General features: G+C 45.7%; 1 long non-coding RNA gene across 1 annotated transcript; it reads right to left on the reverse strand.

Moving 5' to 3' along the window:
• Positions 1-4277: 4277 nt before the first annotated feature.
• LOC134479782 (uncharacterized) lies at positions 4278-6187 on the reverse strand. The gene is made up of 3 exons (XR_010053526.1): positions 6061-6187; positions 4507-4554; positions 4278-4350 (listed from the first exon to the last, which is right to left on the reverse strand). It is a non-coding gene; the product is annotated as an uncharacterized LOC134479782 (long non-coding RNA).
• Positions 6188-72089: the final 65902 nt, after the last annotated feature.

Genomic DNA, 72089 nt, shown 5'->3' on the forward strand with positions numbered 1-72089 from the left:
AATCTTTTTTTTTTTAAGTAACTTTGGAGCTGGACAGATAGTGTAGCAGTTAAAAGTCCCTGTTGTTCTTCCAGAGTTTGGTTCCTAGTGCCCGTATTGGGGACTCACAACCACCTGCTAAATGCAGTTCCAGGTACTCTGGCGCCCTCTTCTGGCCTCCATAGGCACTGTACTGCTGTGCACATACACACAGACACACATACATTCACAAAATAAGTTTTTTAAAAAATATGAAAAGAATCTTTCTCTCTTTCTTTCCCTCAGAGATAAACAAGGTGGGTCACATGTTAAGCATTGTGGGCCCGTAAAGAGTACAGATGAGATCAAGAGAACAGCAGAGGTCTCTTCCTTAAAGCGACATTGTCAGTGAACAGAGGAGTGAGACTTTTGAAATCTGTAGGTTAAGCATTTTAGGTAGAGAGGACAGGAAGGACAAAGCCTCCAAGATGGCCATCTGCTGGAGAGGCTGCACTGGGGCAGCGTGGATGTTGTGCACTGACCATGGGGCCAAGGATGAAAGGGCTTCCTGGAATTGAGAATTGGCCAGTGCTCTGATCCAGTAGGACTTTGGACAACATGGTGGGGATCTGGAGTTCATGGTGGTTTAAGTTGGAGAAGGAGAGCGACTTAGTCAGTCAGCATTCATTACAGAATCTATTTTGGTTGCTATGAGGGAGAAGAGCAGGGTCGAATGGGGGGGGGGCAGGGGCTGTAGCTGCTGCCCTGGCCAGCTGGGGGCTAAGGAGAGAAGCTGCCTAGCTCCACCCATGTCAGGAGGTAACTGGAGGTGTGAAGTGAGAGTCAGGCCTAGTCAACAGTGAGTCCAACATCCAGGGCTGAGCAGCTACAAGCCATGCCTTCTCCACTCCGATAGGAACAAACATGGAGGAAGGACTTGGGTTAGGAGCAAACATGGAGGAAGGGTTTGGGTTGGGGGAGGTTCTGGGATTCCACGAGGGATCTGTGAAGCTTGGGGTCTTCAGTATACATCCAAGCATGAGGCTGTCATGCGGGCATTGGTAGAAGTCTGTACTCAGAGAGTTTGGGATGAGGATGAATGTGGAGGTCATGACAGCTTAGACTGACACTGTCTGGTACGTTCGTAATACAGCCTGTGTACCCCTGTAGCAATCAAACCCTTAAAAGGGAGAGAGCAGGCAAGGTTAATTTTGATCATGTGTTTCCTTTAACCACATACGTCAAAAAAAAAAATCTCGTCATTTTGCCACATCGAAGTATAAAAGCGTCAAGGAGGAATTTTGCAATTTCGAGCATGTGGGACACTGAGGTTTGAGGCTAAAGCCTTTAGGGGTAACAGCGTGTGTGGCTGGTGGTCACTGTGTTAGACAGCATAGGTCTAACTTCAGTTCAAAGACTCCATGAGAAGCAGTGGTCGCAGAATCAAAGGGAAAAGCTGAGAAACCCAAGGATGAGCCCACAGGGACTCTAGAACTTGGTGACCAGGAAAGAGGAGGAAGCCAAGAGGAAGAGGGCGGGAATGGAATGTTCTGTATCCTGCCGGTGTGTAGGGCGCTCACTGAGGTGCACTGTGATCCATTATGCCATTCTGTATGTTATGACTTTTAAAGGTATATTCTAAAAACATGAGAGAGAGAGAGAGAGAGAGAGAGAGAGAGAGAGAGAGAGAGAGAGAGAGAGAGAGAGGGAGAGGGAGAGGGAGAGGGAGAGGGAGAGAGAGAGGGGAGGGAGAGGGAGAGGGAGAGGGAGAGAGAGAGGGAGAGAGAGAGAGGGAGAGGGAGAGGGAGAGGGAGAGGGAGAGAGCGCTTAAATGGAGAAGGCATGAGGACCCTGTGGGGACCCAGAAGCCAAGCCATCTGCAGCATGAAATATGAATCAAAGGACAGATGAAATCAGGACTAAGATACAACCACAGACAAGCCAATGGGAGGGTCATGTGGCACTGTGGTAAGACCAGACTTAGCACGGGAGATGAAAGCTTGGCCTTCCTCTACCCTCAGGTAGAGAGAGAAGGTACTTCTGGGGTTTGCTATCTGATCACTATGGTTTTCAATCGGCTTCTTTTGCAACCTCTGTATACTGTAACAGCTAAAAAAAGAGTCTCTAATGACTTGTCCAACCCCAACACACACAGTCAAGAAGCTGGAAAACCACTGGACAGTGTGACTGGTGGAGATCTGTGACAGCTGTTTCTGACTCTGTCTGGCAGGGGCCTAAAAGCAACTTTGTCTGCACAGATCCCCCAGGGGCTCGGAAATAAGCGGTAGGTGGGCCTAAAGACTGCTTATGCCGCATATAACTAGCCATTTCCCCTCCCATCTCTCTCAGAAGAACCCTGACCCTTCTGTCCGGGCATAAGAACAGGATAAACCAGGGCACTGGGGTGATGGTTAAGAACAAGACATAGAGGGTTGGGGATTTAGCTCAGTGGTAGAGCACTTGCCTAGCAAGCGCAAGGCCCTGGGTTCGGTCCCCAGCTCCGAAAAAAAGAAAGAAGAAGGAGGAGGAGGAGGAGGAGGAGGAGGAGGGGGAGGAGGAGGAGGAGGAGGAAGAGGAGGAGGAGGAGGAGGAGAGGAAGAAGAGGAGGGGGAGGAGGAGGAGGAGGGGAAGAAGAAGAAGAAGAAGAAGAAGAAGAAGAAGAAGAAGAAGAAGAAGAAGAAGAAGAAGAAGAAGAAGAAGAAGAAGAAGAAGAAGAAGAAGAAGAAGAAAAGACATAGAGAAGAGGAGCTGGTATTAGATAAAAATCTTACAGTGAACGGTGGGATTCACGCCACTTCTATTGCCAACCTGCTCCCATCTCAGCTTCTGAACTCTAGATTGGAGGGCATCTCAGGTCTCTGGCATTTTCTTGATGGTCACGTCTGCAAGCCCTTCCAAATGCACTATCCTTGAACAATGCTAAGACTCTGGGACCCTCCTTTCAGTTCCCCATTACTAACTATAGGTGGACAGCCAAGGACTGTTCGAACAGAGAGTCTAATGTGAAAGGGCAAGATGAAATTATTAAACAGTGGACTCTCTGCCCAGAGCTCGGAAATCTCGCCGCCTGGCTCGCTAAGTTCCCATGGTGGGCCGCTGCCACGCCAGCCCCACGTTTCCAAATTCCCATGGCTAGTCGGGGTGCACATCTCACAAACCCACACTTTGCCGCTGTACCTTTCTCTCTGGAACCCAGTTGAGTCACTGCGTGAAGGAAAACACCATTCAAGTTTAGTTTAGAATCTACAGGTAACGCGATCGTTGGGCACAGCAATTAGCATCCGAATTTGTAAGCCATTCTAAGTTATAAGTCCTCCGACAGTGGGTCCCAACAGATCCACCACCTGAACAGGGGGGGCCTCCACTACCTACATTTTGGCCTCCATGCTCATATCTCATCCCCAAAGTCCTATCTTTTCTCCTGCTTCCCCTCTTCCCCTCTCCGACCAGGAAGTCCTGATCATTCACCAGTGATTGGCTCCTTGAAATCTTTATTCGTTAGGGGAAGGTTCTGCCACATCTCACCTTTTCTGTCCAATAATAATAAAGAAAAACTTTTCCCTCAAATATAGACTGAGTATAACTATTACCATTCTGTAATTTATAAAGTATAAGATACACCTAACACCCAGTCCATCATTTTTGTCATTTACATAGAGCTCTCTGCCATCTATCCTAACTTTAAAAGGCTTTTAATTCTATATCTGTTATGTCCTGGTTTAGCTTGTGTACTATCTGAAAATATCCTCTCAAATATGTTCTCTCAATGCTAAGTAGCCTGGGTTGGCTGTGAGACTGTAACTAGTCTTCACTCCTGTCAAAAATCCAAGAACGACTAATGTTATCTGAAAATATAGGAAGCCTGTGTTAGTCAGGGTTTCTATTCTTGCACAAACATCATGACCAAGAAGCAAGTTGGGGAGGAAAGGGTTTATTCAGCTTACACTTCCACATTGCTGTTCATCACCAAAGGAAGTCAGGACTGGAACTCAAGCAGGTCAGGAAGCAGGAGCTGATGCAGAGGCCATGGAGGGACGTTACTTACTGGCTTGCTTCCCCTGCCTTGCTCAGCTTGCTTTCTTATAGAACCCAGGACCACAAGCCCAGGGATGGCATCACCCACAATTGACTGAGCCCTCCCCCATTGATGATTAATTGAGAAAATGCCTTACAGCTGGGTCTCATGGAGGAAATTCCTTAACTGAAACTCCTTTCTCTGTGATGACTTCAGCTTGTGTTAAGTTGACACATAAAACCAGCCAGTGCAAAGCCTAACCCAGCTTCCAGAACTAAGACAAGTTGCAGAAACAGCTGCCTACCTATACAGCCCCAGTGTGTCAGGAAGTTGGAGGATCCGTCTTCAGCCTTCTGGCCCAGGATCATGTGACAGACCTTAAAGAACAAGAATTATTAAGGACTATCTTACTCTGTCTTGGCAGAGCAGAGCTGTCCTAACCTGTAACTTGTGCCCTCCCAAGAACAGTACAGGTCTGTAGAAGAAATAGGTGGTTTCTGCCCAGTTCACCCAGCCACAATGTACAACCTCACCTGGAGGTAGAGATGCTCGGCTGCTTCTTGGCATCCGCAAACGGGGAGCTGTTAGGAGCAGAGATGTCTCAACAAGTGAGTAAATAACATCAAATGTCACATTCTGTGGATTCCTGACGTTTTTGAAAACTATCTATGTAAAGCAATCAGGATTGTTGTCCATTAACGACTCTCAGCTGTTTCTAAATAAAATGTCTTGCAAGTGCCCCAGCAACTAACTCAGAGCCAAGCATTTGCTATCTGGTCTTTAACGCTTATGCTTAATCATCTCAGATCAGTTTGTAATGGCATTTATAGAAGAAGTGGGTCCAAGCCTTGTACTTTAAAATTTTTCCTGTAAAAATAGAGGAAATGTATGCCAATGAGAACCCTGATTCTGCATCAAAATAAATTCTGTGCCAAAGTAAGAAATTATGACTTCAACTGAGTAACAGTTGTAAAGATTTCTAACCGAATGAGACTTTGTCTACACAAGCAATTCTAGCTATTTCCTCCCTGTTCAAACTATGACCATTTCTAAATTCCCCAGAAAGATAATCCTAGAATAACCATCCCCAGCCCCCAAGTCCAGGGAACTGGGAAGATGACTCTTAACATCTTCTAGCTGAATATGGGCATTGAGATATCTTTGAAGGGGTGGGGGAAGGGTAGGGAAAAATGAGGGAGTTGGTTGGCCTTAAGAAGGCCACACAAAGGATTGTTGTAGTCTCTGATGTCTGTGTCCTGACTGGATCCAGCTGAAAGTCTTTGGGATCAAGAGTTCAAGCAGGTCAGTTCATCATGTCTTACAATGAGACTCAGCAGAGCTGTGTAGTCTGTAATATACAAATCTCAAAACAAAATGTTCGTATCATCAAGATATCTGTATGGATTGTATTAGTCTGCATAGGGTGTTCAGACTAGTTAGGATGAAATTCTGCTCCAATCATAAGTCTTCACTCATGTGATTCAAGGGATGGCACAAAGAATATATTTTGTCTTATTTACTTGAATATAAATTCAGGCTGTCTGCCTCTGTCGAATCTGATCCATTCAACTCTGGAAGATACGTAGACACCTTTTCTAAACACACAATGACAAAACCTGTCTCCCACATCAGCACATCCTTCAGTCGGCCACCAGAAAAGCTTGTATCCTGCCTTCCCTTCCAGAGGAATAGTAGAACAACCAAAAAGTCACAATACTACTCATTTGATAATAAAAAACAATGCAAAACAAATGAAGCAAACTAAAGCAAATACTGTGTGAGCCTATTTTAGGTCTCTTCTAATCTGTCACATCAGGAAATTAACCCAAAATTCCTGTGGAGCCCACGAAGAAAGAATATGAGCTCCCTGCAGACTGTATTACACCATCTATCTGTTGTGCTCTCTGCCTAGAGCCATGGATATCCATCAATACCTGTTCATAGCAGGCAACCATCACTGCTCCCTACTTAGGAGTCAGTAATTTTCCCTATCCTAGTTCTGAACCAAAGGTGAAATTCCATGATTTGGACAAAATCCGTATATAAATCTATCCTAAAAGAAAATAATCCCAGCTTTATAAACTCACAGTCCAATCAATATCTGCCCCCAAGAAGTAGGCAGCTCCCATTCTCCGTGTCTCCGACTCAGAGCAGTCATCTTGTCTCTTTTCACGGCGGGGACCTCAGAACCCTCTCACTGTGTTTCTAGGTTCCCACACTCGAGTCATGATCATGTGACTCAACTCAGCTCAGCCCGCCAAACCTCCAAATTTCTAACTAAATTTCTAACTCATAGGCTAAGAATCTTAAGTCTGTAGTGGATTCTTGCCCCGAATTAGGCGCCACCTGTAGTGGGAAATATTAAATAAGAATCCCATGCTACTGCTGGCAAGGCACCCGTGGACAGACCGGCCTGTTCTCAGCCCAGCAGGCTCTCTGCCCAGAGCTCTGAAATCTCTCTACCTGGCTTGCTAAGTTCCCGTGGCCGGTTGAAACAGTAGAACAGAAAAAGGAGAAGGTGGGGGAAGGGGAGGAAAAGAAAGAAAAAGCAGGTGATCTGTCCAGGAGGTTTGGTGTCTGAATTATAGGAGAAGGAGAACATGGGAGCTAAAGAAACAGAAGGGAAGAAACGTTAGAAGAACAATTCAAGGAATCCTCCCCCAATCTGAATGACCCAAGTTTCTAAACTTAGAGGTCAGCCAGGTTCCTAGCATGATTCATATAGCACCATGTCATCAAGAAATCACATGATCACAGGCAGAATGGCATGGGAAAATAGGTAGCATACAAAGAATCAACAATAAGGAAGGCTTTGGATGCTTTAACGACAGCAGGAAGTAGAAGTCAATGAGAAATGATGCTCTTATAACTGACTTAGGATGGTAGAAGCAGGGTTGTTAGCAGAGGTTAGACCCCAGAGCCCCCTTCCTCGGACATTTACCTCAAAAGGCTACTGTTGCAGCCTTTTGTTGCAGCAAAATGGGGAAGGGCATCAAGAAAGGAACAGCATATTCAGGAACCAGAGATCTCACCCAGGGACAAGGTAATAGAGCCACCCCTCCCCCCAACATGAAGGTAAGCAAGGACAGCAGGACAACAACTATGTTGGGTCAGAATTCGACCTGAAGGTGTTGAACAGTCTGATGACTCAGGAAGACACTCTCCAGACAGAAAGGACATTTACAAAACAGGTGAAGAATTACCATTCCCACCCTTCTCTCCTCAAACACTGCGGTGAACTTCCTCCCTCCGTACTATCCACCCCATGTCTCTGGTCCCTCAAGCCCTCCCTATGCCTCAGGCCTCCACCATTGCAGCCATTATGTGGCTTTGTACTGAAGAGAGACAGAGAGACAGGACACTTCTATGGTCACAGAATGTTCTAGCAGGCACTGGTAGGACAGGGGACAGGGCTGGGTGCATGGGTGCTATTAGCACTTTGTGTAAGTTCTGCCCCACAGTTACCTGGCAACAGCCAGATATGCTTGACTCACTATAAAAGGGACTGCTTGCCCCCTCTGCTCTCTCTTGCTCCTGCTCTCTCCTCTCGTCCCTTCCCCCTCTCTCCCCATTCTCCTCCACCCTCTCCACATGCTCAAGGCTGGCCTCTACCTTTCTACCTTTCTACCTCTCTACCTCTCTACTCCTCTTCTTCTCCTTCTCCTTCTCCTTCTCCTCCTTCTCCTTCTCCTTCTCCTTCTCCTTCTCCTTCTCCTTCTCCTTCTCCTTCTCCTTCTCCTTCTCCTTCTCCTTCTCCTTCTCCTTCTCCTTCTCCTTCTCCTTCTTCTTCTTCTTCTTCTTCTTCTTCTTCTTCTTCTTCTTCTTCTTCTTCTTCCTCCTCCTCCTCCTCCTTCTCCTCCTCCTCCTCCTCCTTCTCCTTCTCCTCCTCCTCCTTCTCCTTCTCCTTCTTCTTCTTCCTCCTCCTCCTCCTCTCTCTCTCTCTCTCTCTCTCTCTCTCTTTCTCTCTCTCTCTCTCTCCTACCTTCTCAGCCCCCTTCCCCATGCCCTAAATAAACTCTGTTCTATACTATACTGTGGTGTGGCTGGTCCCTCAGGGGGAAGGGATACCTCAGCATGGGCCTGCAGATGCACCCCTTCCCCCACACCTTCCCATACATCCGCCAAACACATTCCTTCTCTCCTTTATCTTTTTATAAACACAACAGGTGCAGCTTAGGGGAAGGATAGAAAACTCATTAGCTGAGAGTGAGGATGAGGGAGGGCATGTTTCGAGTCTGAGGAAAAAGTCAATTTCGGGAAATGAACTTCCCAGAGGGCAAGACAGTGAAGGGGTATGGGAGGAATAAACTGATAGCCAGTGAACCCACCAGGAAATGAAAGAGTGTTTTCCTTCTTCTTGGCCTGATCCTGCAAAAACTGTAATTACTGGGTTTTTTTTTTTAATCTTTTAAAATAGCTTATTAATTCTTTGAGAATTAATAATAATTCTTTGAGAAATAATAATGCTTTGATCATATCCACTCTTCTAATTCCTCCAGGTTCTCATCTCACCGCCCCCCCACTTCCCTCTCTCCCCCAGCCCCCAATCCACTGGTTCCCATTTGTGCTGCCCACATACTCATGGGTTTAGACAAGATCCTCCACTGGCGTGTGATCAACGCTGAGCCAGGGGGCACACTCTTAAAGAAAACTGACTCTTCCTCTCCTGGAAGCTGTGAGTTGTCAATAGCTTTTCAGTTAAGGGTAAGTGCTGGGGAGCCCCTCCCACATTCATGGTCAAGCTCCTAGAACTCAAGAGTTCACTGACTGTGTCCTGTCAGAGGCACCAGTTTCCCAGTCTTCTCTGATGTCTGCCTCTTACAACAGTTCTGCCCTGTGTTCTGTGGTGGTCCCTTATCATCGGAGTAGGGATCACTACATTTTACTTTAATAGTATTGTCATTTGCGAGGCTGTTTTTAAAGCAGCTATCCCTAAGCTTGGCTAGCCTTGGTTGGGGAAAAAGCATAAGCCAATTTCTAGCTACCTCATCCTCAGTAATCCCCGTAAAATCAGAGGATGCTGAGAAATCCCACAGCCTGGTGCCCAAGGCCACAGCCTGTGCAGGGGCGGGGATGGGGCGGGGAGGGGAGGCTTCCTGGAGATGTTTTGTAGTGGAAAGGTACAGAAACTTTCTCACTCAAGGGGCTTTTGATGGCTAAGAAACAGAAACTGATGTAATCAAATTTAAACACAAAAAGGAGACCTTCTTCTGTGGCTCAGAAGTGCATCTGGAGGACTCCCTGCTCACCTACTCCTGAGGACAGGGAGGGGGCGGGGAGTGAGTCATTTCCCATTGCCAGCAGCAAGTTTTTCTTTCTGCTGTCCATGCTTATATACCAAGATGGAGGGTAGATCAGCCAACAAACAACTGTACAGGAGTAGAATGAGACCACCCCATCCCGGTGCCAGAAAGGGAGTTCACACATCTTAGGATCAAGCAAGGAGATGAAGGGTGTCTCTAAGAGTAGGTACATGAACCCAAGGAAAACCTACAACCTTTTGACTTTCAGCCATAGACCTTTCTTTGCCTTGAACTTTCCTCTGAAGTGGAGACTTAGGGTTCTTCGGAGAGTCGGTCGTGTTGGATGGTGTTTTGCTGGACCAAACATGTGAAGGAGTGTTTTCCTGAAGTGGACACAGGGGAAAGGCTAAGGCAAACTCATGAAGGAATGTTTCACTGAAGCAGACACAAGAGAGAGAATACTCTGCTGAAGCAAACATGTGAAAGGACACGTGATGAAGGATTCCTCACTAATGGCACGCATGTATTGGTCCGCATTACACTGTGTAGTTGAGCTGCATTCGTCAGGACTCCATGGACTCGGGCTGATTGGATGCATGTGCTCAGACAGGACCTGTGCTGAGGCAAGACACGTGGAGGACCCGTGATGTTTGGAGGGCATAAATAGGACTCGAGGGAATGACGGAGACAGAGAGTGGTTTGCTGGTACAGCTAGCTGTGCAATGCTTGTGGGTCTCACATCTTCACTGATCTTCGCTTCTCTGAGAGAGGCACAGCCGAGGACTTCTCCTGGTGTTCCTGTTGGTCCCTCCTGTTGATCAAGCCTAGGCTGAGGCCTGGCTGTCTCTGCTAGGTACTGCCACCACTGCTGCTCTCTGACTCTATCAAACTGGACTGTGGGTTTATCTGTGAAGTGTTTACGAGTGGATGAAGGTACTTCTGCCAACCTATGAACTGAACTGCATATTTCCAGACAAAACAGACAGGAGTGTCTCGAAAGACCCTTTCTAAACAGGTCCACTTCCCCCATATCCCTTCTTTGTGGGCTCCAAAGGAGGTTAAAGCATTTAAAAACTATCATTAAGGACAGATGGTTCAGTGGTTAAGAGCACTGACTGCTCCTTCCAGAGGTCCTGAGTTCAAGTCCCAGCAACCACATGATGGTTCACAACCATCTGTAATGAGATCTGATGCCCTCTTCTTGTGTATTTACTATACTTATAATAAATAAATAAATAAATAAATAAATAAATAAATCTTAAAGGAAAATTAAAGTTACACCCCCCCCATTTTTAAAATTCTTTTAGTGGTTGGAGGAAAAGACCCTGAAGCCTACAGGACCACAGAGGGAATGCTAGGGAGCTCTTCATGCCTCTGACCCTTTCTTATGAAGTGGCTTTCCATTTCTCGTTGGCAGGCAGGAGGTTGCTTCCTCTACAGAAAACACCAGCTTTCTCCACAGGATTCTCAGCACACCTGACACAGGAGTGCCAACCATTGGCCATCACATCTCTTTATTTCTATCCTCTCAGGACCACGAAACCTCTGTCTCTGATTGAATGGTAAAATTTAGGGCAGCTGCCAATGCTAATGTAAACAATTCAGAGCGGACTGGACCACGGGATGCAAACATGGTTCTGGGCCTGCCCCTGGGTGGTGGGCAGGTCCTGGGTGGTCCTCCTTGGGAAGGTTTCTTCTACTGTTTGCTACCTTGGCTAAGCCTGAAGTGAACATTGAGCGTGCCAGCCCTCCTACCCCATGTTTGATCGTGAGTTAGAACTGATGCCTCAAGCTTTTTCCGAGGTTTGTTTTGACTTGGCACAGCTGCCCAGCTCTCAAAACCATCACACACACACACACACACACACACACACACACTCGAGTGCACACACACACACTCACACATACACACTCATGCACACACACACTCACACACACATACACTCATGCACATACACACTCCACACACACTCGAGTGCACACACACTCACACATACACACTCATGCACACACACACTCACACACACATACACTCATGCACATACACACTCCACACACTCGAGTGCACACACACTCACACACACAGTCATGCACACACACACTCATGCACATACACACACTTGTGCACGCACACACATACACACTCGCACACACACTCATGCGTGCACACACACACGCACGCACACACACACTGAATCCAGTTCTCTCTCTGAGGAAAGAACCACACTGACAGTTCTTGTTGAAGGATGCTTAGCTTTAAATTCTTCCATGTGCGTTATCCCTTTGTTCCTCTTCCCAGAAAATGACTTCTCTCTCCTTCTCCTCAAATTTTTCTTCCCTCTCTGCTCCATCCTCCTCCCCCTTCCCCTGCAAATTGTGTTTTTCCTCCTTTTCTCCCTCTGAATACTTGGAAGAGTCTGACCCAGTGGTTCTCAGCCTGTAGGTCGAGACCCCTTTGGAGGGAGTCAAAAGGGATGGTCTAAGATCATCCTAAGGCACGGACATTTACATTATGATTCATAAACGTAGCAACAAAAATATTTTTATGGTTGGGAGTCACCAATCATGAGGAACCGTCTTAAAGGGTGACAGCATTAGGTGGGTTGGGATCCGCTGGTCTAAGTAGTAGCAAGCGACTGCATAGCACTGTGGCCCTGTCTCCAGCCTTTTGCCCAGAACAATTACAGGCCAAGCCCTTTCAAATGTTTAGCCTCCTCTCTGGCTAGTTCTGGAATGTTCCTCAATGCCCTCTGTATATGTGAGATTCACACCTCCCCATCCCAGAAATGTGTTAGTATCATTATTTTGTTAATATAGAGACATTTTCTTTGACATCGCAGTAGCAACTTAGCCCCAGAGTCTCTCTGTTCTTGACACAATAAAGGTTTTCTTCATATTCCCAGCCAGGCTGACACGAGGCAGGGGAATACTCAGGACAGCCGGCCTGTGGTGAAGGAGCCTGTGAGGATCTGTCTTAGGTTCTGTCAACTCCACCCATGATCTCAACAATCCACGATCACAGAGAAAACTTATGCCGGAGCCTGTGACCCAAGCAGATAGATCATGGCTGCTCAAAGCTCTCTGGCCAGGGTTAGCCCTAGGGTTCCACAGAGGGGGCTGGATATTTGAGGGAGATGTAAGGTTGTCGAGCCATCTCTTGCCCAGCAGAGATATCTGATCAAAGTGACCTGCACAGCACAGCTCCTTCTGTGTTGAAACTGGCATGGGAGAGAAATAGAATTGTACTGAGATAATCAAGTGTGATTTGGGGGCCTGACTAATAAAGGAACGTGTAAGAAAACAGGAATAAACGAGACAGTACTGCTTGTAGTTCTGGAGCAATTGTAATTGCAACCCAAAATACCACCAGGCTTTCTTTGGAGGCTAACAAGTAATCTATAATTCACAGGGCATAGCGAGGGAGTGAGAACAGCCAGTGTAACTGTGCGTGAAATCAGGAGGGGGAACCTCGACTTACTCACCAAGACAATCTCTGGGTGGAGAATACAGAGAATGCAGGTTAACACGACAGAGATGTCGTAGGAAATAGGCTGTTTTTTAACAGAGAGCACAGATTCCAGAAACAGGCCCAGATACCCTGGGGCATTTAGAACGTGAAGTGGTATGTTGTCACTGACAGAATAAAAGCAGTTCAGAAACGGTGTGGCAAACAAGCCATTAGGGAGAAGGAAAAAAGCGCGAAGATGCTTTGCTTCCTGTGTCTGACTAAATTCTACATGGATTGGTAGCTGAAACGCAAAACGTAAAACCAGAACAATGCTAGGAAAAAATTTCCAAACCGCCCACCATCCCCCCATTTTTTTCTCATAGTTTTGAACTGGGAAAGATTGGAAGACATCTTGGACAAGATTGGCAACCTGACTCATATAAAAATTGAAACGCGGTGGGGTGGGGAGGAAACGGTGCCCTTGGAGCCTGGAGAACAGCCTGTAGGAGCCAGGTCTCTTCTTCCCACTTCAAAAGAACAAATTAAGGTTATCAGTCTTAGCTCATGTCAACAGTTCTTAAAAAGACTAACTTCTGAGCCAACTGTAATGGCCAATGACGGTAACGCTAGAGCAACATTGAAGGAAAACTTCTGGTTAGGTGGAGACCGACCACGCTTGCTCAGTGGGTCAATCGTCTGGTCAAAAGACCACCCCTCAGGAAGGACAGTCTACCCTTAAAAGGGCAAGCCCACCTTAAGCCAGACTGAAGACTAAGCTCACTTTTCTGTACTCTTCCTTCCCAGAGTTCCTGTCCTCAGTGCAGTTCCTACAAGTCAAGTTCACTCGAGGTTTGGCTGGATCGATCCTCTCTGAGTCCTGGCTCAGAAAGGTGTGACAATTCTGTTCTGTCTCCTCTGCACCGCCCTCCCTCCTGCCCGCCATGCTGGCCAGAACGCAAGTACACTTTTCTCCGTTCTTTGGGCTTCCTTGTTGGTTTTCTAAAGTCTCACTGCCTACCTTGTGACTGACCTCTAGGTCAGGCCCTGTTGAGGTTTGGTCTTTTGCTTGAATTGTAATGCTAAATGCTGGGCTCCAAGGCGGGCTTGCCCGAGTTGCACGTACACAAAAGATGCTGAGTAACCCAAATTATCTCCTATTGGTTAAGTAAAGATACCCACAGCCAATAGGTGAGCTGAAGAGACATAGGCGGGGCTGGGAGTCTGCAGAGAAGCACAAGGAGGGAGAAGAAGGTGGGCAAAGGAGGAAGCCACCGTGGGCTTGGTGAATCATGAAAATATGGCCACGAGGGCTAGCCCATTGGAGATTAGAGCTGCCCAGGTGGAACATGGCAAATTATAAATTGGGGTTATGGATTAGGAGATAGATGTCAATAGCATAGAGGGTAGATAACTGCCCAACTCCAGTTCAAATTAAGACCTATTATAAATATGTAGGTTGTGTGTCTTCTACCTGAACTGAATGATCAAAGGCGGTGTAGAAGCCCTGGATTGAGATGTAACATTTTCTACAAGTGTCTCCGCATGTCTGACCTCCACTCGAGCTTAAGTCAAGCCGCGAGCTTTTGTTTTTTCCTTCCTTCTTTCCATTCTCCTCTGAGCCGCTGCCTGCCTTGAGTATTTTTTCTTTTAAGCTTTAATACAATTCTCAAGCTTCTTTTTGAGCCCCGTCTTAAATTCTTGTATTAATGACGCTAAGAACCCTGAGCGAGAATCTTAACTTCCCCTGTATCACCTGGCAATCAGCCAAACATACACACCTTTTCTAGTAACAGTAATTCCAGATCTTGGGAAGCTAAGGAGGGAGGACTGTGGGTCCTGGGCCAGCCTAGGCTTCATAGTAAGAATCCATCTCGAAGGGGGTAAAAGTTTTTTGGCAAGGCAAAGAATTCCGTAAAATTAAGAAATAAACCACAGAATAGGGAAAAAAAAGTTTGCAGCTTACATACCAGGGTTAAATAATTTTAGCCTGTAAAGAGATCTGAAGAATCACAACAGAGATAATAAAAAGAGAATAATTCAAAAGGGAAATAGGCAGAAAAAAATAACAACAAATCATTACAACAAAGAAAAGCCAGTAAATAAATTAAAACATTTTTCAGTCTTTTGAATAATCAAAGAAATGTAAGATAGAACAAGATACAACTTTTAATCACATCCTTGAGCATGTGGGAGACGGGAACTCTCGTGTACTGTTGACGGAATATAGATTTCTCTGGCTCCTTTCCCAAGGCATTTGGCAATAACCGTTAAAATGTAGAGTACACACTCTCTCTCTGACTCAGCAATTCCCCTTCTAGGAAAGTTTTCCCTAGAAACATTTGCACCAGGAACTAAATATAGACTGCAGCCAGGCAGCATACACTGTTATTTGTGGTAGAGAAGAATTAGCTGGTATGGTGGTGCAAGCCTTTAACCTAGCACTCAGAGGCTACACAGTGGGTCTCTGTGAGTTCAAGGCCAGCCTGGTCTATGCAGGGAAATACCAAACAAACAAACAAGTACCCAACTAGATAGAACCTTAATACCTACCAGGAGGGGTTTAAGTAAATTATTGTTCTCTGTAAATGTGAACTACAGGCCACTGTAAAGAATTAATGCATTTGAAAAACAGTTCATAATACAGTATGGTTAAAAAGAAACATTCCAAGAAGCACATTTTATACAAATATAATATATACATATATTATATATTATATATTATATATATATGAGTGGAGGCATGTGTGTGTTGTGTGTGTGTGTGCTGGTGTATGTGCTGGTGTGTGTGGTATATGAGTGGAGGTGTGTGTGTGCATGTGTGTGTGTGTGTGTGTGTGTTTGCTGGTGTATGTGCTGGTATGTGTGGTATATGAGTGGAGGTGTGTGTGTGTGTATGTGTGTGTATGTGTGTGTGCTGGTGTATGTGCTGGTGTGTGTGGTATATGAGTGGAGGTGTGTGTGTGTGTGTGTGTGTGTGCTGGTGTATGTGCTGGTGTGTGTGGTATATAAGTGGAGGCATGGGTGTGACACAGTGCACATTTGGAAGTCTGAGGAAAACTTTCAGATGTTGGCTCTTGCCCTCCATTTTGTTTTTGAGTCAGGGTGTCTCTGGTTTCTGCTTCACTGTTTGCTGTAAGGATCTGCCTCCTGTGTCTGCCTGTGTCTAAGATGCTCAACCATGACAATATCTGTCACGTGCATCCGAGGGGTTGAACTCATGTTGTCAGGTTTGTGCAGCAAGCTTGTTTATCCACTGAGCCCCTTGCTGGTCCTATATTTCCTTAGTTTTGAGCCAGGGTCTAACTTTTATATCCAAGGCTGGCCTGGAACTTTTTTGTTGTTCAGACAGGCTCCAAGTAGCTGATCTCCTGTCTCTATCTCCCGAGTGCTGGAAATAGACGCACAGCCCTACCTTCTGCAGAAATGTTTTAAACTTGTAAATATATTACTTCATGAATAAAACCCCAAGATTTAGATCACTAATCCTTCCATGTAATTATCAGTTTTATATTTTAACATTTCAATTTGTTTCTAAAAAAAGAATAAAGGAAGATTTTTTTTAAAAAAGAGCACCAGAGTTGGTCACTCTGGTGGTTTGAATATGCTTGGCCCAGGAAGTGGCACTATTAGAGGTGTGGCCTAGCTGGAGTGGGTGTGGCCTTGTTGGAGTAGGTGTGGCCTTGTTGGAGTAGGTGTGGCCTTGTTGGAGTAGGTGTGGCCTTGTTGGAGTGGGTGTGGCCCTGTTGGAGTGGGTGTGGCCTTGTTGGAGTGGGTGTGGCCCTGTTGGAGTGGGTGTGGCCCTGTTGGAGTGGGTGTGTCACTGTGGGTGTGGGCTTTAAGACCCTCATCCTAGCTGCCTGGAAGCCAGTATTCTGCTAGCAGCCTTCAGATGGAGATGTAGAACTCTCGGTTCCTCCTGCACCAGGCCTGCCTGGATGCTGCCATGTTCCCGCCTTGAACCTCTGAACCTGTAAGCCAGCCCCAATTAAATGTTGTCCTTATAAGAGCTGCCTTGTTTGTGGTGTCTGTTCACAGCAGTAAAACCCCAATGAAGACAGTCGCTCAGAGCATGTTGAAGGAAAATATTCATTGAGCTCCACAGTCAAGGAGGGAGCCATAGCTAACAGCCACCGTCCAGTCCTGGTGTCCCGGTATGGAGCATGAAAAAATCTCCGGGTAACTTTTCTCCAGCAAGCTTTTAAAACCAAACCAAAACAGAGCAAACAAAGGCCCAGCTGATACCAGCAGAAGTCTCAGATACTCTGAGCAGAGCCAAGGTGGATTCACGTCCTGACAGAGAATTCTCACCAAGGGCCTGTGTTCCATCCGTTAGTGGTCCATTACCAGTTCCGTTCTCCCCCACTGTAAGAGCTCACTCACTCCTGGCCATATTTTTCTTTGATTGTTATAACTTTTTATACGATTCTGTGCTGCAGCCTCTGCTCCCTGTGTAGCTTCCACCCATGCCTCCTCCAGGTCTTCAGAGCTTCTGGCTTCTCTGTGTCCCACGCCCACGGGTCCCCGAGGCTCAGAGCCTCTGTTGCTCATGGCTCATTTCTGTCTTCCAGTCCTTCCTCTGTGCTTGCTTCCCGGAGCAACTCTCTGTAGGTGCCACCGGGGTGGGGTAACCCCAGTCCCAGCGCCACCCAGCGCTTCCGTTTTACTCGACTTAGGAAACTGCGATGCAGTCACTGTCTAAAGTCTCAGACAGCCACCAGCCACCAGTCGGCTTGTGCTTTCCTCCCTTCTTCTCTATGTGCATTCGTGTGCGCCGATGCATCATCTGTATGTGCACGCAGTGCCAGCAGTCAATATCAGGGGTCCACCTTATTTCTTGAGATGGGGTTTCTCTCAGAGACCGGAGCTCATCCCTTCAGCAAGATTGGCGGGCCATAGAGCTCCCAGCATCCTCCTGTCTCCACTTCCCAAGCTCTGAGTTACAGGTGGGTGGCATGACACCAGTTCAACGGAATCTGACGCCCCCTTCTGGTGCTCACAGGCACTGCATGCACATAGTACACAACACACAGAACTCAGGCACACACGGATGCCCATAAAAAAGTCTTTAAAATTTAATTGGATTTTTTTGGGGGGGGGTGATTCTAGAGTTGAGCAGTGTTGGTATCAGGAACTGCTTTCTCCTCCAACAGTGACATCACCCGGTCACGTGCACATCTGTTGCCACGGCAACGGCTATACATTCCCAGCATGCCTTTGGTTCAGCTCCCACCTTCACCTGGGAGCAGCTACGCCACATTTCAAATAAAAAGCACTCTTCCTGCCCCCTTTCTCTTTTCTCTCTCTCTTTTTTCTCCTTTCTTTCTCTTTCTCTCCTCCCTCTCTTGTCTCCCCCTTGTCTCTGCCATCCCAATAAACCTTTCCAGGTGGAACCGTGTTGGCCTGATGTGGTTTGTCCGCATGCAAGACGCGATTTCCATGTTAACAGTCACACTAAAATGATGCTTTCCGATGAGGTAAAAGAAGAGAAGGTTGGCTTCATTATAAGCAAAACCGGGGGAGGTGGGGAGGCTGAAGCAAGCAGAATGCAAAGTAGATGGCCATGTTGAAATCACTCCGCTTCTAGAATTAAAGCAGAGGCTGCCCAGGTAAGTCAGTCCTAGGATACTGTGAACTATTTGCTTCTCATTGCTTTCTGGTGTGTGACTCCTGAAAATCTTGGACTCTCCAGGGTGTAGTGGGCTCACTAACAGCTCCATGTTAGTCCCAGATAGCTCCAGGGGGAGCTGGCACCAGAAAGACAAAAGTTAGGGCTTCCCATCCCCCACCTCTGGAAGGCAAAAGGAGCTAAAGGGTAAACTGAAAAACTATCAATGGTTTAATCAAGCAAGCGTGTGTGATGAGGCCTCTATGAAAGGACTGTCTTCACGGAGCTTCCCGCGACCAGGACAAGACAGTTCCAGGAGGGAGCCTCGCCTCCCGTGAAGACTCCATGTCCCATCCCTCTGTCCATACTGCTTGGCGCATCAGATCTATCCTTTGCAATCTAGTGGTGATCATGAGTGTTTTCAGGATTCCTGGGAGCCCCTCAAGCAAATTAATTGGACCTGAGTTTGATTAAATTGAGGAAACCCAATTTATGGTGTGTTTTCGAAATGCTCAGGTCTAATAGCCAGAGGCTTGTGACTCAGATCTCCAGAGTATGGCATGGGACGCTTGTGAGTCCCCTGCCCATGGGAGCTATCTCCAGGACTGGAAGCCCCAGCTGGTGCCTGGTGCAGAGAGGGCTGCTTCTTCATTCGGGAGAGATTCCACAAGTGAGCTCTCTTGTGTTTGGCAGGAAAAACTAAATCTGAATTTTTCTTTCCTACCAATCGGCTGCCAGGACTCTCCTGACTTCTGATTTTAACTTTAAACCCTGGCGCTGCAACCGTTAGATGATCGTGTGACACCAGACACAATCGACTCCATACTTTGTCTGCTCTGTCTGGCCTCATGCAGAAGGAAACTCAGTCTACCACAGGGCCACCCAAAAGCTTTGTGTTGTAATAGTAAACAAAACCAAGCGTCCTGCATCTTTCTACCGGTTGCAGTTTTGGAAGCTGTGGGAAAGATACTTAATATCACAGTGATTTCTAGAATAAAAGGAAAACAAAGAGAGCGTGGGGGAGAGGGAGCTCAGGCTGGAATTCAAATGATAGTAAAGACCAAATTGTGCGTGTGCGCGCGCGCGCGCGCACGCGCGTGCGTGCGTGTGTGTGTGTGTGTGTGTGTGTAGAGCTACTTGAAAGGCGGTGTGTTGGGGGTGTGTGTGTGTGTGTGTGTGTAGAGCTACTTGAAAGGCGGTGTGTTGGGGGTGTGTGTGTGTGTGTGTGTGTGTGTAGAGCTACTTGAAAGGCGGTGTGTTGGGTGTGTGTGTGTGTGTGTGTGTGTGTGTGTGTGTGTGTAGAGCTACTTGAAAGGCGGTGTGTTGGGGGTGTGTGGGGGTGGGTGTGTGTAGAGCTACTTGAAAGGCAGAGTGTTGGGGGTGTGTGTGGGGGTGGGTGTGTGCGTGTGAGCGCGCGCAGAGCTACTTGAAAGGCCCCGGTGGGGATGAAGATGCCTTTTCAGGACGGAAGGGTCAGAGGCCTGGATCCTGTGCTTCACTGAGGAGGTCAGATGATTCTATCTAGTACAGACTGTAAGATCACAGTAAGATCTCTTTATGCTCTGCCCACAACAGGAAGCCACTGTAAAGCTCTCTAAAGAGAAGCCAAGGGTCTGACTCCGCCCACATGGGTCACTCAGTGGCTTTCATACAGAGAGCCGCCGCAGGTCACCACAGCAGTGCAGTGAGATGGGGCAGCACAGAGCTGGGGTGAGCAGGTTTACCCTGGGAGAAGAGTCCTCGCGTGTTGAGGAAGGCAGTAGCCAGGGACAGGAGGAGCCCCGACTGATGGCGACTTAGACCAGATGCTGATGGTGGAGTCGTGTGGTTGCTGGGGGAAGCCTGGAGGGGAAGCGGGCCAGAGGAACATAATAGAAGGAGTTAAAAGCCTTGTTTGGGTCCCATGAGGTTGAAGATGCTTCTAGTCTTTTAAGAAGAAAGTGGGGGCTGGGGATTTAGCTCAGTGGTAGAGCGCTTACCTAGGAAGCGCAAGGCCCTGGGTTCGGTCCCCAGCTCCGAAAAAAAGAACCAAAAAAAAAAAAAAAGAAGAAGAAAGTGAACATGCTAGTGGCATCTGAATCCTGGGACTTGTGGACCGGACTGGCTGGTACTCCAGATCTGCCAGCCGCCTGTTAAAGAAATGGGGGTGGGAGGGTGCGGCCAGCGTGGGCGGAAAGAAGTCAGGAAGGAAGGGGAAGTACGGTGGGGGAGGCAAAGAGGGAGACCGTGAGAAAAGCTCTCAACTCAGGCATAGATGTACCAAAGGGGGGAGGGACTGTAAGCGTTGAGCTCCGTGTGGTGGTGCACACATAAAATCTCAGAACCAAGAAAGCTGAGGCCAGCCCGAGCTACACATATAGTAAAAACCAAAGGTTGGAGAGCTGATGGAGCTCTGTTGGGAGAGGTTTGCTTAGCATCCGCAAAGGTCTGGGCTCAATCCCCAGTACTGCGAAAGCAAGGCATGGTGATGTCAGCCTTTAAGCTTAGCATTTAGGAGACGGGAGATCCGAAGCTTAAGGTCACTTTATTTTGTCTACCCCCGCCCCCCACAAAGCTGAGGACCGAACCCAGGGCCTTGCACTTAAATAGCCCTATACCACTGAACTAAACCCGCAACCCCTTAAGTTCACTTTAAACTACATAATGAGACCCTGCCTCAAACCGAACAGACCAAAACAGGAAGTGGGTCAAAAAGAAATCCACCTAGAAAGGGCACACCGCAAAAGCTGAGAGAAGAAAGTAAGAAATGGAAGGAAGGGCCGAGGGGGAGGTCAAGCAAACACTGTCTCAGGAGCTCCACAGGTAAAAGTTCAAATAAGTAAGTTAGTGTAAGGCCAAGTTAGGTTTTAAGTTTATGGTTACTGTCTGTCCTGGCTGGTTTTGTGTGTCAACTTGACACAAGCTGGAGTTATCACAGAAAAGGAGCCTCAGTTGTAGAAATGCCTTCATAAGACCCAGTTGTAAGGAATTTTCTCAACTAGTGATCAAGGGGGAGGGCCCAGCCCATTGTGGGTGGCGCCATCCCTGGGCTGGTGGTCTTGGGTTCTATAAGAGAGCAAGCTGAGCAAGCCAGAGGAAGCAAGCCAGTAAGTAACATCCCTCCATGGCCTCTGCATCAGCTCCTGCTTCCTGACCTGCTTGAGTTCCTGATCTGACTTCCTTTGGTGATGAACAGCAGTGTGGAAGTGTAAGCTGAATAAACCCTTTCCTCCCCATCTTGCTTCTTGGTCATGATGTTTGTGCAGGAATAGAAACCCTGACAAAGACAGCCTTATGAGTTTTGCCTTTTCAAGCACTGGTCTCAAAATTCTCAGGCTAACATAACTTGCAACCACAGCCTTTCTCTGGGAATCTTGGACCCGGCTAGTGTCCATCATCCTGGCCAGTATTTAATAAAACTTGTTTCAAATTTAGCTCAAGAATTGTGGTAATGGTCAGGGTCTCTCCCAGTAGGATTAACATCAGGAAGAAGGACAGGAAATGGCATTCCTCAGGGTTCTGGTAAGCCCCTCTCTATGGTAGAGTTGGAGAAAACTGGCTAAGGCCTGGCTGAGGGCGGAGCTGGGACCTTGGCTGTGGTCAGATGAAGCCATCCCGTGTGCACAGAGGTGAGGGAAGCTTTGAGCCCTGCGCTGTCTACTTCCTGAGGGAAACCTAAGAGAAGTGCATTTACGGAAGGGCTGGGAAGCAAGCATTGGCGTTTTGAGGACTAAGAAACTAAAACGATTCCTTAGGGAATTTCAAGAGAAGGAGGCAGATCTCCAGACACCCAAGAGAGTCACTGGATTTGCGGTCGTGCATGAAAGTGACACTAATTTCTACATTCTTATTCTGCCACCTTTCCCTGAGTAGGGTGGGTACCATGTTGGTCATCAAGAAATATTGTCCCAGCACGTACTTTCTGGAACGGAGCCGGTCCACAGAAATGATGCCAAATAAGGGAAAGGATTTTGCCAGTGCCATTAACTCTCCCTCAGAGTCTTTCCTTCCCCTTCTCCTCCCCAGCCATCCACGCAGCCTGTGAACAACGTGGCCGTGGAAACCGAATTTATCTTCAAGCCCAGGGAAGGACGCCAAGCATCAGAACCAATCCGTGCTTGCCTTTCTTTTAATGATACCTGTGAACGTCTCCACAGTGCACACAGGGCTAACCCGGACCAGCTAGACAGAAAGGAAGGGTCGTTTCTCCGGAAGCATCTACTGTATGTCTCTTCTACTAGGTGAGGGAAGGGAGGGACGTCGGCCAGCCCTCGAGTCTCAAGATGAAGCCAATGCTGAGGAAAGAGTTGGGAGATGAAAAGAGACTCAGAAATGCTACAATCCCCAGATCCACCATCCTTGAAGACAGAATGAGAAAAGGGGAACAAGAGGAAGGGCGTGAGAGCTTCTACGTGTAGCGGAGGAGAAGGATTATTGTAGAAGACAGGGAGAGAGCGTAGCAGAGACAAGGACCTCTGGGAGAATCCAGAGTGAACAGGACCATGTGAGGAGATGGGGGGGGGGGGGGGAGGAGCCAGCAGAGGAAAGGAGAGACAAAAAGGCCAGGTAACTAAACTGACTGAACCATATAAGAAGGACCACTGCGAGAAGGGCAGGCCCAATCCACCCCCTGAGCTGGAGAAGTTTAGGGTAGGGGGTGGAATACGCCAACCAGGAGGACTCTAACAGGTAGAGACTGAGGGATGCTGGGAGAATCTGGCCGCCAGGTCTACTCTGCTACGCTAAGTAGACACTAGACATGGCAGCTGTTTGCCCTGGGCTTGAGACCTAACAAAGACCCTCTTACACTAAAGTTGTTGTGCTTGAGATAGTGGTTCTTTATTTAAAACCGGGGGCGGGGGGAGCAGAACGGAGTAAATGGGCCTCCCTGTGTCTACTACCTGCAGCTACAGCACCCTAGTGGACTGTGCAGTTTGTACAGCTTGCAAGCGACCTGCCGATTGGCTGTGCTGAGAGGGGCGGGTGCCATTGGTTGGCCAGGATGCCTGCTGGAGATGCACTGCCACAGGTATGTTTGCCCAGAAGCCGGTTTTACGAGTCTCGCTTTATATAAGCTGACGGAATGTGACAAGGGAAAAATTGCTTTTGTGTAAAATCCAAACTGAGAGAGTGAAGGACGGGGACTTAACAGTACCCTCAGAGCCTACAGATCAGACGCGTCAAAAAAAAAAAAAAAAAAAAAAAAAAAAAAAAAAAAAACCAAAAAAACAGGACACCGAAGACTTCGGACCTGCAGAAGTTGCACTCTGTTTTTGCCTCAACAGTGTCAGGACTAGAAACCTCATCAAGTTTATCCTTTATTTCCTTCTCCCATCCCTTTCCTTGGAGACATGATCTCCAGTAGGCTGGCCTCGGGCTCCCTCTGTAGCTCAGGGTAGCATTTAACTTCTGTTCCCTCTGCCTTTGCCTCTCAAGTGCTGGGATTACAGGCACGCACCACCGACCTGACTCGATGTCTACTTCCTAAATGCCCACACTGAACTCCAGTCAGGTGCCATGTGTTTTGAGGTTGTTCCCCTGGAACATGCTACCAAACGAGGGTAGCCTACCATGTTTTGCCTACTATAATGTTCAGCCTTTTCTGTGTTTACTGTCCCCTACTTTCAGGGATATCTCAGACTGCCTCTAGTAGACCTGTCCCCTCCTCCAGTCCCACCCCATCCCACCCACACACACCTACCTTCTCCAGTATAAATAGGGCCAATCACACCTCTTGGGGCCTTACCGGTTTTGTTGTTGTTGTTGTTGTTGTTTTGTTTTGTTTTGTTTTTTGCCAAGACAGGAGTGAATAACAACTGCTCACAAAATGTTAACATGGTGTCTCAGTTAAGGTCCCATGGCTGTGAAGAGACACCATGACCAAGGCAACTCTTTTTTTTTTTTTTTTTTTTTTTTGGTTCTTTTTTTTCAGAGCTGGGGACCGAACCCAGGGCCTTGCGCTTCCTAGGCAAGCGCTCTACCACTGAGCTAAATCCCCAGCCCCGACCAAGGCAACTCTTATAAGGACACCATTTCATTGGGGCTGACTTACGGGTTCAGAGGTTCAGTCCATTATCATCATGGCGGAAAGCATCCAGGCAGGCATGGTGCAGGAGGAGCTGAGAGTTCTACATCCTGATATGAAGGCAGCCAGGAGGAGGACCTCTTCTGCACTGGGAGGAGCTTGGGCACTAGGAGACCTCAGAGCCTGCCTACACAGTGACATACTTCCTCCAACAAGACCATATCTATTCCAACAAGGCCGCATCTCCTAATGGTGCCATTTCCCATGAGCCAAGTGTGTTCAAACCACCACACATGGGTAGGGAGGGCCTTGACTATGGCAGTTAGCCTACCTCTGTCCCTTCAGCTTTCCAAATCTCAGTAAAAGTGCTGACGGCACTCTTGTTCTTTTTCTTATTACCGCACCAAGCAGAATGAATAAGGGAACAGATGAGAACAAAAGTCAAGCTAGATGACCACAGAGCAGTACCGGTCTCATTCCCCAGTGTGGCTTTTCTGACAGATTACAGGAATGCCTAACTAGGGGTGAATCGGTGGCTTTTAACTGGGAATAACTTGGGCTCCTGGGATATATATAACAGCATGTAGAGACATTTTTGGCTGTCACACAGGTAAGGATGTTACTGGCACCTGTGGATGGAGTCTTTCCAGTGACTGGGCAGCCTCCCTCAACAGGGGCCGATTTGGTCCAGTGTTCAGGGACCAAAAGATGAGAATCTCTGCTGCTGTGAGTGGCGTCTGGACACACGTAACTCTCACCTCCATGCAAAGCAAGGCCCTCGGCTTAGAGAGACTCCATGACATAGAGCAGAGAGCAGAGGGGCACCACAGGGTACAGCGCCTAGCTTGTAATCCTGACCTAATGACAGCTTTGGTGGGGAAGTCGTTTGCTATCTCTGGGTACTCCCTTTCTTGTTTGGACTAAGACAGCCATTTGCTGGGACCAGACTCCCACTATGTGAGCTGTGGCCCACAAGGATCCATAGGGCTGTCCTACTCAGTAGACCATTGTCAAGCAGGTCCGTGCCTGCACAGAGGTTTATTTTAGGTGAGTTTCTGAGCTTTCTCCTCCAATTCCAAAGAAAACCTGTAACTATTACCATGAGAAAATACAGGTTGACACAAAGGATAGGAAGAAAAATAACCTATACTCCTTAGAAAGGAGATGTGTTCTATGGGCATCCAGACATACTGGGCCCCATTGTTTTTAAGATATTTGTTACAGAATAACTGTATGGGGCACATAAGACCTCTCAGTATACACTGACAAGATGTCATGATTAGTGAACACCACTGCCACATCCACTTCCAAAACAGTGCTCCAGCTATTTAAAAAAAAAAAAAAAAAAAAAAAGTGGATATGAAGCCACTCCCTCTTGTGACATCATTTCCTCTCCCCTAAGGAGCAGCACAACCTTATTGCTTCAGGCACTTGAGATGCTCATACTTTCCCCTTGGCATTTTAAGTTTAACTACCTTTGGACTTATCTTTAATTCTCTCTAGTACTGGGAGCTTGTGGGGAGCTTGTGGCTTAATAGTGTTTGAGTGGCGTACTCACATCGTCACACAGCCACTGCCCAGAGCACTTTTATCTTGCAAAACTGATGTCTGGGTTCTCTGTAAGACCCCTCTTCTCCATCTCTGCCCAGAAAAATGCAGAAAAGAGTCCAGGACCTCTTGAAGTCCAAGTCGGGCCTCTGAGGCACCTATCTAAAAGCACACCAGTATTTTGTGTCACATATGTCATTCTTGTCGGAAAAACACTGAATCAGGTCTTGTTTTAGCAAGTCCTCCACTGTGAGTCATAAAGGTTGGGGGAAAAAATCTCTTAGAACTAAAGGGCTTTGTGTCTCCCTTCTCCTGGGCAGAGGAGAGGGGGAGGGCTAGAGGAGAGGGAAAGGGGTTGGGAAGAGGTGGGAGATGATGGTCATTGGTTACTGGCCCTCAGGGAGTAGAGACAGAGAGCAGGGTTCCAGAGCACTTCCGGAGACAGCTCTACTGTTCCAGGCAAAGGGTGTATAAGGACTCTTAGGGATATGGGTGGAGAGGATCTGATTGGTTATAACACAGCACCTAATTACCATATGGGTGAAAAGCCAGAATGGGACTTGTAGGCTGAGTCAGGCACAGGGTCTTTCTGTAGGTAGTCAGGCTTCTGTGCTTAGGTCACTCTGAAATTAAGGTTAGACAGAGGGGGCTGGAGAGATGGCTCAGCGGTTAGGAGCACTGGCTGCTCTTCTAGAGGTCTCAAGTTCAAATCCCAGCAACCACATGGTGGCTCACAACCATCTGTAATGAGATCTGGTGCCCTCTTCTGGTGTGTCTGAGGACAGCTACAGTGTACTCATAAAATAAATCTTAAAAAAAGAAGAAAAAAAAGGTTAGGCAGAGAAAGGGAAGCCCTGCTGAGAAACACAGTTCTCCATTTTGCACCAAGCTTGAAGAACTATCCAGACACGGTGACTGCTACCGGAATAGCAGGGTTCTCCAGCACGGGGCCATAAGTTCACTCTCGGGGATATAAATCCAATCCTTTTGATCCCAAAGAGGAATAGCTTTCTTTCCGTTACTCTGAGTTATTCCAGAGCTCAGTTTGCTCTTAGAAGCCTGAGGTTAGGGGTTGGGGATTTAGCTCAGTGGTAGAGAGCTTACCTAGGAAGCGCAAGGCCCTGGGTTCAGTCCCCAGCTCCGAAAAATAGAACCAAAAAAAAAAAAAAAAAAAAAAGCCTGAGGTTAGCGATTTTCCCAACTCTAAACCATCTCCAGTTTTCTTTAGCCATTTCCTTATTTATTTTAAGATGAAGTCTCACATGGCCCAACTTGCCCGAGGATAGATTGGGTTGAATTGCCTTGAACTCTGTTTTTTTCTGCCTCTAACTCTCACGTGCAGGGATTACCATCGTGCACACTCACCCTTCCATGATCCTACACAACTACAAACGCATCCCTTATGGAAGCACGTCTGGGTTCACAATCCCTCTCCTGTGGGCTCTCACTGTCCTGTGAGGGGCACAGGCATGGGCAGCAGCACATCTGCCTCAGGGATGTAGAAGTAGCTAAGTGTGCAGCCAGCAGTCAGAAGACACAGACAGGATTCACTGCCTTCTGCTGTGCTGACCTGACCCTTCAGCCACACCTTGTAGGACAGCCACCTAGAAGGACACCAAAGCCACACCCTTGTACCCTCACCTCAAGGACACAGAACGGAAGGAATGGATCGGTCTTTCTAGTAACTTCTGTTTCTAACTTACCACAACACAATGACATAAAGAGGGCTAGGGAGATGGCTCAGTGGTTAGGAGCACTGACTGCCCTTCCAGAGGTCCTGAGTTCAAATCCCAGAAACCACATGGTGGCTTACAACCATCTGTAATGGGATCCAATGCCTTTTTCTGGTGTGTCTGAAGGGAGTGATAGTGTACTCGAGTACATTAAATAAATCTTTAAAAAGTAATAAAGAAATAAAAGAAACTATTTGCACGAGCCTATGTTTATATGAAGAGGGGAGAGAGCAGGGGAAAGAAGAAAAGCTGGTGTTGCGAAGTTGATTGTGGGCTAGCGATGCCGTGCAGATCTCAGAGAGAATTAAATTAGCAAGTGGCCCTACCTTAAATGGTCTCTCGAAGAGTCTAAAGGAGGACGAGTTTAAAGCAGGAAATATATTTAAACTATTAGTGAAACAGAACTCTTTTCTGCTGTCTAAAACGATGCATCCCCCCAGTGGGAAGAAATTCATCACCTGAATGCAACTTACAGCATCGCTATTAGGACGAGTTCATGCTGTGAGGAAAATGTAATTATGGGAGCTCTGTCGAGGTGACCTTTCAGAATCCCTTTGGGACTGAAGAGTGTGGAAAAGGTTAGTGACATCACTGATGTGCCTGCCGCTCTTGGTTTCTGTTTGCTCCATTCACTGCAGCTAATGACCCTCGAGCAAACAAATGGAAATATATCCAGGCCCTTCAGACGGTTTATCAAAGTGTCTCCTACTCAGGGTGAGGACTTTCTTATGTACCTCCCCCTCTCACAGCTTTTAGACAAATGCAGTAAACTGCGTGCTTGCATGAGTGTGTGTGTGTGTGTGTGTGTGTGTGTGTGTGTGTGTATGTCTGTCTGTCTGTCTGGTTTTATGTGAGCTTGACGCAAGCTAGTAATTATCAAAGAGTAAGAATCGTCTCCATGAATATTACTCAGCTATCACAAACAACGACTTTATGAAATTCATAGGCAAATGGATGGAACTGGAAAATATCATCTTGAGTGAGGTAACCCAATCACAGAAAAACACACATGGTATGCACTCATTGATAAGTGGATATTAGCCCAAATGCTCGAATTACCCTAGATGCACAGAACACATGAAACTCAAGAAGGATGACCAAAATTCTTTAAAAGGGGAACAAGAATACCCTTGGCAGGGAATAGGGAGGCAAAGTTTAGAACAGAGGCAGAAGGAACACCCATTCAGAGCCTACCCCACATGTGGCCCATACATATACAGCCACCAAACTAGATAAGATGGATGAAGCAAAGAAGTGCAGGCTGACAGGAACCGGATGTAGATCTCTCCTGAGAGACACAGCCAGAATACAGCAAATACATAGGCGAATGTCGGCATTAAACCACTGAACTGAGAACGGGACCCCCATTGAAGGAACCTAGAAAGGACTGAAAGAGCTTGAAGGGGCTTGAGACCCCATAAGAACAACAATGCCAACCAACCAGAGCTTCCAGGGACTAAGCCACTACCTAAAGACTATACATGGACTGACCCTGGGCTCCAACCTCATAGGTAGCAATGAATATCCTAGTAAGAAAAACCAGTGGAAGGGGAAGCCCTTGGTCCTGCCAAGACTGAACCCCCAGTGAACGTGATTGTTAGAGGGGAGGGCAGTAATGGGGGGAGGATGGGGAGGGAAACACCCATAGAGAAGGGGAGGCAGAGGGGTTAGGGGGATGTTGGCCCGGAAACCAGGAAGGGGAATAACAATCGAAATGTAAATAAGAAATACCCAAGTTAATAAAGATGAAAAAAAAAAAAAAAAAAGAATCGTCTCCATGAATTCCAGCTGTAAGGTATTTTCTTAATTAGCAGTTGATGGGAGGAGGTCCCAGCCCATTGTGGGTGGTGCTATCCCTGGGTTGGTGGTCCTGGGTTCTATAAAAAGAAGAAAGAGACGAGCAGGCTGAGCAAGCCGATAAGCAGCACCCCCCATGCCCTCTTCCTCAGCTCCTGCCTCCAGGTTCTTGCCCTGTTTGAGCTCCCGCCCTGACTTACCTCAGTGCTGGAAGGTTACCCTAAGAGGTAAGCCTAAATAAACCCTTTCTTCCCCCAAGTTGCTCTGGTCATGGTGTTTTATCATAGGAATAGAACCCCAAACTAAGAAAGAAGTAGATAGCAGGATAATGGGGTATTATTGTGACAGCCCTCACCATGTTGTTTGAACTTTGGAACTTTTGGCTAAAAGAGCCATTGAGTGAGCTCGGTGAGCTGCCCTGTGGGAGCATGGAGGACCAGGCTGTTGAGATCAGTGCAGACGATGGACGCCTGGCTCAGGAAGTTTCAGAGGAGTAAAGACTCTGTAAGGCCTTTTGTGTGACGTATCCATGGTCTCTGGTCAGTTGGGGATGAAGAATTGACTGTGGTTAACAAGATACCAGAACCACTGAAGGGAAACTTTTGCTTTGCTGGGACAGTGGCTGCCGGGTCAGTTGGGCTGAAGACTCAGCTGTGACTAAGGAGAAACCAACATCATGGAGGTGAAGTCTTCGGGGAAGTGTATCTCAGGGTCAGCACACAGAAGCTGTGTTCTGAGGGTAGCCAAGGGGGTCATGGAGAGCAGCTGAGGCTTGGTTGCTCAATGGCAGGGCCAGTGACCCTGAAGACAGCCCAGGAGAGGCCATTGGTGAAAGTGCAGCCCAGTTGCAGCAGGAGACCTCAGCAACCTTGGAGGTGCCAGCCCCATGCAGTGACCACCAAGAACAGCAGTGGTGGTGGGATACAGGCAGCCAGAGTTTTAAAGCCAGGCCGGGTGTGCTGCAGAGGGCAAAGACAGAGATGTCACTCAGGCCCAGGAGAATGAAAGTGAGTCCCAGGCATCGGACATTGAGTGAGTCCCACTGTTAGAATTTGGCTTTGCTTTGCTTTGCCCAGATTGTGGTGGTGCCCTGGTTCTCCACTCTTGAAATAAGAAAGTATTAATTTTTTTTGATCTGATGGGAGCTCACAGTTGAGAGACTTTGAATTTTAAGAAGACTTTGGATCTTAAAAAGAGACTGCCGATTTTAAAGGAACTGAATTTTTAAGTGTTTAAATTTAAAAAAAAAAACAAAAACTCCGAGGCTCTTAAAATTTGGAGTTTTCATATTGTAACATTGATATTTGTGTGTGATCTTGGGGAGGGACAAAAGGGAGAAGGTTATAGCTTAGCGGCCACGTGTTTGTGTGTCAACTTGATAAAGAGTTGGTTGGGATGGCTATTTTTATGTCACCTTGACCCGTAAGCTAGAGACATCTGAGAGGACAGAACCTCGATTGAGAAAATGCCTCTATAAGGTCTGGCTGTAGGGCACTTTCTTAATCAGTGATGGATGCGGGAGGGTCTAACCCATGTGGGTGATGCCATCCCTAGGCTGGTGGTCTTCGGTTCTATAAGAAATCAGGCTAAGCAAGCCATGATGAGCAAGCCAGTAAGCAACACCCCTCCATGGCCTCTACACCAGTTCCTGCCTCCAGATTCCTGCCCTGTGTGCGTTCCTGTCCTGACTTCCTTCAATGATGAACAGCAATGTAGATTTCAGGCTTAGAGGCTCTGTAGGATTGTGGCTCAGGGTTGCAGTCACCTCCTGAGTCTTGTCCGTAGCCCTGATTGATCAGCACTGGGTGAATGCTCAATAAATCATCCCTGTCTGACTGAGATTGGTGTATGTGTGGTTTGTGGGCAACTCCGGGACCCCAAAATGGGGGACCATGATTTTAATAGGAAGGTTCTCCAGCATTCTTTAAGTTCCAGAGAACCCTAACACATTGCTTTTAGGAAGAAGCTAAATGGAAATAGAAGAAATTACTAGAATACGATGACCACAGCTAAAGTTTGTTCTGTTTACAAAGTAAAAAATTTAAACTCAGGAAGCCATGAGGCTGTCCCTAAAGAAGCAATTGAATTGAGCTCAAGTGGCTGTCCCTCAACAAGGACAGATGGGAAGAGGCCACTTATGAAGAGCCTTCCGAAATTTTTAAAGGAGTTTGAAATGTCACATTGGAAAAGCGCCAAGACTTCTGACCTTTACATGTTTGTTTCTTTCTCCTTAAAGAGGGATCTGAGTGTCTTTTTTCCTTTCATAGTGACCCCGTTGTCTTCATATTGTCTACGTTTCGGGAGTAGTCATGGCCTCTGTCTTAGTTAATGTTCTGTTGTAGTGAAGAGACACTGGGACCACAGTAGCTCCTATAAAGGAAAGCATTTGCTTGGGGCTGACTTGCAGTTCAGGGGAGAACTACCACATTGTCATCAGGGAGAGAAGCATAGCATCATGGAGGCAGACACAGTGCTGGAGAGTTTTATGTCTGGATCCATAGAGAGCAGGAAGAGAGAACAACACTGGGCCTGGCTTGAGCTTCTGAAACCACAAAGCCCGCCCCCAGTGACACACTTCCTCCAACAAGCCCACACCTACTCCAGCAAGGTCTTACCCCCTAATCCCTGTCAAGTATCGCCACTCCCTAACGTCCAAGTACCCAATGGCCTATGGGGGTCTTTCCTATCCAAACCAGCCTCCAACCTCTCTGAGCACTTCCAACATCTGAGGAGCTCACTGAGGCATTGGGTTCCTGCTTCTGGTGCTTCTCCTGGCAAGTTTGCACGAAGGATGTGTGTGTCTGGCTTCTTAAACTCCATTCAAAGTTCAAATATAATTCCATGGCCAAAATGACACTCATTTTCCACGCAAAAAATATTTCAGTGTCCGCAGATACCTATGAGGCCTTTTGGCTTTTGTTGACATTTTATCATATTTGTTATTGTTCTGACAATTTCTCAATTTGGCCATTTGTTTGAGCAGGCCAACTTTCCTAATAACTTGATAAATGTAATTTAAAACATAATACGGTTGCTTCTGGGTATCCTTGCTTCTGTTTTGTTGTTAGAATTTGAGAATAGCATCACTTATTAGAGGTTGGTGTGAGTTACACTGCCATTTTATTGCTTTCTAATTAAAGGTTTAAATCTTAATTTAAAAAAAATTCATTAGCTGTTTCTAACCCCACAATCCCCAGTTAAAACTTCCTCCCATTATCTCAAGCCTGCTCCACTCCCATCCGACCTAACCAACACCATTCAATTTGAAGTTGTAATTCCACAAGTGCAGAATTATGACTGACAAGCCACTTGTTGAGTTGTTAAAAAAAATGATACTGAGGACTGGAACATAGGAAATGATATTCAGATCATTAAAACGAAATAAGCTTTTGAATACTATTAAAATGTAGCAGTTGGATAAATCAGTCATTAGGACACAGGCTGTCTTCATTTGTTTCCTATTAATGTGATAAAGACCATGACCAAAAGCAGCCTGTGGAGGAAAGGGTTATCTGGCTTATCCATCCCAAGCCACAGTCCATTGAGGAAAGCAAGCGGGAACTCAGGACAGGAACCCAAGGCAGGAACAGAAGGCTAGGGTACCCATGGGTGCACAGCAAGCTGGTCTGAGCCTGTTCAGTTCATCCTGGCACTCCTCCGCTCTCAATCCACCGGTTTCTGCTCCTCTTTTGCTGGTGACGAAGTCTACGTTTTACAACAGGCTGAACAACGCCAGGATTGGTTACTTTCCCTTCTCCTGTGAGAAGCAACTTCAGGGAGAATGGCAATTTCAGGGAGAAAAGGCTTATTCTGTTTCACAGTCTGATAGTAGGGGGGTCCATGATGTGGCAGGAGTTTGAGGAAGTGGGTCCCATGGCATCCACTGTCAAGAAACAAAATGATGAGTGCTGGTACTCGGTTCTCTATTTCTACTCAGTTCAAGACCATATCCCATGGAGGGGTGCTGTCTGCAGTCAAGGTCTACCTGTGTCATCTAGATAATCCTTCCTATTCATGGACAGAGGCGTGTTTCCTAGGTTACTTAGATGCTATGTTGATGATTCATATTGTCTATCATGATGCCCTTCCAAATAGACAGGCTTTCTGCCCCCGAAACCTACAAATGGTCCCTTCCATGGGCTTTACAGATGCGATTAAATTAATTAGGATGGAGAGATTAGCCCGGATTTTCCCAGGTAGCCCCAATGTCATCCTCACAAGGTCTTTAAAGTGGGACACAGAAGGGACAGAATCAGAGCAGATGATGTGATGATGGCGGGAGAATTGGAGGGATGTGACAGACAGACGGAGATCCGAGCTGAGATTGCAGGAGATGAGGAGCCACTCCTACCGACACCATGACTTCCGCCCAGCAAAACCGGTTAAGGACTTGTAACTTCCCAAACGGTAAGAGATGTATGTGATGTTTAACACTCTCGTATGTGGTGTGGATCACGGAGAGCCATAGGTAAAGCACTGTCTCCTGGCAGGGTCTCCAGCTTTGCACAAGAGACTCAGAAGTGAGGAGGAGCCCCCTGGAGGACTAGGTAATTTTAGAGGTGTTGTTACTAAAAGAATGCAACACCCCCCGCTGGTTCTGCCCTGAGATCCCCCCCCCCCCCGTCAAAACAGATACTGAAGTATGAGCACGGTATGGTGGGGTTACCACTTACGCCCCCAAAAGTCTTGAGAGAAGTCTCCAGGGCAGCACATCGCCCCCTGCCCAACCCCCACCCCACCTTGTGTCAGGAGGCCACAGCACTCCTGTGAAAGATTATACTTTTCCCTCCCCAGACTTCTGAAAACTCCCAGGTTGAAAGGCAATGTGGATGGAGGCCCATGCTTCAGAATGTTGTAGCAGATTTCTTTAAACGCACTAGAAAAAGCCTTTCAAACGACAGTAATTGGGCCCAGCGTGGAGATGCATACCTGTGGCCACAGCACTCAGAGGGTGGGAGGAGAAAGATCAAGAGGACCAGGTTCACAGGATTCATGTCAGAAAGAACAACAACAAAACAAGCAAAACCAAAAACAAAGAACAAAGAAGAAAGTGTGAGAAATCCCTTTTGGGGGTTTGTGTTTACTTTCTTCTTCTTCTTCTTTTTTTTTTTTTTTCGGAGCTGGGGATCGAACCCAGGGCCTTGCGTTTGCTAGGCAAGCGCTCTACCACTGAGCTAAATCCCCAACCCCTTGTGTTTACTTTCTTACATGTCCAATTTTATTAAGTACTAATCATGGGAGGAAAACATTCTGTGCAAAGATTCTTGCAAATGTCTGACACAAGAGATGGGTCTTATAATAAAAGAAAACATGCAGATGTTAAAAGACAAATTTAGGCGCATGAAAATTCTAATGAGCTTACATAAGCGCAAGCTGATTCATGAATTGGGCAGCGCCCAACTACAGGTAGAGCTGTGCTGCAGCCAGGGTAAGAGAGAACAGTTGGAGTCCATGCTCTTAGAAGCAAGGAAGGGAAAGTATGACTGCCAAAGTGGGAAGTCCCCAGAGCAGCTGTAGGTCACGACCCCTTTGGCAAACCTCTACCTCCAAAAATATTTACATTATGATTCATAACTGTAGTTATGAAGTAGAAACTAAAATAATGTATGATTGGAGTCATCACAGCATGGGGCATGTATTAAAAGGCCACAGTGTTAGGAAGGTTGAGGACCCCTGGTCTACAATGACGTGGGCTTCAATGGGCTTCTACTGGAGCCCAAGGTTCTGAGCCTCCTCAGCCCATGGTCACCCAATCAATTTGTTTTTTAACACAGGGGAGCGGGGAAGAAGGAGAGGGAGAGAATGAAGGGAGGAAGGAGAGGGAGAAGAGAGAGGAGGAATGGGGGAAGGAAACCTTTAGAGAGAAGCAAGCTCAATTGTTGACTTCTCCATTCCTCAGTCTGAAGATTCTACACACAGGCTGTGGCAAGAGAGAACATCTGGGATCATTAGAACCGGGTCCTTGAAGGGCTAGGAATCTCTTGACAGGCAACTACAGATCTAATCAGTCAATCAGTGAGCCAATAACTGGCCTCCTCCTGCCCCATCCTGCCACACTGTCACATTGGGGCTCCCTGCAGGAATACTGACAACATTACCTTCAAGGGACTGAAGCCAGAGAAGGGTTAATCAGGGTAGGTGCCCTGAGGTCTGGCAACAATTTCTGTCATTTGTTAAGGAGAGAAAGTGTGGGTCCCAGGCAGCTTCCTGTGATTCATCCCTTTACTGCCTCACCCTGGGACTCATACTGGATGAGGCAGGCCTCTCGAAGGGCTATCCTCCCAACACTCACCCTGCTTAACGAGAGCCTTCAACATGCCTCTGAAATCCTCAGACACTAGCTGGGGTAGAATGCAAACAGGTCCTGGCTGTACCATGTGTACCTTCGAGACTCAGTAGTCTTATCTGTTAGACAGGCCAAAAGATGGCCTCCTCCTGAGTCTGATATGGCAGAACCACAATGAAGGTGCACATGGAGTCATTCCACAGGCCCTAATTAGCAGACAAAGGGACGTAAGTGTGTGATTTAATAACGTAGTTGAAGGACTGGAGTCAACACCAGTAATATGTAAATCACTACTTACATTGTCCTCCAGCGGACATTCTAGACACTGAAGAACAGGAAGCGGCAGATCCATTTACGGAACTGGCCCATTCATCTCCCACCATGGGTGAAACCTGTTCTGTCCCAACTGTCTCTGAGTTTCCAAGGGCCTGAAAATTAAAAACAACTTCACACGAGAGGTGCCTGTGTGCATGGGTGTATGTAGGTGTGTGTGGTCTGTATGGTGTGTATGTGTGTAAATGTAGTGTGTTTACAATTTGTGTGTGCGCTAGTACGGGGTGAGTATAGAGCATAGTGTGTAGTGTATATGTGTATGTATGTGTGTGCGTGGTGAATATGTGTAGGATGTTTACAATTTGTGTGTGTGATGTGATGTGTGTGTGTGTGTGCATGTTATGTATGTGTGTAGGGTATACAGTGTGTATGTGTGTAAGTGTAGGGTATTAACACTGTGTGTATGTGTGTATGTGATGTGTTAATAGTATATGTGTGTGCGGTATGTATGTGTGTGGTGTGTATATGTGTAGGTGTAGTATGTTTACAATTCATGTGTGTATGTGTGTGTGTGGTATGTATGTATGTATGTGTATGTGTAGAATGTTGACATTTTGTGTGTAATGTATATGGTATGTTTGTATGTAAGTATAAAGTATTTACAGTGTGTGTGTTTGGGGTGTAGAGTGTTAACAGTATATGTGTGTGTTATATATGTGTATGTGTATAGTGTATGTGGTGTGTGTGTGTAAGTGTAGGGTGTTTACAATTTGTGTGGTGTGTGTGTGGTATGTATGTGTGTATGTGTATAAGTGTAAAATATTTACATTTTGTGTGTAATGTGTATGGTGAGTATGTGAGTAAGTATGGGGTATTTATAGTGTGTGTGTGTGTGTGTGGTATGTAGAGTGTTAACAGTATATGTATGTGTTTTATATATGTGTGTACACACATGTGTGTGGTGTATGTATATAAGTGTAGGGTATTTACATTTGTGTGTGGTATAGGTATTTACAGTACGTGGTGTTTGTGTGTGTGCATGGATGTATGTGTGTTGCTTTCTGAAGAAAAGACAGCTACATTGCCCACACCTTAATCATCAGAAATCAGCTTATGGTTTTTGTGGTCATGCCAATCAGTTATGCTGGCAGAATTTATAATGTCTTTTACCGCCTTGTTTCACAGTCTTTTCCCTGAAATGTGAAAAGACTGTCAAAGAAGAGGAGGAAGAGCCAACAGGTGGGTGGGGACAGAGTGCAAATCAGGGTGATGCAAAGAGATATAAAGGGGAGCAAATAAGAGGAAGTGGCCGATGGGCGGAAGCAGCCAAGTTCAAGTCGGGATGCAGCCTCACGGGGAGGCTGTGCATCAGCCATTTAGTCTCAAGACAGCGACATACATTTCACCCCACCTTTTATTTACATTTTTAATATACATATTCATTTTATGCTATGTGCGATTGCTCAGCCTGTGTACATGTATGCACGGTCATGCTGTGTGCCCATGGAGGTCAGAAGAGGGCATCATATTTCCTGGAACTGGGGTTACAAATGGTTGTGAGCTGTGAGGTAGGTGCTGGGATTCGAGCCCAGATCCTCTGCAAGAACTTTGTGTACTCTTAGCCACTGACCCATCTTTCCAAATAAGGACTCCATCTTTTATTTTGTTTATGGTTTGATTCTGAGAATTATTAGGCATGGCAGCTGAGTGCCCACCCCCTGAAGTGCTCCGTCTGTTGTAGGTTGAAGATAAATGAAGTAACTGGCAGAACATCCGAGTGGGCTGTACATGTTTGTCTGTCTCGTGAGTCACCAGGGACTCCTTCCATCATCCTCTCTTGGTTGGAAACCAAGTACTCACCAGAGATAGGTGCCAATACTTAACAACAAAGAAGGTTTAATCTGAAAGTACTCCTTGCCTATACCCAGACTCGACTGCTTCCAGAATGCAGCAGTCTGGTCTGACCGCTTCAGTCAAACAAACTAGCAGACAGGCCATGAGGTTATGCCCCCTAAATGACATGCTTCTCTAAATGACCAGGCAAGAGGTCCACAGTATTCACCATGCAGTCAAACTGTGCAGTAGGCTATGCCATCCAGGTCTATGGCACTGTATGCTGATAGTCTGCAAGGACCAGCTTGCCTAAAGACACATCTCAGAATGGTCTCTGTCCCTCTGTCCGTGAAGATTCCATGTGGACCTGAGGACCGGGAACGAGGCAAAAATGACAAGACAGGTCTTCCCTTCTAGATACTGCTGGACATGGGCTCAGACCGGCAGCAGCCCCAGAACCTGCTGCGAGGCATGGAGGTCAGGAAGCCTAGGGTGAAGACTCCTAGACGTGTATTAGCTAGAAATCATATTCAACTATCCTGCAGTAGATTTCCCTCCTGTTTCAAGCAATGTTCTATCGCTGTGAAGAGATACCATGGCCACGGCAACTCTTATAAGGGAAAACATTTCATGGAGGCTTGCTTACATTCAGAGATTCAGTCCATTACTGTCATGGTGGGAAGCATGACAGCACGCAGGCAGACACAGTGCTGGAGAGGCAGCTGAGAGTTCTACTTCTGGATCTGCAGGCAGCAGGAAGAACAAGTGAGCCACTAGGCCTGGCTTGAACATCTGAAACCCTAAAGCCCAACCCTGGTGACATACTTCCTCCAACAAGGCCACACCCACTCCAACAAGCCACACCCACTCTAACAAGGCCACACCTCCTAATCCCTCTCAAGTAGTGCCACTCCCTAATGACCAAGTCAATGGGAACTATTTCTACTCAAATCACTACACTTCCTGTCCTCTCTGTCATTATATTAACACACACACACACACACACACACACACACACACACACACACACACACACACTAAGAGATCCACCTAGCAGATATGAAGATGGAGAGAGGGGGGTTAAGGGTGACTTTCCTGTTCTTTGTTCATAAACTAGGCTGCTGCTATTTTCAGGGATGATTGAAGAGAAGCAGGACTCTCCTTTTCAGAGTAGGTTGGGGATAATCAGATGTTTTGTTTTAGCCACTGTGGGCTGGGGCAGGGCTCAATTTCCCAGCACAGTTCAAACTGACTCCCACATACAGACTACTTTCAACCTGATTCGAGAAATCTTTCTCGAGCACTAATGTTGCTGATGCTGGAGACAGAGAAAAGAAATGAAATAATTTATACTTCATGTTATGTCATAAACATGGAAGGACATATCTGTGTCTTCCCACAGTGTCAGAATTTGTTAACAATAAATTCACAAGACACCATGTTCACCTCTTTGTGGGGTTCAGGTGAATGGATTATAATTTTTCCTTGTACTAGTCTATCTGAAAAGTTCTCAGGCCTCATATGGTTTCCCTCACATTGCTCTTTCTTTCTTTCTTTCTTTCTTTCTTTCTTTCTTTCTTTCTTTCTTTCTTCCTTCCTTCCTTCCTTCCTTCCTTCCTTCCTTTCTTTCCTTCCTTCCTCCCAATTTATTGAGACAAGCACTCACTATGTGACTCTGGCTAGCTTGGAGCTCACTTATGTAGACCAGGCTGACCTTGAACTTCCAGAGATTCACCTGTCTCTGCCTTCCAAGTACTGGGATTAAAGGCATGCACCACCGTACCTCTCTTCCTCTTTTCATCATGTCTACATACCACATTTTCTTTTCTCCATTCAGCGATTGATACTGATGCTGATGCTGCCCACATTTGTGGGGAGCTGAGGAAGCCCTGTGTAAAAAGTAGATGAAGTCTTGAGTAAGTGTCATGCTTGACATTAGCCTAGTGATGTCAAGGACCCAATGCCTCAGAACATCATGGTGGTGGCCAGTAGAAAGACACTTTCTTCATGACAGACAAGGAGAGGGAATTTGTGATAAATAAATAGGTGGGTGGATCAATAAATAGGTAGATGGGTAGGTGATATACATATAGATGATAAATAGATAGTTACATAGATACGTAGATGATAGTCAGATGGACAGATAGATGATAGACAGACAGGCAGACAGATGATAACAGAACAAGATACCAAAAATTTACCTGCAGTGACTCTACTTCTTCCAATCTGACCCCATCTCCCAAAGTTTCTGTCTTCCTAAAATGGCTCCACCATTGAGGACCAACCCAACAACTTATGAACCCACAGAGTACATTTCATGTAGAAACCACAGCATTCCTCCAACTCATGAAGATGTTTCACCACAGCTCAGAAACATTCTTCTTTGCCTGACTCTCTGCCCATGTTTGCTCAGTGAATCTTTTCTGCTCCACGAATATCCAGACTTAAGCTCTCCTTAGCATAAATTTAATCATATGCCTCTGCTGATAATTTTGGTGAAGAGCCCTAGCACCCCAGCACCCAGCTTCATTGTGTCTTTAGCTTCATTGCTCTCCTGGAGCTGCCCCTTATTCCCCATCCTTAATGTCTAAGACATTCTGAACTACTCTGTTTTCAAATATTGTGCTGCTGCTTCTGTGATTTTGGACTCGCCACTGCCCTCATCTGGTGTTCTTTCCCCACTTGAGTCTCACTTCAGACACTTCTTTCTGGAGCTGGAGCCTGCTGGGATCTGCTCAAGGTGGGCTGCAGGGGTTCTTCCTTGGACCCAGAGACACCCCACCATAGTCAAAACATCCATTTCAGGGCATACTCACCATTCACAGGTCTATATCCTCTAGAAACAAAGGGTCCTGACACTCAAAGAAATCTCTCCTGCCCTATGTGCTGGAGGGGACGTGTTAAATAAATGCTGTTGATTGCTATACAAAGACACACATGATATCCATATGAGCAAGGCTTGGGAAGGAAAGTTTGGGACAATGAGCTGGTCAGAAGCCATCTAGGAAGGGCTAAGGCAAGCAAATGAATTTTCTGGAGATGGCCCTTTGCTTTGCATGGCTGTCATGGTTGGGCTCTGAGAAATGCAGGGTTCTTATAGATGTCATCCCAGGATTGCTTTTTCCTGCTCACCTGCCCTTCCTGCTACTAGGACATAGCCCAATGATTCCTGGGTATTAGCCCACCCTATTGGACAGATTTCTACAGATCAACACGAAGATGTACTCTCATATAGTAATGCTGTATAGACAAATTGATGATTTCACTATTTCTGATAATGGTTTTAAAGAACTCTTAATGACACAAAATAATCTCAACTCCCCTATAGAATAAAGCTGAAAATAGAGCTCTGCAAATAAACCTTCATGTGCAGCAGGCCAATTGTGCTAGGATAAGAAAGCAGGCTTGAAATAAATTGGTGATCAAAGAAAAACATTCATTCTAGGTCGGTCCAAGGATGAAGCCACAGGTGTTCACTACAATAAAACGAGGCCATGCGAAACTGTTGCTGTGAACTTATAATGAGCTTATAAAATGAAACACTGCTTTGAACTTACTAGCGACATCCTTCAGTCACTCACCTTTTATATAACATTCTATCTATGAGGTAACTTTATAAAGAACTTTTGTCTAAGAAGGAATAAATTGGCAGAGAGAAGAAATAAAGTGTGGCTTTGGGGACTCTATCCTATCCACCAAATCTTTATCTGTAGCATTTGGGACTCAAGCCCAACAGCCAAATTATGTAGGGCTGATTGTCTATATGTATGTACACACATACATACGTACGTATATGAGTATGTATATAACTATGCAGGAACACTTGTGGAATTGTTGAGATAGGTGGGTGGGCCTGGCCAAAATGTGTGTATCTGTGTGTGTCTATGTGTCTATGCGTGTGCTTGAATTCTCCCTTTCTTCCTCTCCTTTTCACTCTGCCTCACAAAGACTTAGTAGACTCCAAGCCTCTCACCTGGCCAGGAGAGGCCCTTGAGCTAGAGAGAAAAGAGCCTTAACATTTCAGCCTCTTTTTTTTTCTTTTTTCTTTTTCTTTTTCTTTTTTATTAACTTGAGTATTTCTTATATACATTTCGAGTGTTATTCCCTTTCCCGGTTTCCAGGCAAACATCCCCCTCCCCCCTCCCCTTCCTTATGGGTGTTCCCCTCCCAACCCTCCCCCCATTGCCGCCCTCCCCCCCCATTGTCTAGTTCACTGGGGGTTCAGTCTTAGCAGGACCCAGGGCTTTCCCTTCCACTGGTGCTCTTACTAGGATATTCATTGCTACCTATGGGGTCAGAGTCCAGGGTCAGTCCATGTATAGTCTTTAGGTAGTGGCTTAGTCCCTGGAAGCTCTGGTTGCTTGACATTGTTGTACATATGGGGTCTCGAGCCCCTTCAAGCTCTTCCAGTTCTTTCTCTGATTCCTTCAACGGGGGACCTATTCTCAGTTCAGTGGTTTGCTGCTGGCATTCGCCTCTGTAATTGCTGTATTCTGGCTGTGTCTCTCAGGAGCGATCTACATCCGGCTCCTGTCGGTCTGCACTTCTTTGCTTCATCCATCTTGTCTAATTGGGTGGCTGTATATGTATGGGCCACATGTGGGGCAGGCTCTGAATGGGTGTTCCTTCAGTCTCTGTTTTAATCTTTGCCTCTCCCTTCCCTGCCAAGGGTATTCTTTTTCCTCATTTAAAGAAGGAGTGAAGCATTCACATTTTGATCATCCGTCTTGAGTTTCGTTTGTTCTAGGGATCTAGGGTAATTCAAGCATTTGGGCTAATAGCCACTTATCAATGAGTGCATACCATGTATGTCTTTCTGTGATTGGGTTAGCTCACTCAGGATGATATTTTCCAGTTCCAACCATTTGCCTACGAATTTCATAAACTCGTTGTTTTTGATAGCTGAGTAATATTCCATTGTGTAGATGTACCACATTTTCTGTATCCATTCCTCCCTTGAAGGGCATCTGGGTTCTTTCCAGTTTCTGGCTATTATAAATAAGGCTGCAATGAACATAGTGGAACACGTGTCTCTTTTATATGTTGAGGCATCTTTTGGGTATATGCCCAAGAGAGGTATAGCTGGATCCTCAGGCAGTTCAATGTCCAATTTTCTGAGGAACCTCCATACTGATTTCCAGAATGGTTGTACCAGTCTGCAATCCCACCAACAATGGAGGAGTGTTCTTCTTTCTCCACATCCTCGCCAGCATCTGCTGTCACCTGAGTTTTTTATCTTAGCCATTCTCACTGGCGTGAGGTGAAATCTCAGGGTTGTTTTGATTTGCATTTCCCTTATGACTAAAGATGTTGAACATTTCTTTAGGTGTTTCTCAGCCATTCAGCATTTCTCAGCTGTGGATTCTTTGTTTAGCTCTGAACCCCATTTTTAGTAGGGTTATTTGTTTCCCTGCGGTCTAACTTCTTGAGTTCTTTGTATATTTTGGATATAAGGCCTCTATCTGTTGTAGGATTGGTAAAGATCTTTTCCCAATCTGTTGGTTGCCGTTTTGTCCTAACCACAGTGTACTTTGCCTTACAGAAGCTTTGCAGTTTTATGATTTGTCGATTCTTGATCTTAGAGCATAAGCCATTGGTGTTTTGTTCAGGAAATTTTTTCCAGTGCCCATGTGTTCCAGATGCTTCCCTAGTTTTTCTTCTATTAGTTTGAGTGTGTCTGGTTTGATGTGGAGGTCCTTGATCCACTTGGACTTAAGCTTTGTACAGGGTGATAAGCATGGATCGATCTGCATTCTTCTACATGTTGACCTCCAGTTGAACCAGCACCATTTGCTGAAAATGCTATCTTTTTTCCATTGGATGGTTTTGGCTCCTTTGTCAAAAATCAAGTGACCATAGGTGTGTGGGTTCATTTCTGGGTCTTCAATTCTATTCCATTGGTCTATCTGTCTGTCTCTGTACCAATACCATGCAGTTTTTATCACTATTGCTCTGTAATACTGCTTGAGTTCAGGGATAGTGATTCCCCCTGAAGTCCTTTTATTGTTGAGGATAGCTTTAGCTATCCTGGGTTTTTTGTTATTCCAGATGAATTTGCAAATTGTTCTGTCTAACTCTTTGAAGAATTGGATTGGTATTTTGATGGGGATTGCATTGAATCTGTAGATTGCTTTTGGTAAAATGGCCATTTTTACTATATTAATCCTGCCAATCCATGAGCATGGGAGATCTTTCCATCTTCTGAGGTCTTCTTCAATTTCTTTCCTCAGTGTCTTGAAGTTCTTATTGTACAGATCTTTTACTTGCTTGGTTAAAGTCACACCGAGGTACTTTATATTAATTGGGTCTATTATGAAGGGTGTCGTTTCCCTAATTTCTTTCTCGGCTTGTTTCTCTTTTGTATAGAGGAAGGCAACTGATTTATTTGAGTTAATTTTATACCCAGCCACTTTGCTGAAGTTGTTTATCAGCTTTAGTAGTTCTCTGGTGGAACTTTTGGGATCACTTAAATATACTATCATATCATCTGCAAATAGTGATATTTTGACCTCTTCTTTTCCGATCTGTATCCCCTTGATCTCCTTTTGTTGTCTGATTGCTCTGGCTAGAACTTCAAGAACTATATTGAATAAGTAGGGAGAGAGTGGGCAGCCTTGTCTAGTCCCTGATTTTAGTGGGATTGCTTCAAGTTTCTCTCCATTTAGTTTAATGTTAGCAACTGGTTTGCTGTATATGGCTTTTACTATGTTTAGGTATGGGCCTTGAATTCCTATTCTTTCCAGGACTTTTATCATGAAGGGGTGTTGAATTTGGTCAAATGCTTTCTCAGCATCTAATGAAATGATCATGTGTTCTTTCAGTTTGTTTATATAATGGATCACGTTGATGGTTTTCCGTATATTAAACCATCCCTGCATGCCTGGGATGAAGCCTACTTGATCATGGTGGATGATTGTTTTGATGTGCTCTTGAATTCGGTTTGCCAGAATTTTGTTGAGTATTTTTGCATCGATATTCATAAGGGAAATTGGTCTGAAGTTCTCTTTCTTTGTTGTGTCTTTGTGTGGTTTAGGTATAAGAGTAATTGTGGCTTCGTAGAAGGTATTCGGTAGTGATCCATCTGTTTCAATTTTGTGGAATAGTTTGGATAATATTGGTATGAGGTCTTCTATGAAGGTTTGATAGAATTCTGCACTAAACCCGTCTGGACCTGGGCTCTTTTTGGTTGGGAGACCTTTAATGACTGCTTCTATTTCCTTAGGAGTTATGGGGTTGTTTAACTGGTTTATCTGTTCCTGATTTAACTTCGATACCTGGTATCTGTCTAGGAAATTGTCCATTTCCTGCAGATTTTCAAGTTTTGTTGAATATAGGTTTTTATAGTAAGATCTGGTGATTTTTTGAATTTCCTCTGAATCTGTAGTTATGTCTCCCTTTTCGTTTCTGATTTTGTTAATTTGGACGCACTCTCTGTGTCCTCTCGTTAGTCTGGCTAAGGGTTTATCTATCTTGTTGATTTTCTCAAAGAACCAACTTTTGGTTCTGTTGATTCTTTCTATGGTCCTTTTTGTTTCTACTTGGTTGATTTCAGCTCTGAGTTTGATTATTTCCTGCCTTCTACTCCTCCTGGGTGTATTTGCTTCTTTTTGTTCTAGAGCTTTTAGGTGTGCTGTCAAGCTGCTGACATATGCTCTTTCCTGTTTCTTTCTGCAGGCACTCAGCGCTATGAGTTTTCCTCTTAGCACAGCTTTCATTGTGTCCCATAAGTTTGGGTATGTTGTACCTTCATTTTCATTAAATTCTAAAAAGTTTTTAATTTCTTTCTTTATTTCTTCCTTGACCAGGTTATCATTGAGTAGAGCATTGTTCAATTTCCACGTATATGTGGGCATTCTTCCCTTATTGTTATTGAAGACCAGTTTTAGGCCGTGGTGGTCCGATAGCACGCATGGGATTATTTCTATCTTTCTGTACCTGTTGAGGCCCGTTTTTTGACCAATTATATGGTCAATTTTGGAGAAAGTACCATGAGGAGCTGAGAAGAAGGTATATCCTTTTGCTTTAGGATAGAATGTTCTATAAATATCCGTTAAGTCCATTTGGCTCATGACTTCTCTTAGTCTGTCGACATCACTGTTTAATTTCTGTTTCCATGATCTGTCCATTGATGAGAGTGGGGTGTTGAAATCTCCCACTATTATTGTGTGAGGTGCAATGTGTGTTTTGAGCTTTAGTAAGGTTTCTTTTACGTATGTAGGTGCCCTTGTATTTGGGGCATAGATATTTAGGATTGAGAGTTCATCTTGGTGGATTTTTCCTTTGATGAATATGAAGTGTCCTTCCTTATCTTTTTTGATGACTTTTAGTTGAAAATTGATTTTATTTGATATTAGAATGGCTACTCCAGCTTGCTTCTTCTGACCATTTGCTTGGAAAGTTGTTTTCCAGCCTTTCACTCTGAGGTAGTGTCTGTCTTTGTCTCTGAGGTGTGTTTCCTGTAGGCAGCAGAATGCAGGGTCCTTGTTGCATATCCAGTTTGTTAATCTATTTCTTTTTATTGGGGAGTTGAGGCCATTGATGTTGAGAGATATTAAGGAATAGTGACTATTGCTTCCCGTTATATTCATATTTGGATGTGAGGTTATGTTTGTGTGCTTTCACTCTCTTTGTTTTGTTGCCAAGACGATTAGTTTCTTGCTTCTTCTAGGGTATAGCTTGCCTCCTTATGTTGGGCTTTACCATTTATTATCCTTTGTAGTGCTGGATTTGTAGAAAGATATTGTGTAAATTTGGTTTTGTCATGGAATGTCTTGGTTTCTCCATCTATGTTAATTGAGAGTTTTGCAGGATACAGTAACCTGGGCTGGCATTTGTGTTCTCTTAGGGTCTGTATGACATCAGTCCAGGATCTTCTGGCCTTCATAGTTTCTGGTGAGAAGTCTGGTGTGATTCTGATAGGTCTGCCTTTATATGTTACTTGACCTTTTTCCCTTATTGCTTTTAATATTCTTTCTTTATTTTGTGCGTTTGGTGTTTTGACAATTATGTGACGGGAGGTGTTTCTTTTCTGGTCCAATCTATTTGGAGTTCTGTAGGCTTCTTGTATGCCTATGGGTATCTCTTTTTTTAGGTTAGGGAAGTTTTCTTCTATGATTTTGTTGAAGATATTTACTGGTCCTTTGAGCTGGGAGTCTTCACTCTCTTCTATACCTATTATCCTTAGGTTTGATCTTCTCATTGAGTCCTGGATTTCCTGTATGTTTTGGACCAGTAGCTTTTTCTGCTTTACATTATCGTTGACAGTTGAGTCAATGATTTCTATGGAATCTTCTGCTCCTGAGATTCTCTCTTCCATCTCTTGTATTCTGTTGGTGAAGCTTGTATCTACAGCTCCTTGTCTCTTCTTTTGGTTTTCTATATCCAGGGTTGTTTCCATGTGTTCTTTCTTGATTGCTTCTATTTCCATTTTTAATTCCTTCAACTGTTTGATTGTGTTTTCCTGGAATTCTTTCAGGGATTTCTGCGATTCCTCTCTGTAGGCTTCTACTTGTTTATTAATGTTTTCCTGTGTTTCCCTAAGGGAGTTCTTCATGTCTTTCTTGAAGTCCTCCAGCATCATGATCAAATATGATTTTGAAACTAGATCTTGCTTTTCTGGTGTGTTTGGATATTCCATGTTTGTTTTGGTGGGAGAATTGGGCTCCGATGATGCCATGTAGTCTTGGTTTCTGTTGCTTGGGTTCCTGCGCTTGCCTCTCGCCATCAGATTATCTCTAGTGTTACTTTGTTCTGCTATTTCTGACAGTGGTTAGACTGTCCTATAAGCCTGTGTGTCAGAAGTGCTGTAGACCTGTTTTCCTGTTTTCTTTCAGCCAGTTATGGGTGACAGAGTGTTCTGCTTTCGGGTGTGTAGTTTTTCCTCTCTACAGGTCTTCAGCTGTTCCTGTGGGCCTGTGTCTTGAGTTCACCAGGCAGCTTTCTTGCAGCAGAAAAGTTGGTCTCACCTGTGGTCCCGAGGCTCAAGTTCGCTCTCGGGGTGCTGCCCACGGGCTCTTTGCGGTGGCAGCAACCAGGAAGACCTGTGCCGCCCCTTCAGGGAGCTTATGCAGCCTCAGGAGTGCCCACCTGACCAGGTGGTGAGGTCTCTTTCCAACGGGGTCTGGGAGCAGAGAGCTGCTGCAGGCCGGGATCTGCGGGTGTGCTCTTTTTTTTTTCTTAATCCCCTGCTGTTAACAGCAGGAGTTAATTACCAGAAGCCAGTAGCTTTTAGCCTTAGAATGGCAGAGTTAAAGAAACAGAAAATTTACCAGAAGTTAGCCCCCACAATTGCAACTTTTGCCCCAGCACTCACCCATCGCTGCCTGCCACACACCATCTACCTGAATGCTGGGCTGGTCACTGGCAATGCACTACACTTGTCTGCTTCTTTATCAATATGAACATTTAAGTGAACACATGCAGAGACACAACGCTGCTCAGAAGACTGGAGGTAATAGGGATAGCGAATGTTTGGTCCACCGTGGGACTACATGGACTTTAACGCTGGCCCTGCCAATCAAGGTGTGGGAGGCTATGTGATTCACTCCGCCTTTCTGTCTGTGCTTGTGGAGCCTCAGGCATGCTAAGCACACATTCCACCAGTGCACCTCATGTGTTCCACCACTGTGCTAAGAACCAAGCCCAGGAGCTGTTTTTCTTGCGTGACTGGATGTGTTTAGTAGGGGAAATACAGTGGAATATTTAAGTTACAAAGTGCTACATAATTATAAAGAATTCTTGTGGACTACATTCTGTTTACTTTTTTTTTTTTTCATTCCTCCTGCCCCTTAAAGCCTTGGTAATTGTCTTATTATTTAAAAAAAAAATTATAACAACAGCTACTTGCACACCCTACACCGTCTCTTTAATGTATTTGCATGACTACCATTTCATTGGAGATTTGTAAGTACGATAGGACACTGTGATTGGAATTGAAATGTCCCCCACATGCTCATGTGTTGGGCTGCTTGGTCCCCAGCTGGTGGCGCTGTTTCAGAAGGTTGCAGAACCTTTAAGAGGTGGAGCCTTGCGGAAGGAAGTGGATCAGGGAAGGCTTTGAGGTGTTACATCCTGGCTCCATCCTGACTCCGTTTTCTGTCTGTTCTCCGCTTCCATGCAATGTAACCAATTACGTTTGTTACCTCACAATCAGCTCCACCCCTTCCCCGATATAATGGATCGCGCCCCGGAAATGCTAAGCCAAAATGGATTCTTCTCCCCTCACCTTCATTCCTTCTCATCAACTCATCGCGGCAGTTTGCCCATTTTGTAAATTAGTGGGACTGAAACACAGAGGACATGGGGTACACCTAAGGTCACACAGCTTCATCAAGGCTCTGGGGAGAGAGGCTACAGGGCTTCCATTCCTCAGGTCTGCTTTTATACTATCAGGCCGATGCTCAGGTTTCGGCTCTGGTGTGGTCCATCTCCTGCAACCCCAAACATCACACAAACGCTTCAACCTTTAGGTAACTACACACTTTCAACTTGAGAGAAAATTCTATCTAAGAAAACGCTTGTACTACAAAGGTTTAGAAACACAGCCCGGGCTCTTCCATGAGCCCCAAAGCCACCAGGCAGAGCCCAGAATTTAGCACTATATAAAACCAAGCCTCTCGTTTCAGAAGCCAACTGGGAAAAAAGTCAACTAAAATTCTGCATGGAGGTAATAAAAATATCTTTTATTATCCTCTACAGACAGATTGTAGATGTGCTCCATGTTAATTTACTGTCAATTTATTCATTTTTATATAATGTCCTCCAGTCAAGGTAGATTTAATTCCATTTTTGTCTTGTGTACTTCCTTTCAAGGCTTCGTAATTTCTTTTCTATTTTTATCCATTCCACTTTTGCTTCCTGTCAATTTTTATATCAAAATCTGCTTCAGTTCCCTTTGGCAAGGTGCAGTAATAAAAATATTCCTCATGCTCGAACGTTTAAATTTGCCACTGCACTTTAAAATGGTTCTCTGTCTGTGCCAAAGGCGTAACATTAACTCCTCTTCCACTAGGCATGGCTCCCAGACTCGCAGAAGGCAGAAACCTAATCTCTACTAGGGTTCTTTATCACTGTCTAAAATTCTCTTCTTTCCCCCACTAATTGACCCTGCCCTAAGCACCTACTATGTGCTCGACATTGCGATGGGAATATAACTCAGGAGATGATGTCAGAATGTTAAGTAGCTAGCATCTGGTATAAGATAGTAGCACGTGTTCTTGGGAGGAGGGGACCCAATGTGCACAGTGGGAGAAAGGAGGAGAGACACTAGTCATCTAAAGCCACCCGATGCTTCTCTAAGCTAGGCGTCTGTCACACAGAGGCCTTTCTGTAGCTGCAAGACACTGAGCCATGGGATCTAGAAGCCTGGGCCAGCAGTGTAGAGTGCAGGGTGCATCTTTTACTTGTAAAGATGTTTTTGTTGTTGTTTTGTTTTTGTTAAGATAAGCAACCAAGATAATCCTTGTGAGTGCTGCTCAGTGCCTGGAACACACTAAGCATTCTGTGTTTGCCAATCCATGTGAATACTGCTCAGAACCTGGAACACACTAAGCATTCTGTGTTTGCCGTGATCATCATCCCTGGTTTTGTATTTTCACAAAGCAGAAGCATGGGTCCTGTAGCTAGGCCACCATTGCTGCAATATTCTGGTGACTGTGTGCAGTGGCTCCAGGCACCACAGGTGGTATGAGGCTGCAGCTTGTAGTTGGTACCTAATACAACAGCACCGCCTTCTAGCTGGCTCCTGACCATAGTCTATCTCCAGGGCAGGATTTCTCACACTGGAAGAAAAAACACAAAACAGGGTCATTTTCTCACAGAAAACTTCATGAGAACTTTGCCAGATCAGGGTGATTTTCAATGAACCAGTTGACATGAGTCAGAAGAGGACTCTGAACATAGATCTGTCCAACTTCAGATGTCTGCTTTCCTTGTGTCCATCCATACTTCCAGATGACAGACGGATACATATATACCATATGTTGTATATTGAGTCATGGTTCTCAAGAGGAACAGAAGTGATTGTGGGGGGGGGGAGGAGGGAGGGGGAGAGGGGGAGAGATAAGAAAGAGGAGAAAGAAAAAAGGTGTATTAGAGAGGCTCACTGCCAACACTTGCTGCCTATCAACAGAAAGTTCAAGTATCTAGTTGTCATTCAGTCCATGAGGTTAAATGTCTCAGCTGGTCTTCAGTATATCCTGGAATCCTGAAGAAGCAGGCTCTAATGCCAGGGAAAGAATGGACTTAACAGGGAGAGCAAGAACAAGCAGGCAGGGGTTGGGGATTTAGCTCAGTGGTAGAGCGCTTGCCTAGCAAGCGCAAGGCCCTGGGTTCGGTCCCCAGCTCCGGGAAAAAAAAAAAAACAAAAAAACAAACAAGCTGGCAAAGACCAATTACCTTAGGTAACCAACATTATTTACATATTTTAACATATACTACATGGTATATGTAAATTAATATTTGCATTTCAGCATATTGTCGTAATGTAGTTATAGAGAGAGACACCTGCCTCTTGAAGACGCATGTCACCTTGAGGCACGGTGGAAGACAGGGAAAGCAGACAGTGGACTCCAGGAATTGACTTGGAATCCACTGTTACTACATCACACCCGTGTATATTGCGAGGTGCTGAAGGCTGTGCAGGGAGTCATAGGTCTCTTTTACCCCAGGTACATCAAAAAAATATTGCCAATTTTTTATTTACCAATCTTATCACTTTGCCCCTTTCTTACAATGCAGATGCCCCTGATAGGGTTTATTAAAATGGAAGATGTTCACTAATTCTCCTGCAAAGGACTTTTAGCAGCCATGAGCTGCTGCAGTAAAATTATAAAGGAATTTCTTTTATCCCACAGTAGAGCCGGAACCATAGTGCCACCTGACATCTATTAGATATCTTCATCTCACTCAGCAAAGCATCTCACCCACTTAGCTCCATCCCATTTCACACTGCCAATGGCTACTCTCTGAGCCTGGCAACAATCTATCTACCCATCCAGTTCCCAAGGCAGGCTGCCACCATGACAGAAATACACATCCCAATTCCGTGGCGGCCCAGTGTGTCCAGCCACCACACACTCTCTTGAACTCAATTAAATTGCCACATAAAAGAACACACAACACAATAATCTCTGACCCCATCGATAAGATATAATTGTCCCCTAGACATACAAAACCCTGTACACATCCATCCCTTAAGAATGTTCATAACAACCTGTAAATGAGCAGAGAGGAATCTTAACATCCACCTCCATGTTCTCTTGGCTGCCTCTCCTCCTTGTTCCAGTCACTTCCTTTTCCCTAAAACTTTTCTCCCACCCACCCTTCCCTCTTGTCCAATGACAGGCTTCATTCTATCCTGTACCTGCCTTCACCTTCGCAATGACTTCATCCTACAGCTGATTCATGAGAAAATCAACACGGAACCTGGGGCAATGGGTAAATTCATATGTAAATTAAAAAACCAGGCTCTTTCAGTCTGCAAGAGATGAGCCATCCAGAGAGTTTTTAGAATTGCAAAAAAGCTGTCTCCAGCACCAGCACAGAGCTGTCTGGAGATCTCCAGAGAAAGCAGAACAGAGGGAGAACAATCTGAAATTTGTCTCTGAGTGGAACATAGGCCATCAGCTTGTAAGCCATAATTTGACATCGAGTTATTTGTTTCTCTGCAAGCAGAGGCTGGCCCTTAGCGATTGACCACTGGACAGATTTTGTCCTTCGCTGAATAAATGATAGGAAATCCTCCAAACAAAAGAGCTAAGAAAGAATTCTGACAGCCAGCAAAAGAGATATGTTCAAAATGACGGTCTTTCAGACACCCAAAGTTGTCTCTCTCATAAGCGCAGGAAACCAAAACATTAGGGATTAAAGAACAGGTGACAACACAAATGAGTAGCATATTTAGATTTCAGACTCCAAAGGCTCTGACTTGGAAGCCAGGATCATAGAGTTTACAAACTACGGGAAACTCTATCTCCACCCTGAAGACCAGAAAGTAACTGGTACTCTGGAGACCCAGCTGACGTATCTGCTAGATGTTGAAATAAGCCCAAAACAGCACAAAGAGCCAGCAATCATTTTTTTTTCTGGCACAATTTATTTATATATTTTTATCTACCTGGAACACAATATAATGTGAACATATATAATTGAAATTTCAAAGGAGCCTTGAATTTTGAGAAGAGTCAAAGGACCCTGGAGATGAAAGAAATTTTTAATGTATATTTTTAGTAGTATAGCCTTTGTTCAAACGTGCTCTCACGCAGAACACACAGCTATGCGTAGGAGAGAGGAAGGTACAGGTGATATAGTTAGATTTGTGGATTTTCCCTTCCCCCAAAGCTGGTCATTTCCCCTGGACTTCCGTACAAGACATAGTGGGATCTATAGACCTGGTCTAATCTGTGATTTTAAAGGCCACGAGAAGGAACTCGGCAGCCACACAGTAAAGATAAGCAAGGAAAGCACTCACTTAGCATGCCCGAGGCCCTAAGTTCAAGTCCCTACCACCTTTCTTTGGTTTGATGAAGTAGCTCAGTAGTACTGTTGGGAACAGAGTCAAAACAATGCGGCATGCTGAACAATGACTCAGGGAACTGTGAGAGGGGCTGAAGGGAAAAAGGCAGGGGGTCTCTTACCTCAGGGGCATTTCGTGCCCTGGATTGTGCTTGGATGTGACTTGATGCCTTCTGTGACAGACATTTACATTCAACTTATAAGACAAGTTCGTTCTTGTTGGATGTCAGATCACAGCTACAGAACCCAATCTGGTCAGCGAACCCTGAATCTGGAAGTGGCCTTCTGCCTTGCTTTTGTGATGTCCCAGATGCCATCTATCATGCAGCTCGCACCAGACAAATGTGTGTAAATTGGTCCGTCCTGAGAATGTTCAGAGATGGGACTACACTGATAATATTTAGAATGTGCTTACTGGCGTGTGTGGATGTGTTTCTCTGATCACGTTTTTCTGAACCCAAACAACCTTCCTCGGGCCGTGGCTTTCTTTGTTTCATTTGCGCATAAAAGTACACTGAACCTGAAGTAAAGTTGTCTGCTGCATGCCCCATTCTTTCAGGTCCTCAGATCCCGGTCACCAGACGTGGCTCTGCGTGGGTCAGCCAAGGTCAGCTGGTAGAGCTAGCATGTGGCTATCTGGCCCCAACACACAAAAAGGCCATAGGAAACTACTCCATACCGACAGTTGCAGCCTCCCCGTACTCCCTAAAAGCAGACAGGAGAGATGCAAGGGACACGTGCAGACATGACAAGTGGGACAGAACTTAGAGGAAGACACTTCTCTGATGCCTCCAGGGTAGAAACTGATGCCACCTTACCTCTCCCAGCAGTGACTGACATGACAGACTCCATATCTACACTGTTTCCTTCATCTCTCTAGTGGGTATTTGTGCAGCGACCGGATTCGATGCTAGGCTCTGTGGAGACCTGTATAAACGGTAACTTGAAGCACTTACACCCCATTAATAAACTGGCTATTGCTCGATAGCATGATGCCACAGAACAGAGAGAAACCATTGGTTCCCCAAAAGTATTGCCTTCTGTATTCGTACCTGTTGGGGTTTAAATCTCAGCCCGAGTCCAGACAGAACACACCAAAACAACATGGTTCCATGTGGAGAGGTTTAATGAGAGAGAAGAATAGAAGAGGGGAGAAGTAAAGGCCGGCCATGAGCACGTGGAGGAAAGGGGGGATGGGGTAAGAAGGGATGAAGGGGAAGAGGGCATGAGAGCAGAGAAGAAAAGAGAAAAGAAGAGAGGAGAGGAGGGGAGGGGAAGGGAAGAGGAGGGGAAGGGAAGAGGAGGGGAGGGAATGAAAGGGAAGGGAAGAGAAGGGGAGGGGAGGGAAGAGAAGAGAAGGGAAGGGAAGAGAAGGGAAGGGAAGGGAAAAGGGAAGGGAAGAGAAGGGAAGGGAAGGGAAGAAGGAAAGGGAAGGGAAGGGAAGGGAAGGGAAGGGAAGGGAAGGGAAGGGAAAGAGCAAGAGAGCAAGGAGGGGCCAAACAGCCCCTTATATAGTCAGGCATACCTGGCCAGGCAACTATGGGGCAGAGCATACCTGGCTGTTGCCAGCTATCTGTGGGAGTGGAGCTTTGACAGAATACCAACAATACCCCCATGGAAGGCCCATGCACATTGGCTGTGGCTCCTGAGACAGCAGCAAGCACAGGGCTTGGTGAGGGTTGAAAGGGCTCTTATGAGAAAGTTTCCCATCCTGGTCCAAGTCCAAATTATTCATAAAGAGAGAGGAGAAAACGTGGGGGGTGGGAGGGGCAGAGTTCAAACTACCCACTTGCCTTAGCCAAGGTTCCAGACATGGAATGTTCCAGACCTATTCACCACTGGATGAGTGACCATGGCAGAAGAACAGCTCCCACTGAATCTCAACCAACCCCACCCTCCACCAACATGCACACGTTTGCGAGCAAGCACACACACACACACACACACACACACACACACACACACACACACACAGAGACAAAACCCTCATGACCATTGCTTAAAGTCACTATGCCTACTTAAAAACAGTAGACCATAGCCTTATATACTTTTTAAAAGACAACAACTTAGGTTATAATTAATTATCCGGTCTGGGGGTTTACTTTTGATTGATTTGCTGTTGGTTTGTTTTCAGACAGAATCTCACTATGTAGACATAGCTGGTCTGAGACACACTAAGACTATACTGGTCTCAAGTTCATAGCAATTCTCATGCTTCTGCCTCCCAAGTGCTGAAATTACAGACCTAAGTCACCAGCCCAGGTGGGTAGCCTTCTTGTTTGTTTGTTTTTACTTCAGGCCTTCGAGGTGCAGGTGGATGTAGATGTTTGGCTTGTTGTATCTGTGCACGTTTACCCACATGAGGAAGGGCAGTCAATAGGCTACTATCAAGGAAGGAAGGCACAAAGCAGAACTAATACAAAAGAGAAGGGCTGGAGAGACAGTTCAGCAGGTGAGAGCACTGGCTGCTCTTACAGAGGACCCTACATGGCAGCTCAGAGCTCTTGGTAACTCCCTGTGGGGGGTTGAATATGCTTGGCCCAAGGAGTGGCACTATTTGGAGGTGTGGCCTTATTGGAGTAGGTGTGGCCTTGTTGGAGGAAGTGTGTCACTGTGGGTGTGGGCTTTATGACCCTCATCCTAGGTACCAGGAAGCCAGTCTTCTCCTATCTGCCTTTGGATGAACTCTCAGCTCCTCCAGTCCCATGTCAGCCTAGATGCTGCCGTGCTCCCCTTTGTTGATACTGGACTGAACCTCCGAGCCTGTAAGCCAGCCCCAATGAAGTGTTGTCCTTATAAGAGTTGTCTTGGTCATGGTGTCTCTTCACAGCAGTAAAACCCTAACTAAGACACTCCCATTCCAAAGGATACGACACATTCTTCAGGCTTCCAAAGGCAGCTGGAATGCAATGCTACTTACTCACATCCGTGCAGACAAAACACCCACCCACATAAAATAAAAATTATAAAAAAAAACAAAAAAACCAAGCCTTTAAGATCAAAGAAAGAGGAGAGGAAAAAAAAAACCTGAAAATAGTCTGTGAGAGAAAAATCTGTTTCATACAGTTTCTATATAAGTTTGATTATCATGTCTAGTAAGAAAGTCCATCTGGACAGCCAGTGCTTAAGGAGGCTGATGGAAGGGGTTCAAGTGAACGAATATATGGTCCGGGGGAGTCTCTGAGTACTGGTGACAATGTTGTCCCTTTAAGATCGCCATCTTGGCTGAGTTAAGTCTGACCCATCTTCCTCACCACAGCAACACGAGCTGGTTTAACAGTCCCAATGTCCTACTCTTTGCTAATTCTTTTAAGTTTTCTTAGCGTAAAATTAGATTATCTAGGCCGTCGGGACGGCTCAGTAGGTAAAAGCATTTGCTGCCAAGCCTGGTACCTGAGTTCAATCCTGGATCTCAGGTGGTAGAGGAGAGAACTGACTCCCTCAAGTCACCCTCTGGCTTCCCTGTGTACGTTACTGCTTGTGTGTGCTTCCTCCGATAAACAAACATAAACGGTAAAAAAAAAAATAGATTACATATAAACCATTATTTTCTTTTTTTTTTTTTTCTTTTTTTCGGAGCTGGGGACCGAACCCAGGGCCTTGCACTTGTTAGGCAAGCGCTCTACCACTGAGCTAAATCCCCATCCCAAACCATTATTTTCTTACCACACTTTCATTAATACCTAAGTCATGAAAACCAGTAACCCCTATCGGATAGAAACGTCCACTTACTCAAGGCAAAACTCCCAGGGGTGCTGACCCCTCCCATGATCCCTTTGACTCCGAAGTTAGTGCGGCCGAAGCAGCTCTAATTTGGATCGGAGAGAGTTAGCAGATGAGCAGTTTAGAGTTACTTCTTGTCATACAAATCATTCTGGACTCTCCAAATCCACAGGACACTGTCTTAGGAGCCAGGCAATTATAGCTCTTACTCAGCCACACACAGATGGTTGTCCTCTCTCAGTAGCACTTAACAGCTCCCTAACCGTGGGATGCCGAGTTTGTCTCCTGTAAAACCAAAGTGACATAAGCACAATGGGAGTGGAAATACTTATAATAAAATCTAGCGATGCAGACCTGGGTTTTGGTTTTTCCATGTCTTTTAAAGGATTAATTCGATAGCTCTAGACATGTGTACTGCCTGGCTTTGTGTGTCAACTTGACACAAGCTGGAGTCATCACAGAGAAAGGAGCCTCCCTTGAGGAAATGCCTCCATGAGATCCAGCTGTAAGGCAGTTTCTCAATGAGCGATCAAGGGTGGGAGGACCCAGCCCATTGTGGGTGGCGCCATCCCTGGGATGGTGGTCCTGGGTTCTATAAGACAGCAAGCTGAGCAAGCCAGGGGAAGCAAGCCAGTGAGTAGCATCCCTCCATGGCCTCTGCATCAGCTCCTGCTTCCTGACCTGCTTGAGCTCCAGTCCTGACTTCCTTTGGTGATGAACAGCGATGTGGAAGTGTAAGCTGAATAAACCTTTTCCTTCCCAACTTGCTTCTTGGTCACGGTGTTTGTGCAGGAATAGAAACCCTGGCTAAGACACCATGTAAACGTAAAATGTGCCAACTCCGTTGTTTCATTCTCTGCCTTCTTGCTGACACTAGTGTGCATGTACACACGCACACAAAGAAACCACTTCACTACGATCCTGCTTGCCTACTCTGGACACCACACAGCCCTTGCTAGGGAACTGGGTTTCTGCTATGCAAATTCATCCAGGGATCTGGGAGATTTGCAGAGGCACTGGGCTAGGACGTAGGGTGTTTAATGAAAGAGGCTAAAAGCTTCTTTGCGGAAAGTTAAGGTTCATTCCCTCAGATGGGTGTTAACTTTGAAGGGCAAGCTCTTTCTTTAACCCACACTTTTGCAAGTTGTGAGAAAGAGACTTCTCCCTGGATCAGCTAAATCAGTTCGCCGTGGACCAATATTCAGGGCAGCAAAGCAGGCAGCCACTCATCTATGTGTTATAAGCAGAGACTCTAAGAGATCCTTAACTGTCTCAAGCCCTCAGTAATCATAAGCTATGCTCAGACCACTCCGTTTGCAAAAGGATAGAAATGTCTCCTCTTGAAGACACGAGGGGTTCTGAAACAGAAGCTGGGGGTCTAGAATCAACTCTACTCACACTATATGAAATATCCAGCCGGAAGGTTGTGGTGCCTGCCTTTAATCCCAACACTCAAGAAGGAGGTGTGCCTCTGAGGTCCTGGTCTACAAAGTTCTAGGACACCCAGGGCTACACAGAAAAATCCTGTCTTGGAAAAACAAAAACAAAAACAAAAAACAAACAAACAAACAACAACAACAACAACAACAACAAACGAGACCCAAAAGGACAGGGGAAGTTGATTCTTTTAACTAGGAAGAGGGGACCAAAAATTGAAAGCTGGTAGGGCAATATTAAAGGGAATTTAGGCACCAAAAATGTAGATATATTGGGGTATGGGAGGTGGAAGAAGGAAGAAAAGCAAGCAAAAGGAGCTTTGACAGCAGATGGAAGCCCCTCACCCCTCTACATCCCGCCCATCCCCCACCCCTCTACACCCCCACACCACGCTCCACCCCACACCCCACCGCCACCCCACTCATTAGTCTTGCTGGATCCTAACATTCATCGCAGCACCTGCGTCTTCCTGGGTGTTCACATAAAGGTCATAACGGAGCTCTCTTCCTGTTCACTAGTTAACGGGGTTTTCCCCCTTTACCTACACATTGGCTTGCCGGAACAGGGCAGCTCTAAGGTGAACTGCTGCACGGGGCTGTTATATGTATGACACTGGGAAAGAGTCATTCTGCAAGCTTCCAGGCATACTCCCATATGTACAAGAGTGTTTGTTTCTCCCATTTTCTGTCATTTGGTCTTTTTTATCTGTTTGCAGCATCGTAAGAGAGGAGAGACTTTCTACTGACAAGCCTTATTCACCCTGCAATCTCTTTCCCACAGAGGAGTTGATGGAAAGATGGAGTTGGTAGTGTGAGAATCTACGTTAAATGCGGGAGGGTACTGTTTATGTTTTCACTCGTCTAAACAAGTTTGTTCTAGCCATCTGCACCGGATGTGCTTGACCACATGTGGGCGGGAGGTACACGGGCAGGAAGTACGTCAGGATGTATGCTTGCCCCTGATTGGACCTAATGGGAAATGCAGTGAATTGTGGGGTTTGCCTTTTAAATCCTCTCCAAAACGTGACTTCTGGCCGTTTCCTGGAAACTCTAGAGTTGTCCTGTCCAGAGCTCACCCATCCTGGCTAGTATGTGGTAGTGATTGTACTCTCCATCGATAGGATTAACACTAACGACCTTGAAAAACATTGGTCATACGCCATCAAAAATAAAATTACTCCTGCATTGTCTAGGATGAACTCGACTCGGAATATGGACGGTTGCATTTTCTAATTGATAAAATGTGAAAGTGAGTTGTCCTGTGTGGCTAAGAGGGTCAGATTCCCGACCGACTCATGCATCACTCGGTCCCACCCTTTTTCTGTTCCCCTTCCGGTATGGGGTGGGTTTGAACTAACCTTCCCTCTAATGTTCTCTTCTGCTCTCTGCTTTTTCACAGTTTTCCTTTAGGTTCACTGTTCCCCGTGCTCAATATCCTTCATGTATGTTAAGATCCTTGCTTTGTTGTGCTTACTTGAGAGGAATGAAATGGTTTTAAGATCTGTTAACGTAGATGGGGAAAGGTTTGTGACTTGTTCGATCTGGCAATGGGTAGGAAATCATCGTTTATGTGGAGCGTTCACTAGTGCTGGAGCACAGTAATTACTTACGCAAAGGAAGGAAGCTCCAGTAGAAACCTGGCTGCCAACTCTGGCTGTTTCAAGGGGAGACAGGGACAGGGTAGAGTGTGACTCTCTTATCCCTAGACTGTCAGTTAACCTCACATCTGATCCAAGCTTTTTCATGCCCTCCGCTGTAAGTGACATCTCTATCTGAGCCACTTCTGTGGCATAACCAGCTCTGGTCTGTATATGGTTGTTCCAACGTGTGTCTTCTTCAACGGATTCCCCATCTGCCAATGCCTATGACAAATTTAGATATTCTTTTTTTTTTTTTTTTTTTGGTTCTTTTTTTCGGAGCTGAGGACCAAACCCAGGGCCTTATGCTTCCTAGGTAAGCGCTCTACCACTGAGCTAAATCCCCAGCCCCTAGATATTCTTTAGATCAGTGGTTCTCACCCTTCCTAATGCTACTACCCTTTAACATAGTCCCTCATGGAACCTCCCCAACCATAAAGTTATTTCCATTGCTACTTCATTTCTTCTATTCTTATGAATAAAGCAATGTAAATATCTATGTGTTTTGATGGACTTAGGTGACTCCCAAGGGGTTGTGACGACCCACACACAGGCTTAGAATCACTACCAAGCCTACCTCCAGTTCTCCTTGTTGGGAGTTTGCATCTCTTAATTCTTTATTTTCCTTTAATGGACTCTTAAGAAGCAGGAGGATATATTTGTTGGAAATATTTTAATTCTGTTTTTACTTTATGATAGATAAGTGTGTTTACTTGAGCGCGGTAGTCCGTGCTTAGCTAGAAGGTCATGCTTGCATCGTGACTTCAGTAAAACCTAGAAGGGAAAGGCGAGATGGTCATGGTGAAGAGGATTCTGTTTGGACTGGCTTTGTTCTCCTTCCAGCCTCTCAGGTGTTGAGTAGCAACAGGATGTATGAATCCAATGCCCCCTCCCACTGGATGAGCCACTAGTCCCTGACCTTAACCCTGAGATGAATTGCCAATGAAAACCCAGGGGAAGAGTAGCTATGGAAACCACCAAGCAAGGATGTTGGGTTTTTTAGGCACAGGAATTGGAACAAAATGAGTGACATCCCGTTTTCTCTTCCCATCAGTGACAAAAGTTCTGGTTTCTCCCTTTACTTAGAGTAAATTACAGAGAAGAACACCATGAAGATATGCTGCTGTCACCTCTTTCCTCTTTCCCATCTTTCCATGAGTCCCCTTGAAAGCTACTTGGGAGAATTAACCACATAATGTTTTAATGACTGAGCCTAAGATATCCACAAAGCAAAAATGCCTCCAACCTGCAGGCCTCTTGCCCAAGGACAGATACTGCCTGAGATCTGGCCGCTATTGTTCATAGAAAATAACGAGCTGCCTGCTTCCAGTTCCCTAAAGAAGCTGACTTGACCCAACTGTCTTAGTCAGGGCTTCTATTCCTGCACAAAACACCATGACCAAGAAGCAAGGTGGGGAGGAAAGGGTTTATTCAGCCTACACTTCCACACTGCTGTTCATCACCAAAAGAAGTCAGGACTGGAATTCAAGCAGGTCAGGAAGCAGGAGCTGATGCAGAGGCCATAGAGGGATGTTTCTTACTGGCTTGCTTCCCCTGGCTTGTTCAGCTCACTCTGTTATAGAACCAAAGACTACCATCCCAGGGATGGCACCACCCACAATGGGCTGGGCCCTCACACCCTTGATCACTAATTGAGAAAATGCCTTACAGCTGGGTCTCATGGAGGCATTTCCTTAAGGGAGGCTCCTTTCTCTGTGATAACTCCAGCTTGTGTCAAGTTGACACATAGCATCAGCCAGGACACCAACTATACCTCATATGCTTGATCCCACATAGGCTGGAAGGATGTCTGGATGGATGCTTGTACCCAATTGGATGAAGGCGAGTGGTATGGACCAACATAGTTTGTGGCCATTTTCTGGAAAGCCTGGAATGGACCTGAGGAGAGTCCCTCATCCGGGCCAGATTTAATTAAGCTTGCTTCAAATTTGACTCAAAATTGTAGTAGTGGTCTTATTCTAGGTTATTTTCCAAAGGGGACTTCTTTATACTGTGAACATCAATGCCGTCACTTTCAGAGCACAGGATTCAGGTCTCTCTCCCTGTGGAGCGGTCTGCATGCAAGCATTGCTCCTTAGTCCCTTGTTTGCCTCCTGGGACAGCAGTTAAGAGTTTTTGCAACGAGGATACCTAACTTCTCTCTTTTTTAGAAATGCTATTAAATCTTGTAGCCTCGATCAGAAATACTTCATGAGTTCCTAAAATTGACAATCTATGTGATTCTAGCAGCAAATTTCCCCCTTTGCTCCTTTGCACACACATATATTAACTCGTGGAGAGTTTTAAATGGCATAATTTTTTGTTTGGCCCCAGGCAAATATAGTTCTACCTCACGTCTGAGCCTCCTCTCAAAGGTTGTCATTCACTGTGCACCTTTTCTATTAAGGAGTCACTAAGAAGGCTTGGAATTGCCCCAGGATGAAGAATTCTGCTCCAGAGGCACATGAATTAGCCAGCCTTGTCGGACCACTGAGAATGCCACACAACATATTCATAATTCTCATTGCTACCCTACAGAGATGCTGCTATGCATGTATTGATCCCAGGGTTCCCTTAGTCCGTTTCCAAGACTGGCATCCTAACTCCTGGGCTACCCTGACACTCCCCTATTTCCTTTGTTCAGCCTCCTAGGTCAGCACAAGACACACACGGTCACTTCAGCCCCCCCGTAACAAACCAGGGAGGCTCCAGCTCAGCCTTCTAAGAAACAAAACTGTAGACTCGGGAGAAAGGGAGATATTCTCAAGAGACACGTGTCTATCAATCTGACTATAAGACTACTGAAACAGTGGACCTTAAAGAAGTTGGGGGTTGGGGATTTAGCTCAGTGGTAGAGCGCTTGCCTAGCAAGCGCAAGGCCCTGGGTTCGGTCCCCAGCTCCGAAAAAAAAGAAGAAGAAGAAAAAAGAAAGAAAAGAAGTTGGGATTTCCCTGGGAATCTCATACTGAGAGAAGGAAGGAGACCCAGCCAGAGATTCCGCATTGTTCTAATGATTGTCAGACCACCTCACAGGATAAGTGTTCCTCTTCCCAACATGGCCGCATGGAATAATATCCTTTTGCTTCCTTCTTTTAATTAGCTTATTGAGGACCAGTGATCAGATCTGACTTGGGGCATAGGCCGTGAGCCCCAAGCTTGATAACAAAATCAGAATAGAAGGAGTACTTGGCTATGCTCTCCCTTTGGCTTCAGTGAAGCAGAGAGCTGCACAGCCACTCCAGCAGACACTTCTACATAGGTGACCAACAAAGGAGAACTAGCTTGATCTGAGGAAACATCATGAAATAAACCACACACACACACACACACACACACACACACACACACACACTTTGGAAGGCTCCCAAACAGCAGGTAAGGAAGTTAGAAATAAAAATTATCATAGACTTGTTCCATGCTTGTCCCAAAGGAACAGCCTTCATTTAATGAAAATTCTCGGCCCATAAGAAGCAATTGACAGGATAACTTGATTATTGAATCTTGCTGTAATCTGGAATGGCTGTTTCCCCAGAATGCATTGCTTGGAAATCTTCACCCCCTAGGTAGGGAAATTAGAAGGTAAGGAGTATGGGAGATGCTTAGTTGCTGAGAACATGGTCTGTGAGAATGGGATTAATGTCTTTATGAAGAATCTAGACAGCCTGGTTTCAGGGGAAAGGGCAACGTTAAAAGCAAAGCAAGTAGAATGAAAACAGATTTCTGTTGTGTCTGCCTGTGTCTGCAGAGTTTTCTGTGAGCGATACGGCAGACGTGACCTTGATGTCACAAGAGCCTCGAGCCAGCTGGGGGCCCAGACACATCAGAGAGTGTATCACATGGCAGACGGAGGGCAGGAGGCAGCCTTGGCCCAGTGTGGGAGAAGAGCAGGCCATAGCATCCTAAAGCTCCCTGGGGCCTTGTCTAGTCCTCTGAAAGCTAATCAGTTTGTCACAGTATGTGATCTTCCTCCTTGGCAGCGCCGACAGAGCAGTCTGAACAGTCCCAGGAAGAGAAATGCAGTGACAGCCACGTCTCCAGGCTCTATCTGAAGTGACAGGTGTTCATCCATCCATAAGGGGAGTTGTCTCACCGCATCCTCTCCTCCACAGAGGACACCAGAGTACTGGCATGTTTTGCCTGCTCCCTTTGCCTGCTAGGACTGTGGGTGTTTGATATAATTGTGCGTTAGTGGGTGTGAAGCTGTAACTTCGGAACTGGCTGGATTCAGTTGTTTAGGGTCACCACTCCACATCCAACCCTAAAAGCAAAACCTCGCAGAGAGTAGGCACCTCTCCCAGGTTCTAAACCATTATCTTATCCCAACATGCAGCCTTTCTTGGTGTCCTTGGTGTACACATATGTGCATATTACATTTATAAGTGATTATATTTCCCAACATATCGGATGGGTTCATGATTACTCCGTCGTACCGAGTCTCCAGATGGTCCGCAGAACTGTCTCTACCGTCATCCTGCCCACCAAGACGGTCCCAACTCTTCTAGTTCACTCCAAGCGATTCTTCCTCAGAACCATACCACTGCTGAGACCAGAAAGTACATGTGAAACTTGCAAAATACCCCTCTGGCCCGACGGGGTAAAAATAGTACGGTATAATACGAAATCGAATGAGTTCTTTCTTTGATTTTTCTTTTTTTAAATTTTTGCTCTATAAGATCCTGGGAAAACGAAGATTATTCCACTGGAGAATTCTATAAGATAATTTAAAGGAAGCCACACTGCTTCTGCGTAATTCCTTGCACACATTAAAAGAGAAGGGAACACAGGCCAGCTCATTTGATAATGGGAATCGCAAAGTCTTCGCTGGATGAGATGCAAAGAGATAGAACCAAGTCTTCTCTTGGTTCTAATGTGGATGTTGACAGCCCAAAGACTTTTCCCTACAGGGAATGCTCAGACCTCTGACTGAGCTGAGCTAATCCTGCCTCCTTGTAACCCTACCTCCATGCTGAGCACTCCCCTTCCAATCCCTCCATCGTGTGCGCGCACACACACACACACACACACACACACACACACACACACACACACTTGCAGGTGCTGAGGCTTCTCCATCAGAGAGCTCAGGCTATGGGGCCCCAGCTTTTTCTCCTCTGTGTGTCTGCCATTTCTCCATTACTTCATTACCCCAATCAGGTCAAGTCCCTGAAGCCATGCAAGGATGTGACAGCACAGCGAAGTCCTCTGGAAATGGCAGAGGAATGGATAAAGAGACTAATGGGATAGAATGGAGAATCAAGATGTTACTGCATGCACATATAGATATCTAACGTTCTATAGAAATATATATATATCATATATATATATATATATATATTTGAACAGCCTGATATCCATAGGAAAAAAACTAACATTGACACAAACCTCCTCTTGCATTAAGAAGCTAATTTAAAATAAATCTTGCCTTTAAGTGTAAATCATAAAAACTGTTTTACAAGACCGTACAGGAGGATGGGGAGTTATCTGACATGACGCCATAACAGAAATGATCGATAAACCAGACTGAGAGTTTTTTGTCCCCCTGAAATCCAACGCAAAAAGACAGGTGTACAGTGAGAGAACCTGCCAACCGAGAATATGACAAAGGACTCCTATCTAGAGTGAAAGTTCTCCGGGGTCAACATTGTAAAGCCAAATAACCCAACTAGAAAAGGGCAAAGGGGGTCTCTGTGTCCCGGTGTATGGAGATGTGAAGGGATCCCAGACGCCTGTCTTACCACCATAAACCCCACCATTCCCTCCCTACCACCATGGACTGCATCCTCTCAGGCCAAAGTAAGCCTTTCCTCCTGTAAGTCATATCTTGTCAGGCATTTTTCACAGTCATGGAAAAAGTAAGAAAATGTGGTACCAGAGAGCCAGGTTCATGACAAATCTGACAATGTGTTGTCTGCAGACCTTTGGAGATGGTTTGCAAAAGAAATGGGGAACAGTTTTGTGATGGTTTGCATATGGCACTGCAGGAGTGGGCTTGGGGACCCTCCTCCTAGTTCCTCCTAGGATGCTTAGTCTATTCCTGGTTTCCTTTAGATGAAGATGTAGAACTCACAGCTCCTCCCACACCATGCCTGCCTGGATGTTGCCATGCTCCCTCCTTGACAATAATGGACTGAACCTCTGAACCTGCAAGCCAGCCCTAATGAAATGCTGTCCTTTATAAAACTTGCATTGATCATGCTGTCTATTCACAGCAATAAAAACCCTAACTAAGACAAGTTTAAAACTGACGTCTGGAGAGTATAGCCAACAGAGCTTAGTAGGTCCGTGGTCTGTCTGCTGGGAGTATGGAAGGCCACGTACTACACAGTAAAGATGGTGGCCACGATGCTTCGGAAAGGAAGGATTTTTATCAGCAAGGGAGCTAGAAGCCATCCATGTTCTCTTCTGGCAAAGCACCTGCTTCCTTGCTGCCTATGCCTTTGAATATGAATGTGGCTGAGTCAAAAACAATGGATTAAGTTGTTTGATGGAAATTTAGGGTCAATAGAGCCTTCGGGCTATGGGATGGTTACTGCTCACTGCACTTAGCCAGAGTTGCAGTGTGGGGAAAAGATGATGGTATGGCAGAGAAGTGTGGAAAGGACGGGAGCATGAATGTGGTTGAAGTTGAAGATAATCTGCATGACGAAGCTACAAAAACAGTGACTGCAATGGCCAAAGAGATGGTGCCACTGGAGAGAGGCCCACTTTACACCGGGGCAACAGGAAAGATTCTACGAGGGCAAAATCTTACCCACCAGAGGCTCTGGTGAATAATAATGCAAGCAAACTTGGAATGAATGTTTCTCAACAAAGAGAGTCTCCAAGGGGATCTTGCCAAAGCTGAACCACATAGGGAAACTCTTTCTCAGGGTCCCATAAGGAAATATTTTTCACGGTCTGACACAATGGCACCCAGAAGCATTTGTCCAAGATCGGGCCAGGGTGGCAGCAAAGCTTGGTGTTGTCCACACAATGCCAATTTTTCCGGTGTTCAGTATTCAGGAGTCGTGAGAACATCAAATTATCAAAAAGGCACTAAGACTAGGTAGTGCGGAAACGCGCATGCGCATGCGTGCATGCGTGCATGCTTAGAGTCCCTTTGTGGAGCTCCAGAGTGGGCTGCGCATGAAACTGTGTTGGGAAACCTAGGCTGCATTGGGAACTCCAGTCTACTGAATACACTGTTCCTTATCCGTGGACTATCCGAAAATGACATCTGCCACCACTGCATGGAACTGGCCCCAAGAGAGAGGCCATGCACACGTCAGGCAGAGGGGTGGGGCTACCCAAGCCCACTGGAGCTCAGGTGATGCTACCTAGATATTGAGCAAGAAGCTGCAGGGTTCAGTGTGTTTGTCCCGCCATGTTTAGGTCCTGCTTTGTTGAGTCTTTTATCCCGATGACTTCATTCCTCCCGTTTAGAACAGCAATCACTGTGCTGTGCTATTGTATAACAGAAGTGGGCTGCTTGTGTTTGATTTTTACAAAGCATCACAGGAGACTTTGGACTGTGCGCTCTTAGGCAGCATCAGAACTGCTAAGGCTAGGGAGACTTCTGAAGTTGTACAGTGTGCGTTTTACATTATGAAATGGCTGTGGGCCTATGGCGCCTGGGGCAGAAAGGTATGAGTCAAATGTGAACTATCTGCCACAGGCTATTGTATGTGGACACTTGGTCCCCAGCTGGTAATTGTTTTGGGGGGACCTTGGGAACCTTCGAAAGAGTTGTGGGGCTTGGTTGGTGGAAATAATTCACTGAGGATGGGACCTGAGAGGCAAAGCCTGCCTCTGTGGTTCTGTTTCCTGGTCTGCTCAGATGTGAGAGGTCCCAGTCATGCTCTGCAGCTGCCAGGAACTCCCATCATTCCTGCCCCACCATATTCAAATACATTCTTGAGAAGTAGGCTATAATAGAGTCTTCCAGAGAGAGACAGAGAGACAGAGACAGAGAGAGAGAGAGAGAGACAGAGAGAGAGAAAGAGAGAGACAGAGAGAGAGAGAGACAGAGAGAGACAGAGACAGAGAGAGACAGAGACACAGAGACAGAGAAGAAAAACTATAAAGAGACATTTCGACATGCACATGGTAAATAAACACACAAAACACACCATTAGCCACAAAAGGAAATTCAAATCAAGATTAAAATAAGAAAATACTGTGACTGTGCCCAAAGCTGGTGATGACACAGAGAAACTCAACCTCTCCTACATGGCTGTATGAGATGCAGACACTCAGGACAATAAGTTTTCAGTTTCTTAGAAAACTAAACACCCAACTGTGGCAATGCCACATGATTGTCATGGTTTATCCCAGAGAATAAAGGTGTGTATGTTTGCCCCCAAACCTATACATATCTGTTAATAACACCATAGTCATTTGTAACAGTTAAAAACAGGAGAGACCAAAATCGTCTTATTGAGTAATCGGGTCAACTGTGTTCCCTCAATGCCACAGAATACTATTTATTCAGCAGTAACAAAGTTCTTTCGAAAAGGCCTCCACCAGCTTCCATCTTGCCCCGGTCTCAAACCTCTCATGCTTTCTCTCATTCTCAAGGGTAGAGGTGCAGATCTGCCACAGAAATCCATTCTTCTCACCTAAAAGAAATCCAGTGGGAATCCAGACAGACACGGCTGCATGTCAGTCACTGAGGGCCCAGGCCTCTGCCAGTTTGTCCCTCTTCTGCTCCTGGTGTAACGAGTGCGAAGTTTCCAGTTATTGCATCCATTTTCAAAGCCAGCCTAGATAAGGGAAGTGTGAGAAAAGCATGAACTCTCTCCACATGTTCAGCCTTTAACATTGCAACTCGACATTATCGTCCACCACAAATGACACTCAAGAACAACAAAATTGAGTTAACATACACAAGAAAAGAAAACACTCCAAACTCTTGTTTTAGCCGCTATTCTATTGCTGTGAGGAGGCACCATGATCAGGGCAGCTTATAGCAGAAAACATTTATTAGGAACTTGCTTAGAGTTTCAGAGGGTTAATCCATGGTCATTGTTGTGGGAGCATGGCCACAGGCCGGCAGGCAGGAGGACACTGGAGCGGTAGCTGAGAGCCCACATCTGATCTGCAAGTTTTGGGGGACAGGGAAAGGAGGGAAGATTGAAGAAAAGAGAAGAGAGGAGAGGAGAGGGGGAGGGGGCTGGCATGGGCTCTGGAAATCTCAGAGCCCACCGCTGCTGACCTACCAGATCCAACAAGGCCACATTTCCTAATTCTCCATAAAATAACTCCACCAACTGGGAACCAAACATCCAAATATATTAATTAGCTTATCAGACCATGTCTTAGTCGGGGTTTCTATTCCTGCATAAAACATCATGACCAAGAAGCAAGTTGGGGAGGAAAGGGTTTATTCAGCTCACACTTCCACATTGCTGTTCATCACCAAAGGAAGTCAGGACTGGAACTCAAGCAGGTCAGGAAGCAGGAGCTGATGCAGAGGCCGTGGAGGGATGTTACTTACTGGCTTGCTTCCCCTGGCTTGCTCAGCTTGCTTTCTTATAGAATCCAAGACTACCAGCCCAGGGATGGTACCGCCCATAATTGACCCTCCCACCCTTGATCACTAGTTGAGAAAATGCCTTCCAGCTGGATCTCAAGGAGGCATTTCCTCAATGGAGGCTGCTTTCTATGGTAACTCCAGCTTGTATCAGGTTGACACACAAAACCAGCCAGTTCAAGCCATTTGCATTCAAATCAGCATAACTCCCATGATATGTTAAGTAAATGTACAATTCTGTGTTAGGCAGAAGTCACAGATAACCTGGGGAACATGTGGCATCTGCTCAAGAGAAAATTTCCGAAACACTGTTGGCTTCTGTGCCATTGGTCAAAACTGATCACATGACCATTCCTGCAAGGATGTTGGGAAATGGTCTTTTGGTTGGATGGTAACATAAGTAGTTAAAACCTGAGGTTTTGTTGTTTGACAGCAATGAGCCAGCTAGTGAGGAGGTTGGATCTTGTATAATTTGTGGTATTTAAGAATAGCTCCATCTTTTTACTATCACATTTTACAAAAGCATATAACTTTATGAACTTTAAGGCATGGTGCCTTAGTTAGGGTTTCACTGCTGTGAAGAGACACCATGACCACAGCAACTCTTATAAAGGAAAACGTTTCGTTGTGGCTGGCTTACAGTTTCAGAGGTTCAGTCCATCATGGTGGGAAGCAGGGCAATGTGCAGGCAGGCATGTGTACTGAAAGACCTGAGAGTTCTACATCTTGATCCAAAGGCAGCAGAAGGAGATTGTGAACCTCACTGGGTGTAGCTTGAGCATAGGAGACCTCCAAGCCCAACCCTTCAGTGACACACTTCCTCTAACAAGGCCACACCTCCTAATAGTGCCACTCCCTATGGCCCAAGCATTCAGACACATGAGTTGGTGGGGGAGCAAGGGGGATACCGATTCAAACCACCACCCATGGTAAAGGTCCCTTCAAGGACTTTGGACAGGCCTGTTTAAGTGAGGAGCCTTTGGACTCAGGCTTCTGAGCAGGAGATTTACTTAGCTCACAGAAAAGATACTGTGTTTCAGAGCGGAGCCACAATCCTTAACACTCCATCACTCTTAAAACAGTGCCATTTCTTTTGAAATGAAACAAAATGTCCCCCTCTAACTTTTCATTTCTTTATGGAAACAGAAATTTCAAATGTGAATCACTCCCCGATAGCAAACAACTTAAATTCCCTGAGGCTCACTCTTTCTAATCTGGAAAACAGAGACTAATATCACCACCATGGCCCTTAAATGGAATTGTATACATCCCACGAAGAGAGGCATGAGCTTGTCACATAAAAACACTGAAGCAGGCAGGAGGCAGGGAAGTCCCAGGGAAAGGTACAGCTTTGGAAATGACTGGAATATTTCTCATCCAAAGCCAAGGAGAAGGAGGGACTTCTGAGTCCCCCCTATGCATCAGTGTCAGCTGTAGATCGGGCACTCTCCGTATCAGTCAACAAATCATGCACATTCATAAGGGAACATCTCCAAAGCCTGCCAAGTGACAAACCACCCTGCTTTGTAGAGGTGCCCTCGGGAAACGAGTCGCTCTGAGAGAGCCAGGTGACAGCATATATCACCTCTGCTCTTCTACAATCTCTTGACTCGGTGCAACTCCTTTTGATTTCTCATCCAGATGTAGCAGAGATGAATGGCCAGGCCCTCGCTGGGTTTATGTGGCTTGGAAAGAGCCTACTGCCAAGATGGGGAAAGTACTTCTGTAGAAGGGACACACAACTGTCTGGGGGCTTGTGACATCCCTAGTCAGTATCCAGCCAGCAACGGGACTCGCTGACTGCTTATTGTTTATAAAGTGCAATCATGTCCTTCGGTAGACGGAAAAGAAGCCACCACAGAGCTGGGCAAAGTAAAGAGCACCCATGTCCTAAAACATGGGACAGCCTTTTAAAGGTGTGTGGTGTGTGTGTGTGTGTGTGTGTGTGTGTGTGTGTGTGTGTGTTTGTGTGTGTATGTATGTGTGTATGTGTCTGTGTGTGTGTGTCTGTGTCTGTGTGTCTGTGTGTCTGTGTGTCTGTGTGTGTATCTGTGTTTGTGTCTGTGTGTCTGTGTGTGTGTATCTGTGTGTGTGTCTGTGTCTGTGTGTGTGTGTGTATGTCTGTGTCTGTGTGTGTATGTCTGTATGTGTGTGTATGTGTCTGTGTGTCTGTGTATCTGTATGTGTTTGTGTGTGTCTGTGTATCTGTGTATGTGTCTGTGTCTATGTGTGTATGTGTCTATGTCTGTGTGTATATGTGTATGTGTGTGTATGCATGTATGTGTGTGTGTGTGTGTGTGTGTGTGTGTGTGTGTGTGTGTATTGTTAAGTGATTACTCCAGAAGTAAATTAGGACTTAATAACAACCCGATGAACTGATGAGAAGTCAGACCAAAGAGGGTATCAGGTTAGGAAGGGAAGGAGCCAAGTTAGCCTATAGAATTTTACCAAAGAGGAACTATCTAAGGTAACTTAGCAAGTGGTTCGATTGTGTGGGAAGAGAGAAGAAGAAATGACAGACAGGCA

This window comes from Rattus norvegicus, chromosome 7 (genome assembly GCF_036323735.1).
Source record: "Rattus norvegicus strain BN/NHsdMcwi chromosome 7, GRCr8, whole genome shotgun sequence".
NCBI classification, from domain to species: domain Eukaryota; kingdom Metazoa; phylum Chordata; class Mammalia; order Rodentia; family Muridae; genus Rattus; species Rattus norvegicus.